Consider the following 72,089-nt stretch of genomic DNA (forward strand, 5'->3'; position numbering starts at 1 on the left):
AAAGACTGACAAAAAGGGAAAGACGGAACAATTAGAAGACAGAAAAAACAATACAGAGGGATGACACGGAGAGGTTAAACCAACAAAGGACTATAAGGTTCTCTCATGCTGGCAATCTTTGACCCCCAGACCTGGGAAGCAGAGGACCACCAACGAGAAGTGGACTCACGGAGGAGGATACTGTGCCGCACAGTGAACACGATGAGGAGCTCCAGCACATATGTCAGCCAGGAGGAATCAAAGCTGAGGAGCTCTGTTAGAGGGAAGACCACCAACGAGGAGTCGACTCACAGGGGAGGATACCCTGCTGCTCAGGGAACATGAGGAGGAGCTCCAGCACGGATGACAGTCAGGAAGAATTGAAACCAAGGAGCTGCTGTTGGAGAGAGGAGGACCTTGGAGCCAAGGGGCAGACCTAGAAATACAGGTAAATGACAGAGATGGAAGCCTGCACTCCACCTGGCAACACTGTGGCCCCACCATGGTTTATTTATTTTATTTATTTATATTTAATTTTATAGAGCGCACAGCTACCCGGAAGTTTCCCGGCGCTAAACCAATGAGGAGAGTGTACAGTAGCAAAACTAAAGATCAAAAAGCCACGTTTTGACATCCCTTCTGAATTTTAGATAGTTGGATTCCATCCGAATGGATAAAGGGAGAGAATTCCACAAGGATGGGGCCAAAAAAGCAAAAGATCGACCTCCCATTCTGGCTCTCTTCGTCCTAGGGATCAGAAGTTTATGTTGACTAGATGAACGAAGAGTGCGGGAAGGAAGGTACGGATGAATAAGAGATTTCAAATACTGGGGGGCTTTGCCAGTGTTAATTTTGTGTACAAGACAAAGAGCCTTGAATTTACATCGATTGTCAATGTTTAGCCAGTGAAGACTACGACGGTGCAAGGAAGTGGAAGATTTATAAGGTAGTTTACATAGGAGGCGGACTGCCATGTTCTGAACCGTTTGTAATTTCCGAATGACCTCTTTGCCCGCTCCCAGAAAGAGAACATTACCATAGTCCAGGCGAGATGTTATTAACGCCTGGACTACGGTTTTCTGGGTTTCAAGAGGAAGCATCCAGGTGATTTTCCTCAGCCATTTGAGGATGGTTGTACAAATGGAGGAGATTCTCACGGCATGTTGTCTCATGGAGAGCTGGTCATCGAATATTATTCCCAAGTTACGGGCAGTTTTCGAAGGGTTGGGAGGGGTGCCCATTTGAACAGGCCAGTGAGAGGGTCCCCATAAGGCAGGATTGTTGCCAAATAGGAGGAGTTCCGTTTTCCCTCCGTTCAGTTTTAACTTATTATTGTACATCCAAGAGGCAATATTATTGAGTCCATGACAGAGGGATGATGTAGTGGAAAGATGACTGGTGGAGAGGGAAAAAATGATCTGTGTGTCATCTGCATATGAAAATATAGAGAGCCCTGCCTGCTCTGCAATATCCGCTAAGGGTCGAACATATAAATTAAAAAGGAGGGGGCTTAGGATGGAGGCTTGTGGGACACCATATGCAGATGTATGAATTTTTGACATCGAGGTAGCCGAAAAGACTTGAAATGTCCGATCGGACAAAAAACTGATGAGCCATTCAAGGGCAGAATGAGTGATGCCAGATGTTTTTAAAGTGTTAATCAGAATGGGGTAGGAGACCGTATCAAATGCGGCACTTAAATCTAATAGAATAAGTGCCACGGTCTCCCCTCTGTCTACCAGATGACAAATGGTTTCAGAGACTCCCAGCAGAGTGGATTCTGTAGAAAAACCAGAACGAAAACCAGATTGTGAAGGGTGTAAAATGTTGTGAAATTCAATATGGCTAGTAAGTTGCTTATTTATATGTTTTTCTAGAATCTTGGAATAGACTGGAAGAAGGGAAATTGGTTGGAGGTTGGCAGAAATACTTGGACCAGCAGTGGCCTTTTTTAGCAATGATACGACCATCGCATGTTTCCAGGAGTTGGGGACCTTAGCCTCCCTAAGAGATGTATTCAATAGTTCCACTATGAGTTTTAGGGAGGGTAGGTCAAGGGTAAGCAAGATTTGAGGAGGGAAGGGATCAAGGGGGGAACCAGATTTAATGCTTTTCACTAAGTTGAGTAGTATGGAAGGGGTCAATGTATCCCAGACCTTGATCTCCGCCCCTTCCGACTGAGAGAAGTCTGAGGCAGTAGAAGCAGTAGGTTCAAAAACTGGATGAACATTAGATGGACCGAAATCGGCATATATACTCTCGATTTTGTAGACAAAGAAGTCTGCTAAGAAATCACATTGTGATTTACCTAAACATGGGGCCTTGGGTTGACTGGTGGCACCCGAGATTTCCTCCACTACCTTCAACAAGGCTTTAGGACGATTTTGAGCGTTCAAGATGGATGAATTAACATATTCAGTTCTGGCAGTTTTGCAGAGAGAATGGTATTTGGTTAGAGCAGCTTTATAGTGTAGTTTAGCTTGAGGATCGTAATCTGAGCGCCATTTCCGCTCAAGATGTTTGCAGCTGTTTTTTTCTTTTTTTAGTTGGTCATTGAACCAAGGGGCCGGAGGTTGATGTATATTAAATGTCTGCTTACGAAGTGGGAGACAAATGTCTACAGCAGATGTAAGCCAGCGATGAATGACGTCCACTTGATCAATGCTACTGATCTCAGTGAGGGGCATAGAATCAGACAAAGCAGAATTGATATTATTGGAATCTAATTTCTTCCAGTTGCGGGTCATTCTAGGTTTAGGGGCGATTGCTAGGTCGTTAAAGGAGTGAGCAAAAGAGATGGAAAATTCTAGCACAAAGTGGTCAGACCACGGGACAGGTAAGGGGAGCTTACAGGATACTGCATCCAAATTAGATAGAATAGGGTCAAGCAGATTGCCCGCCTTGTGGGTAGGGTCTGAGTTGTGTAGGGTATTATTCATGGCCGCTAGGTCAGACAGTAAATTAGTACTAATTAGGCATGTTGTATCGTTAAAATGAATGTTTAGATCACCAACAATAAGGAAATTGGTTGACATCAGTAGTAGAGGAGCTAAACATTCTGATAGAGATGCAGCCCATGAAGAGGCATGGCCGGGGGGGCGGGCGGTAAATCAAAACGCCTGTAAGTGTGAGATTGGGGATAACAGCAACTTAAACAACCCAGCCTCACAATTAGAGATCGCGATATCCTCCCATTTACAGGAGAGAGTTCTTTTAAAAATAATGGCCATTCCCCCTCCCTCCTTGCCCTTTCTGTTACTGGCCAAGAGGGTGTAATTATCTGGGAGAGCGGTTGCAATATCCGGGCCAGAGTGGTCCGTTAGCCAGGTCTCCGTGAGGAACAGGGCATCAGGTTGGAAGGAACAGAGAAGATCAAAAACATCTCTGCTTTGCTTAGGGAGGGACCTGCAATTTAGACTAATAAAGTTGAAGATTTGTGAGGAGAGTTTTGGAGTCGATTTGCATAAGAAATTGGACCCGAAATGTCTAGTGTTGATGGAAGCGCAGTAAGAGATAACGAACACTCTGGACAGATCAGGGGCGTATGCTGAGGGGAAAAAGAAGTATCATTAGTGCATTGTGGTGGCCTAAGGTACAGGAGAGTATGTTTTGAGTAAGTTCGCCTAGAATCAGCGTGTGTTGAGGCATAAGGACTGGCCCTGGGCCGCGAACAGGCGCAGACGGGCGCAGACGGGCAGGACTCTGGCACGACTCCGGCGCGCCACCGTCACGCCCGCTGCGCACGTCCGCTGCGCGTCGTCCAGCACATCGGTTAAGTAGGGAGGTGGCGGTCGGATGACTAGACTGCACACCCCTGCTTCCGCCGGAAGTGATTAGGGTTAGGAAGACCTCCCTCCACACCACGAGCTGGGCTCAGGGAGGAACGGGGAGTGTTAGAGCACAGAAAGGTGACTGTCAGCAATCGACACACACGTTTTTAAAATCAAGCACTTTTAAAAAATACACGAGTGCAGGCAACCGAAGATGTGCCCACTTGCTCTCTCACAGCATCGTCACACACCCCGGAACCATAATGCACCGAAATGACAAATAACAATTAAAATAAAATAGCCCGGTCAGAGCACCTAAATCGTGCCCCCCACGGATTAATTATGCAGCGCAGTGCAAGCACATAGATCGTGCCCCCCGCAATCAGGTCATAAAATGAAGCGCAGTAGTGCAACAGTACACGTACCTTGTTGGTAGGTCTGGAGCCTGATACTCTCCTGCGTTAAGTAGGGAGGCGGCGGTCGGATGACTAGACCGCACACCCCTGCTTCCGCCGGAAGTGATTAGGGGTAGGAAGACCTCCCTCCACACCACGAGCTGGGCTCGGGGAGGAACGGGGAGTGTTAGAGCACAGAAAGGTGACTGTCAACAATCGACACACACGTTTTTAAAATCAAGCACTTTTAAAAAATACACGAGTGCAGGCAACCGAAGATGTGCCCCCTTGCTCTCTCACAGCATCGTCACACACCCCGGAACCATAATGCACCGAAATGACAAATAACAGTTAAAATAAAATAGCCCGGTCAGAGCCCCTAAATCGTGCCCCCCACGGATTAATTATGCAGCGCGGTGCAAGCACATAGATCGTGCCCCCCGCAATCAGGTCATAAAATGAAGCGCAGTAGTGCAACAGTACACGTACCTTGTTGGTACTGATGAGGACCAGGTGCGTGACAGAGGTAGTTCGGGGAAGGAACTGGTAGGCAAGAGTACAAGCATAGAGGCTGTTGCGGAGTCCAACGAGGACAACCGGGGTAAAAACCATGACAATCGTGCATATATGACCCTCAAATCTCCTGGGTTTCTTTTCTTTTAGAAGCAAGTCTTGATGGCCAAACTAAGTGCCTTATTCTTGTGATGGATAAGAAAGTGTGAAGGGCTAAGAAACATAGCAGAAGAAAAGGTAAAACAGGAGAAACAAAGAGGTAGAAATTCAGGCAGACCATAGAAAGCAGAACAGGATGGAAAAGATATAGGGCTAGATGTAGGTAAATCAGATTTACCGATTCATAAATACCGAATTTTACCGATTCGGTATTCATGAATCGGTAAATCTGATGTAGGTAATTATTCGGTAACAAATACCGAATCAGTAGGATTCGATATTTATCGATTCGGTAATTACCGAATCGGTATTTGCCATTGATTCTGTCGTAATTGGCCCGATCGGATTAGCGATTAGCTGAACCTACACGTTTCGCTTCTTAACTTGGCTATATACGATAAACGCCATTTTGAATGTTGTAGCGGCCATCTTAGACCATGAGCGGCCTCGTGGCTGACGTGCCCTTTAGTCCTTTGTCCGTTCCACTGACCACTCTCATCTGCCCAGCAACAGGCTATTTTTAGTACTGGTCAAGCCACACATGCGCAGTTCTCACTGACCCGTAAACCTTCAGGAATGTGCCACCAACTGACCAGTGGGTTTGAAACTCTCCAATGGGCTGGCAGTATTCCAAAACATGACCATATATGTCTCTAAATTGTGTCTTAAACTTGTGCCGCCTAAACTTTTATTGCCCCAAAAGTGTATATAAACGGGGTCACACCGGTGTTCGGTGTGATACCTCTTGCATTACCGAAGGGTGCTGTTTGAGTGTACCACCACCCCATGGGGTCCTAATAAACTTGTTCTTTGCATTTTACAGTTTCCGTGCCAACAGTTCTTGTGTAAGTGGGTAATCTCTGGAGCGTGTAGGCCTTGGGAACCCCGAAATACTTCAATTGGCGACCACGAAGGGACTCATCGGTGACTCGGATGCCCGAAGGAGAGGTCGTGACGAAGGCTTGGAAATCCGCCATGGGCGCGCGCTGCCACGAGTGACCCGAGTCTTGGCTGCCACGGTGTTTTTTCCTTTCCTTCCGATCTGACCTTCCAGGTGGCGCCGGTCTCCGACTGAGTTTTCGAAGTGTTCGCATCACTGAGAGAGTGCCGTTTGGCTGATTTGGCTTACAAGACCTTGGCAGTTGGAACCTGGACAGTTGAGTATTTGGTAAGCTTTGTGTTCGGTAAGGTAGTCTTCGGACGCTTACTGAAGTCCTATGAATTGTGTTCGGTAAGGTAGTCTTCGGACGCTTACTGAAGTCCTACGAATTGTGTTCGGTGAGGTAGTCTTCGGACACTTACTGAAAAATCTGTGCTTTGTGATCGGTGAGGACGCTTGCCGAATTCTATGAACTTTGATTTGAGTTAGCTAACATTGTGAATTTGTGATCTTTGAACTCATATGTGTAGTGCACTTCACATAGGCAGGCATGTAGAGATGTTTCTCTAACTTTGTTTTTTTTCCCTTGAGCGGCACAATCGTGTGGAGAACTGTAAGTGCCATTTTTTGGGTATCACGCTTTCGTGATACTTTTCGAACATGCCTGTTTTTAGCACACTCCGAGGAATGTGTTGTTTTGGAGAAGGCGCCTCAATTAGGTTAGCGGACTCACAGCCGGCTCCCCCAGAGGGAACACCAAATAGGGAAATGTATATCAAGTTCGGCCTCCCCCCTATTATGTACAGTAAATTGTGGCATAAGTACACTAAGGCCGACCCTGAATTGCAATGGCCCCTACACGGGTCATACGATTTGAGTAAAATCCAATTTGTGGAGCAATGTATGTTTCAGCGCAGGTCCAGACAAAACATGTTTGATTGTGTGCGAATGTGGGAGAAAGCGGCGCGTGAACGAATGAAGCGTGAGGTTGCCTTGGCGGACAAAGAGCAGCGCAAGGCTGCTCGGGATAAGGCTTTACAGCTTGAGGAAAAGGAGGCTCAGGAGAAGAAAGAAAGGGAGGAACGGGAACGTAATTTACAAACTGCTGGTCAGTTTCCTATTCGCCGACCACTTTATCCTGTCCTTAATAATGAAGTTGATGATTTTTCTTTGTTAGATCGGTCACCGCCTCCGTATGTTACGCCGACGGCTCCAGCTGTGGATTCTGATGAGGACGGACGGGATAAGTCGGGCAAGAAGGGGGTATCGGCTCTCAGGTTTACTGCGGAGAGGTCCGCTCATTTACGTAGTTGGGCTCGCAAAGTGAATAAGCATAGTGTTACTCAGGATCAATTGATATCAGAGAAAGCAGGGTGGACGGATCTTGAAGTGATGTATTTTTTGTCTTCTTTGGCTGATGAAGTTGTAAGCGCATATCGAGATCTTTCTGATACGTTAGAGCCAAAGGTGTTGTCGGTGTATCGTGAAAATTTAGCTAAAGGTGACTTTGATCTTTCAGATGTTGACGACTTGTTCAAGCACTTGATCAAGCTGCGGGACGAGACAACCCATTTGAGGCAGGAACGAAACGGAGGCAAAAAGAGTCCGAGCCGGGAAATGACGGGGCGGTTAAGGAGTGTTCTCTCCGTGGTTCAGATAAGAGTTCTGCGTTGCATGTTATGCCTATGCGTGAAGCCGCGCCTTTGTATGTTCCACCAAAAGGGGAAGGTACGGATGATGATAAGTTGTCGAAGGATGCGAAAGGGTATTTTGTGTATAATTGGGTATATACGCCATGGAATAGGGCAGATGTCATGGCACTGAAAAATTCTTTACCTGATCTCCGAAAGAACCCAGCGGCATTTTATGAGGGGGTGGAAGGGGCTATATCGTCTTGTGTGATGACTCTTGTAGATATAGATTTGTTTTTTGGGCTAATTTTACCACCTGATATGTGGAGGCAAATTCGTAAGACTAATGATGAAACGATCTTGGGGGGAACATGGAAAGAAATAAACGCAGCAGATTTAGATAGGGAACCGGCATGTAAGCCTTGTCCACTAATTTTAGATCTTCCGGCAACTATTTTGCATAAATTGAAAACGCTTGTTCCCGCCAAAAAGATTGATTGGACCATGTTAACGTCGTGCAAGCAGAAACCCGATGAAACGGTCTCTGATTTCTTTACACGCTTCGAGGAGGCTTTTCATGATTACAGTGGTCAATCTTTAACAGACGATACGGGTCGGCATCTGTTTGTAGATAAGTATGTAGCTAATCTCCTACCGGAGATTGCTAAGCGATTGAAATCGAGTGAAAGCTCCTGGGCCACGGCGACCCCTGCGTCCTTGTTAACTATGGCTCAGTATTATGAGCGGCAGGAGGTGGAAGCTAAAGAAAGTGTAGAGAAAAAGACGAAGGAATTGAAAACGAAGGTGATGTTGGCACAGGTTCGGGGAACACAGGGTAGAGGGAATGATAGAGGTAGACGCGGTGGGGGAAATGCATCGTATGGTCGTACGGACATTGCGGAGGATCAGTGTGCTTATTGTAAGGAGTTTGGGCATTGGGCCGACGATTGTCCGGTACTTCGCGAACAGCGTAGTCAGCGTGGTCGAGGTAGTGGAAGGTCAAGGGGAGGTTATACTGGAACGAGAGGTGGCGGAGGTGATCGTAGACAGGTTGAGGAGAGGGGCCGTGGCCAGGACGAACGAAATACGTTTGATAGACGGAATCAATATCAGATTTCGGAAGGAGAGAATGTGGAACATCAGGATTATGTGCATGCATAGGATTGCGTGGGATGGGGTAAGGAATCAGTTGAAGTGCCAGTAGATCAGCAAGGTCCATATGTAACAGCGGGTATTTTGGGCTCTACTGATCAGTTTCTAGTCGACACAGGAGCTACTCGTAGCGCTCTGTCGAAAAACTTGGTTCCGAGGGCTCCCCTGTCTGGCGAGATGATTACGTGTGTAGGGTTTGATGGCACACCCTCCCCCAGCCCATTGTCCAAGCCCCTTGCACTATGCATTGACAAATACTTTAGCTTTGGCCAATTTTTGTTATCGCCCCATACCCCAGATAATATCTTGGGCATTGATTTGCTTAAATATTTTCGAGCAACAATACGCTGCGCTCCAGAGGGAGTGCGGGTTATTCTGAATGACAACTACCCTGACCCTGATGATTGCCCTAACCCTGACAGATTTTGTGTCATCTTAGATATTCCCGCTCTGGCCTCTCTGCCGCACACGTTGTGGGCGGCATCAGATACGGATGTGGGAGAGATGCGCATTCCACCAATACACATTACTGTTAAGGAAGGGGCCCCCCTACCGCGAGTGCCACAGTATAAGATCTCGAAGGAAGGTGAAATTGCACTGACGCATATTGTTCAGGATTTGATTTCCGCAGGGGTGGTGGAGGAGGTCCCTTATAATGTTTGTAACAGCCCTATTCTACCGATTCTTAAAAGAGATTCAGATGGCAAGATCTATCGATTTATTATTGATTTGCGTGAAATAAATAAAATTGTCATTCCCCAATACCCAGTGGTGTCTGATATCACGACTTTGCTTACTTTGGTTCCACCGACAGCCACCACTTTTAGCGTTATTGACCTAAAGAATGCGTTCTTTTCTATCCCTGTTCACCCAGATAGCAGATATCTGTTTGGTTTTACGCTCAATAATAAATCGTATAGATTTTGTCGTGTTCCCCAAGGTTATACTGAAAGCCCTAGCATCTACAGCCAGGCTTTGAAACGCCAACTAGATTCTTTTACATTGCAGTCTGGCGTGGCACTCATCCAGTATGTGGATGACCTTCTGCTCGCCGCCGACTCCTACGCACAATGTGAACAGAGTACGCTTGCGTTGCTTTCCTTTTTGGCACAAAACAATCATAAGGTTTCCAAGAAAAAGCTTCAATACTGTAGACCCCAGGTGACCTACCTCGGTCATCTGTTGTCTAAGGAGGGGCGGGCATTAACATCTGATCGAATTCAAGCAATTTTAGACACACCAGTCCCCCGCACGCAGAGAGATGTGCGTGCCTTCATAGGGTTGACATCTTTTTGTAGACAATGGATCATGGGTTTTTCACATATCATAAAACCCTTACTAGCATTACTGTCCAAAACTACACCGATGCCTCTTGAGTGGACAGAAGAATGCCAGAAAGCTTTTGAACAGTTGAGACAGGCCCTTTGCTCTGCACCCGTGTTAGGAACACCAGATTACACGAAACTTTTCACACTGTACGTGCACGAGAATGATGGGTGCGCATTGTCAGTGTTAGTGCAGTTACACGGGGATAAGCAGAGACCATGTGCATACTTCTCTGCTATTTTGGACCCTGTAGCACGAGGGTTGCCTGGGTGTTTTCGAGCGGTAGCGGCAACAGCAGTAGCCATACGACAGAGTGAGGGCATAGTGTTATCACACAAACTATTGGTGTTAGTTCCCCACGCAGTAGATGCCCTGTTAAACCAAACTAAGACCCAATATCTTACGAGCGCACGACTTACAGGATATGAGCTGACGCTTTTAGCGCCTCACATAACATTGAAAAGATGCGCTACTTTGAACCCCGCGACTTTATTGCCCTATCCGGCCGAGGAAAGTCAGGAAGAAAAACATCATGACTGTGTTTTCCTGACTGAGGAACAGACAAAGGGTCGTGTTGACTTACAGGATGTGCCACTTCCTGATGTGGATGGGGAACTGTGGGTTGATGGATCGTGTTTGAGGCTGCCAGATGGTACGACCTCTGCAGCATATGCGATCACGACTCTTAAGACGGTGGTTGAAACAGCTAGAATACCACAAAAATCGGCTCAGGCAGCAGAGCTGATAGCCTTGACAAGAGCCTGCGAATTGAGTGCTGGCCTATGTGTGAACATATACACGGACAGCCGGTACGCCTTCGGAGTGGCCCATGACTTCGGGCTCCTCTGGAGGGAGCGTGGGTTTCTGACATCACACGGGGAGCACATTATGCACGGAGAGTTAGTGCGTGATCTCCTAAATGCGTTGCTTTGCCCTAAGAAAGTAGCGATAGTGAAGTGTAGTGCCCATAAAAAGATCACGGATAAAGTGGGTCAAGGAAATGCCTTTGCAGACAGCATAGCAAGGCAGACGGCTATGTCCCGAACTAGCTCCCCTATGTATGTGGTACAATCACAGGCTGACAGATGGAGTGATGCCAGAGCAGAGATACGGGACATTCAAAAATCAGCTACAGAATCTGAACTTGCGGCTTGGGCAGTAGATGGGGTACTAGATGACGAGGGTTGTTGGAGAAGCAAAGACATGGAGAAGTGGAAATCGCCTGCGGCTTACTTGCAGGCGATGGTCCAGATGGCACATGGACTGGCCCATGTTGGAGCTCTTGCAATTACTCGGCTTTTACAACGAGTTTGGGAGCATCCCGAGATTGCGAACACTGCAAAGAGAGTAGTGGAGACCTGCCTGGTATGCTTGCAACACAATCCTGGAAAGGGGACCCATACTCCGAAAGGAGGGTTCGTTCCACCCTCTGCACCATTTGAAGTGCTTCAAATGGATTACATCCAACTTGAGCGCTGCAACAACCTGAAGTACGTCCTAGTGGTGGTGTGTGCTTTTAGTAAATGGGTTGAGGCCTACCCCACGAAAGACAATATGGCTTTGACAACAGCTAAGGTGTTGCTTAAGGAATTCTTTCCTCGCTTTGGAGTTTGCAAATTTTTGTGGAGCGATAACGGGCCCCATTTTGTTGGGAAGATTGTGGAATATGTACTGAAGGGGTTAGGGATTCAGCAAAAGTTCCACGCTGTATTCCACCCTCAGTCAGCAGGTTTGGTCGAGCGGTACAATGCCACCTTGAAGCTTAAGCTGGCCAAAATCGTGGCGTCTACATCGTTGAAGTGGCCAGATGCATTGCCGCTAGCACTGCTCTCTCTTAGATCAGTACCCCACTCACGAACAGGCCTTACGCCCTATGAGGTGGTGTTTGGCCGCCCCATGAATATCTGGGGGGTGCCCAAGCCGCGATTAATACATGATGTGCCTTGTGTTATGATGAATGATTATTTGGCACGATTAACAAATGATTTGCTCTCTATTCATCAACAGGTTCGAGAAGCGCTCCCTGATAACTCCACTGGAGAAGGCCACGATCTTCGTCCTGGGGATCATGTGATGATCCGCTCGTTTGAGAGAGCAAGCAGTCTGGAGCCCAGGTGGAAAGGCCCCGAGCAGGTCCTCTTGGCGACCCGCACCGCAGTACGAGTGACAAACAGAAAGCGGTGGGTGCATTCGACCCATTGTCGCCGTGTCTCTCCGGACCTGGTGACTCCTGCTGTGCTGATTGATTACAAAGAGATCTTGGAGAAAGAAAAGAGCCCAGCTGTGACGTCGGCCGAAGTGGAGGGAGTCTTCCCGGACCAATCTGCTACTGGGAGAGAGCGCTACAATCTACGACCGCGATAAAGAAGATTTTTGTTCCTTTTTAGACTGGTTGGTAACCGCTCCAGGTTTGTGAAACGGAAACCGGGAATTCCAAGGGGGGGGGATCAGTTCTGCCAGAGTAGCGACACCCGTCTTGGCCCGGAGAAGAAAACAACGGCTACCTCGGAGTTCAGCACCGCATTTTTCTTTTTTTTTAGGGTATACACGTACGTGTATCAAAGACTATTTGTGAAAAACTGTGAACAATTTGTATCGTTTGAGACTTTGCACGGACTTCTTTGAACTATGGCATCAACGACATTGCGTGATAAGAAAATACTGGGTGCCTTTCTTTTTGTCTTCACGATTGTGGTAATAGCTGTTATTGCTTGGGTAGTTGAACTCGTGGTGCCTGTACGAGAACACTTGCTGCCGACTACCCCGGCACCGTCTGAACATTTCCATTTTACATTGCCATTCCATGAAGAACGCCATCGCCAAACGTACTTAAATAACAGCTTCATTCAGATTCTTCACCACACGCATAATATGACCAATACCTCTAACTGCTGGGTGTGTGGAATGTTGCCTGGGCACCAGAAGAGAGGGGGTACCCCACTTATTCCACTCCCGTTTTCGCACAATGGGTCATTCAATGCTTGGTACACCCTCCTCTTTACCTTAAGATGGCCAACAAAAGGGGGGGTGCTTTTCCGTTTGAATAAAGTATGCTCCCATGACAAGGATGGGTTTCCCCGGGCTGAGGGTACACGTTTCGAATGGGAAGAGTACAGGCCTGATAATGTATCTGCTCCACGAATATATAGCAATCAGCGAAATGTGAATGTATCTAGTGCTCATGTCATAAATGTCATTGCCACGAAAGCCGATTTATGCATCAGAAACAAAGGTACGATTGCAGTGGGGAAAAGCGAATGTAATATTACTCTCACGTTTGATAGCCCGAATGGCATTTCATTTGTTGCATCTCGAAACACCTACTTCATCTGTGGAACGAAGGGGTACCATCAGCTTCCAGTGGGGTGGTTGGGCACATGTTATGTATCGTTTGTGCTACCTCCTGTATTCATTGCCCCTCCGATGTACCACAACGACTATACTCTGTACCACGATTTTGTTTTGAACAGAGTTAAACGAACTGTTGCCCTAGAGGACATTGATCAAACGGACACTGCATTACAACAGTATGTGGATTTCAATCTGGGACTATTCTCCTTTGTGGGGGCTGCATTGAACAGCCGGAAAATCAGACGGCTGACTCGTGTTGTCGAGGCTGTTGCAAATGACACTGCTGTTGCCCTGGGAAATATTACCGAAGAACTGCAGATTTCTAGAATTGTCACCCTCCAAAACAGGATGGTGCTGGATGTTGTTTTAGCTGACCGTGGGGGGGGCATGTAGAATCATCGGAAGCAGCTGTTGTGTCTATGTCCCTGATAATTCTCCATCTGTGTATGATGCGATTTCCAAGCTGCATAAAATCGCTGCCGAAATACACCCGGACAATGGAACTTGGACACTTTCTGGATGGTTCTGGTCCATGATTGCAACTTGGGGCTGGAAACTGTTGACGATTCTTTGTATGCTTGTGGGAGCAATGTTCTTTATATGCTTGTGTATTCAATGTGGCCCTGTCTTATGCTCAACGTGTCTATCAGCTTGTTTACCATCGAGACGAGCTCTTACTCAGGATAAAATGATGCTACACAAAGAGGTGACAAAAATTATGTTAATAGACATCGAGGACGAACATCCAGACTATGTTCATTATGAGGTAGATTCAGCTAAACGCTAAAAGGGTCGTCTGTCGTAATTGGCCCGATCGGATTAGCGATTAGCTGAACCTACACGTTTCGCTTCTTAACTTGGCTATATACGATAAACGCCATTTTGAATGTTGTAGCGGCCATCTTAGACCATGAGCGGCCTCGTGGCTGACGTGCCCTTTAGTCCTTTGTCCGTTCCACTGACCACTCTCATCTGCCCAGCAACAGGCTATTTTTAGTACTGGTCAAGCCACACATGCGCAGTTCTCACTGACCCGTAAACCTTCAGGAATGTGCCGCCAACTGACCAGTGGGTTTGAAACTCTCCAATGGGCTGGCAGTATTCCAAAACATGACCATATATGTCTCTAAATTGTGTCTTAAACTTGTGCCGCCTAAACTTTTATTGCCCCAAAAGTGTATATAAACGGGGTCACACCGGTGTTCGGTGTGATACCTCTTGCATTACCGAAGGGTGCTGTTTGAGTGTACCACCACCCCATGGGGTCCTAATAAACTTGTTCTTTGCATTTTACAGTTTCCGTGCCAACAGTTCTTGTGTAAGTGGGTAATCTCTGGAGCGTGTAGGCCTTGGGAACCCCGAAATACTTCAATTCCTATGGGCCTTGAAGCCCATAGGAATCAATGGCAAATACCGATTCGGTAATTACCAAATCGGTAAAAATACTGAATTGCCAAGGGGGACAGGGTGTCACTTTGACACCATGTTGCACCTCTGTTCTGGCTTGTGTGCCATGTGACACGCATATATGCCCTTAGGGCAGATATGTGTGCCACATGGCGCAGGTGTACATGCACAGATGTACATGTACACAGGAATTCGTTGTATTGGGTGGTAAATAACGAATTTTTAAGGGCCTGTGGCACTGTTTACTGTGCCACTTACATATTGATTTACAGAATCGGTAAATTTACCGAATCGGTATTTTACCGATTCTGTAAATTTACCGAATCGGTAAATTTACCGATTCTGTAAATCAAAGGCCCCCTACATTACAAAACCCAAATACCAGTCGGTAACGGCCGAAATCGACCGTTACCGACCGGTATTTGGTCTCCTACATCTGGCCCATAGTTGGGAAGAACAGCAATAGATCCATTGGATCTCCAATAATCGAGATTTTTATTTATTTGACCTGTGTTAAAATGACACTTACCTTTAATCTGGGGACATTGGAGGTGGCGCCTCAGCCGCTCTCTGGAGCTAAGAAGTAGTCTGCAGGGCCAAATCCTAGGGAGAGTAGAAGAAAGAATCCTATGAGATCTTTGAATTTGAGCCTGTATGATGAATGGAGAACAATAAAACAGTTACTCAGAAAGCCTTGTAATTGACCTGGGTTACTGTATTTAAACAAACAAAACAGAGACTGAGAAATTAATATGCAGAGTTCCTCAGCCTCACCCTTTTCAACATGTACAAGACACTACTCGCCAACATCACTGTCTTTTCCAACAGCGATCACACACAAGTCATCTTTTCCCTGACGGACGAAACAACCACCGCCAGAACTAACTTCTCAAACTGCATGACCATGAACGCAGACTGGATGCAAACCAACTGCCTGCAGCTCAACTCTGACAAGACAGAAGTACTGGTCTTTGACATCAAGACCTCCCCAATGGACTCCACCTGGTGGCCATCAAAGATAGGACCAAACCCTGCACCCACAGACCACTCAAGTAATCTAGGATCACCCTATTCAGCATGGCGGCTCAAGTCAAAGCAAAAAATCTTCAAATGGGTGCCTCAGAACACATGGGGCAGTATTACAATAAGTGCCCTGGGGCGCAACGGGCGTTTGCGCCCCCTTTGCGCGACCCTGGGGCAATTTGGTATCATAGAAGGTGGTGCAGACGCTTGTGTGTTCCCTTCTATAATACCGATAGCTCTGGCACACATAAAGCGTCAGCGCTGCCTTCAGAGGGTGTTTCCTCATTTGCATAGGAGCTTGCCCTATGCAAATGAGGGAATTCCTTTGACTCTGCGCTTGCGGCGTAATACAGAAGCACGCGCAGAGTCAAAGGAGCCCTCAGGAGGTGCACTGAGAGTGCACCATTTTAAAGGTGGCGCACTGTCAGTGCGCCTCTTGACAGCAGCCCTCCGCAGTGACTAGAGGGGGTCCCATGGACCCCCCCAGACATCCCCCTGCAGGCGGGTGCTGTCACTGACTGCACGAGCTTGCAAGGGGATCTCTATTCCCGTGTAAAAGTGCAGGCAGGTGCCACCTGCACTGTGAAAACATGGAGCAGATGCTCCGTGTTCACACATGAATGCGCTGCCACAGGAGAGGTGGGAAGGGGAGAGGCTGCACGGGAGAGGTGGGAAGGGTCGAGGCTGCACTGGAGAGGTGGGAAGGGTCGAGGCTGCATGGGAGAGGTGGGAAAGGAAGAGGCTGCAGAGGAGAGGTGGGAGGGGAGAGGTCACACAGGAGAGGTGGGAGGGGAGAGGTCACACAGGAGAGGTGAGACGGGAGAGGCCGCACAGGAGAGGTGAGAGGTGAAGAGGCCGGAATTGACTGCATTCACTGCTGGTGCTGTCTCTGCCCTCGCTGACCTGGAAGAGAAAAATCACAGCCCCAGGGCGGAGTGTAACTAAAAGAGAAAATAGGCTAAACTTAGTCCACTAATGCCATTAACATCAGCCTGAGTGCAGAAGTGTTTCTCAGTTCCTGTTTAAAACTCTTACTTTTTAATACATACTTCTGAATGCAAAGATATGATCTGACGTATGAAGTTGAAGCTCTTCTACGTGTTAAAGAAATACACTTATTTGGATTTTGAAGATACCATATTGTTAGAAGCTTCAGAATCATTACACAGATGCATTAGGGTGAGTAGACTTTATTTCCAAAGTTACAACCTGCGGAGGTCACAACAGCTCATCCCTGGCCAGCTGTAAATCCTTCCTGTTCTGGAACTTTGGACTCACAAGTGGAACATGCAACGCATGCTCCATAATCCAGACATGAGACCAAAGCTCATTACAACACATATCATATTCTAACACGTTATTTGTTGCATGGTTTTGATGGAGCAAGGTTTCACATATATCGAAACTTGCTTGCTTGTACTCAGCTCTCTCTAAATAACCTGTAATATATTAACCAACAATATTTGCACAAACACAACAACATTTCTAGTATTTCGGGGAAACTTGCATATGTGCTTTTACTAACAGTAACTCAATTGCATTAAAATGGCTGCCGCAACATGGGAAACCTTCTGCGCATGCGGCTGTCACATCTACGTGGCATGACGTACTTCTATGCTTGGTGGGAATTCTTTGCTTCTGCGCACTAGTGACAAAATGGCCGCTTTAAATGTCACATGCTAACGATATGCTGCTGCTTGTACTAAAACGTGTTTGTTCTGCCTAATCAATAATGCACGAGTTAAAATAAAGTAATGGGGTTAGAGTAGAGATAGGGGGTATACAGTGTAATCATTTATTTTTGTATTCTAATGTGTCTCTTTGACTTTGCTGCTAGCTCGTATTTGGGCCTGAATATCCTGAGTGTCCCCATCTTTGTCAGCCCTGCGCAAGCGCATTACGTCTCAGAAAGTGCTGAAGCATTGGCACTGTACTACAGCCAAGACTCTTCTTACCCACGATGTGCCTGGGATCCTGCTCTGCTGACCTCTAGAAAGGAAGCAAGAAGACTCAAATAAATACAATGTATATAATTTGTATGACAATATTGTTGGGCGGAATAAAATCATGGGAAAATAATATTGTGGGTGGGGATTCAATCAATATGAATCGAATTGAAATGACCACATCTTAGTATGGTGTGATGACCTCTCCTCGTCTTTCCAATCAATCACTGAAGGGGAGCACATAGATTTGCAACATTTAGGGGTGGTACATTGCCCTTGAAATGGTATATCTAAGGTAGGTTTATATGGAGAATTTGTCCGACTTGTCCGAATAGCTGACCTGTCACTGACCCAACGACGGCTATAGGAGATCGAGAACTGAGGTGCTGGCGGAGCACTCTGTCTGAAAATTTGAGGTTATCGATTACCCAATCAGGGTACTAAATTGACTTATCCAGAGAGAGAGGGGGGGTGTGACGCTGGCGTTGCACTTTAGTGGAGGTCACCTGTCCTGAACTGCACCTGTCTTGCCCCGTGGGCACTTGATTTGTCGGGTGCCTGGTCCTGATATTTGCCCCAGCCCGTGACCAGGATTGGTCATCTCATCATTCTACGTAAATATAATCTGTGTACCAATCTCTTAAGGTGTTACTGTGATTTCTTGCAAACTTTACCTTTTAATAATCATATTCTTGCTCATTAAATTCATGATTTCTGTAATTTGGTCAAAGACTCCCTTAAAACTTGCATAGATAAACTTTTAAACTCCTCCCATACCCCCCCCCCCCCCCCCCAGAGTCTGTGGTTATTTTAGGAGGGGATAAATGTTTAAGTAAATACCTGTTTTATTCTAACTCCCTTTGATCCACAGGACGTATAGCCAAGGAGACATGGATTGGTAAGTCATGGTTTACAGGTATAGGTCCTGAAAAGACCTCAATTTACTGATAGGTGAAAAAAAGAAATCAGTTAAGCAGGATTACTAGTTCAAAGGTATGAATGTGTTATGGGCCCAGGTGAGTATGTTAAAATTGAGCTAGTTATCCGGTGCGCTCTATCAGTATACTTTTCTGGTAGCAGATAGATTGTTAGGGTTTAGTTAAGAAATAGGTAGTTAGTAGTGTAATTGATTATTGATGATGTATTATTGATTGTGTATTGATTTTTGGTTCTATTTGATTTATATGTACTAACCAATATTTGCTCGTGTTGTTAAGTGTTGTCTTGGAAATATCCCGGGATATAGAAAGCAGTTGGCAGAATAGATGTCCTACTGCTCCGAGGTTACTTACCTTGAGGAAAGATGCGGAAAGTTAGGTAAAACTTGAAGCACTAGTTAGGGATTATTTTTCTGGTATAAAAGTGAGAGTGATTGGTAGCAAAGGAGTTCGCTGGTGAATCTTTGGTCTTATATCACCTAGAAAGGGTAATTCCGAAAGAGTAGCAGGTTCTTTTTGCTTAAGTGAGTAGTAGACGGAAGGTAGTTCACTCACAGTGTATGATTGGTAGACGGAATTGGGTTTACTCGCTGTAAATGAAATTATCTGTTCTTCTCTTTTTAGTCAATCAGGTACAGTAGCAAATGTTTTTATGTTGTCAAATAATGAAATATGAAATTTAAAGAAATTGAATTGTATTACCTTGCAAAGGAGGGAGTCAGTCGCGGGTGCTGAACTGACGTCATAGTGAGCCGCGCTGGGATTGGTAGAAACAGCGGGTGTGTAACCGTGAGAAAGTTGTAAAGGAGGTGTGAGTGTTGAGAGTGAAATTCACGTCACAGAAAAGCCGTGCAATCATTGGTTATGCTGCTTGTAAATTAAAATTTAATTTTTCAGAAAAAATAAAAGACACGCTGGTATTTGAGAAATATTTCTGCAAAGGTAAACATACTAAATTGAAATTACTGAAAATAAAATAGCGGTATATGTGGCATCTAGATTCCGCATTTATAGGAAATTGTACTGATAGAAAATATTTAGGGTTTGCTAGAGAACAACAGATTAGAGGAAGACCTTATATCATGTATGGCGAGAAAAGAAAAATTTAATTTTTCAAGAGAATCAAAAATTATTTTAAAAAAGGACAAAGTTATTAAAACAAGAGAAGGGATTATTATTCCACCACCTAATAAGCCTGCATCATACATGATGGTAGAAAGGGTCTACCACACATGTGTGTGGTTAGAGAATTGGATAGAATATACAAAACACGATGGTGTTTTAGCATTTCCAGAACATGGTACCTTTAATGGTAGAATTTTGTATGACCTAAGAAATCGCATTAATAAATTAGATCCCAGACATAAATGAACACAGTATGAAGCATTAAAGGAATGGGAGACAGAGGCATTTGAGCGAGACCGGTCCAGAAGTGACCGCAATTGGAGTACATTTTATCCCAGATTTCCTAAAGAGACGAGAGACAAGCAAATGAAAAAATAGAGACAGTCTATGTTAGCGGAAGGATTATATCCTGTTTTACCCATAGAAGAACCTAAGGGAAGTAAAAGTACTGAGAAAACCAAACATCTAATGACTGTTGGTGGTGATTCAGATGATGATTATTTAGAGGGTTTTTTAATGAAAAATCTGCCACCTTTCAAGAAGAAGGAGGAGAACATGGCAGCCGGCTGAACTCCTAGGTCGTGAGCTCCGCAATCGTTTGGCAGTAGTTCATTAAAACGGCTCAATTTAAGTAATTTAGATGCAATATTAGGGGGCTCTACTAACCGGGCAGACGCAGTCGTTTGATCCAGTGAATTTGGCTGCAGTACTACAGAGATACGCCGAGGTTATCAAAGGTCCGCAGCAGAGGAGTGCTTTGTCGGAGCTCCTGCTAGACAGCTGTGGCGGCCCCGGGTCGACATTCGACACGGGGCGGAGACTGCTAGCGAGCTCAGTGGTGGCTGGAGGTAACTACAGGGTGTTGCTGCTGTAGGAAGGCAGCTCTATGTGGAAGCTTGATCGTGAACAAGATTGAGTGAATCAGCCCAACGCAGGCTGCGCTCAAAGGCACCTGCTCAGCGGAGGGGACGGCATCGATCAAGTAAAGGCTAATTTAGGAGTTATTTGGGCAGAGGCAGCCGGCACCTTTAAACATTTACGTGGGGCTTAATTTAGAAAATGCTTTAGGGGGCCCCCCTCATAAACTTTCTTATCTACCGGGGTGTTTGTATGGGGTTTTAAGGTCTCTCTCACCACGTGGGCGGTCATTGAAAAACAGGCTGAACAATAATTACCAAAACTCACCAGACTACCAAATTGGTTTTCTTAGCCTGCCTATAACATGCGATAATGTGGTAAAACCAGCTGCTTGTATGAATTCAATAAAAAAAGAAGGGTCAAGGTAAGAAAAGCTGTCCTTCTACTTCGAAGCTACCCTCGCTGCAGTTGGTGGGCAAAAACAGCAATCATAATCTTACAGACCTCAACCACGAGGGGGCTCCAAGTGCCCCTAAAAAGGTCTTTCAGAAGTTGGATCAAGTTACTGTCCTGCTCGGTAAAGCTGGCGAATTACAGGAGCAAGAAGAGGAACTGGGTACACCACACACTAACGGTATAGCTAGATACAGTAGCAGAAAACAGAGGGTGCAGAAAACCAAAGGAGCTATTGCAGCTGTTGTCTCTACTAGAGCCGCAAAAAACAGCAATAAAAGACCAGCTGAAGAAGGGCTCAAATTTAAAAGTCACCCCCTCGCTACGCTCTTTTTTTAAAATCCAGGAGAAGCCAGTTGGGGGAGCCTGTGTGCAGACAATGGAGACACCAAATAAATATCAAGTTCTTATGTCAAAAGACTCCGGAGAGGAGGAAGAGATTATAGTAGGTGACGCAACAGAAGAATCCCCACAATCTGAGGGTCACCCACAAAATAATAAGTCCACCAGAGAGCAAGGTATGGATCAAAATAAGGATACTCCCATGAAGGACGACATTAGTGAATTGGCGGCCTCACTCTTAAAAGAGATGAAAGTTGGATTTGCAAAGTCGGAGAAAAATCTGGAAAAAAATACAGGCAACCTGCGAGTCATTAGAAACTAAGGTTAATGCACTTGTAGACAGTAGTGGTGGTTGAAACGGCCCTAGAACAGATCAGGGAGGAAGTTACGCTCTGCCAGACCAATATAGACAAGGTAGAAAGAACTTCGGGACAAAATGGAGGTCTTAGAAAATAACTCCAGGAGAAATAACTTACGGTTATTAAATATTCCTGAAGGTCAGAATATAAGGTCTTTTGTAGTAAATCTTCTGAAAGGCTTTGTCCCTGACGTGGACGAAAAAGATTTGGACGAAGACATACAAAGGGTTCATAGAGACCCTTTCAGGCTCAATAGAGACATAAAAAATCCTCTTAGAATCTTAGTCAACTTCAAATCTTATTCAATAAAAGAATGTATTTTGAATAAAGCTCTGAACTCTGGTACGCTCACAAAAGATAGATACAATTACAAAATCCGCTCGGATATATCTAAAGCAACGGCTGACAGGCAATGGGCTTTAGAGAAATTCAAGCAAGATCTCAGGGCCGAAGGAGCAACTGTTCAAATGAAGTTTCCAGCTCTCTTACGTATAATGTGGTGTAACAAAACCTACAATATTAGAGACCTGAAAGAAGTAGAACTATTTGCGGATCGTATTAAAATAAAAAGGGGAAAGTAGCACTATGAGCCTATCTGCGTTAATTAATTCCTTTTTCGATTGCGGATCTCAAATTGGGCAATTAGGAATGCTCAAACATCTGTGGGGAGGGTTCTCCAGGGTGGGGGTCAGCACAAGCTTGTTTTTTTTCTTTCTTAGTGCACATTGTAGATTTCTTGGGTGGGGAGCATTGGGTAAAAAAATTAAAAATATATTTGTCCGATATGTAAATGGTATAGCAAACAGGACTGGAGCAAAAAGCAGGAGAAAAGATGCTGAATTTAATGGGTGATTTAAAAATAGCATCATGGAATGTGAATGGGCTAAGAATGAGGGGCAGGCGACAAAAATGTTTTGAGTACCTCAAGTTGCTGAATAGTGACATAATTATATTACAAGAAACCCACCTCCTCAGAGAGGAGTGGCTTGAAGCTATAAAACACAAGAAATGGATTGGGGAGACTGTCTGTACAAATCAAACTTGTAACATTAAGGGGGTCTCTGTTATAATCAAAAAAATCACCCTATCTTACGTTAGTAGGACAAATTGTAGATTTAAGGGGAAGATGGGCTATAGCAAATATAAAAGTCGGAGACATGGTACTGTCTGTGGTGGGATATTACGGCCCCAACACAGATGACCCCGCTCCTCTTCAATCCCTGTATGCGAAATTGCTACTACTGTCCACAACAATCATACTAGGAGGTGATTATAACATTTTGTTAGACCCCAAGAGAGACAGACACCCCCAGGCAGAGTTTTAAACCTCCCTTGAATGCGAGAATGTCTGAATAGGTTTATAGATGACTTGGGCTTAGTTGACATTTGGAAAAGGAAAGGGGACCAAATCAACAAATTTACTTATAGGAATCATAAATATGGCCACGCATCAAGAATGGATTTCTTTTTGGTTGATAATCTTTTAAGTAACAACGTTAGGGGAGTTTATCATCAGACTGCACATCTCTTCGATCACTCAATGGTTCAACTAAATATAGGGCTGCAGTTAGTGCAGGTAGACAAAAGGTGGACTTTAGACCAAACAGTCCTATTGGACCAGCAAGTTATTAATAACATAAGACTAACAACAGAAAATTACTTTAAAGAAAATGGTGAGGGCGAGTCCCCCAAGTGGTAGTCTGGAATGCTTATAAAGCTGTTCTTAGAGGAACACTAATGGGTATAGCAATAGGAATAAACAAATTAAAAAGGCTTAAAGTATCACAATTAGAGGCTGACTTATTAGAGAAACAAGTGAGGCTTGATGTTACAGCCTTGGAAATAAGATCAAAATACCTTGAAAGATGATATTCTGAAAAAGAAACAGGAGTTGGCTTTAGATCTGGAGGAAAAGTTAAGGAAGAGATGGCAAGCCAGTTCTCTATCAAACTATGAATTTGGCGAGAATAGTGGTAAACTTTTAGCTTGTAAACTTAAAACCGATTCTAATAGAAATAGAATAACAGCTATCCACAAGGACAACAGTGGACAGATAGTAGTAGACAGAGAAGGTATTGAAGAAGCTTTCGTACTTTTTTCCATTCATTGTATGAGGAAGATCTATCCTCTTCACCTACAGTAGTGGATTCATATTTAAACAAATCACAACTTCTGAAGTTAGATGTAGACTCCTGTGAAATATTAAATTCAGCTATCGGCATAAAGGAGGTAATGGAGGCAAGGAACAACCTGAAGAGATGTAAGGCAGCGGGCCTTATTCTATACCTAATGAGCTCTACTTAGCTTTGAAAGATTACTTAGCCCCTAAACTACCTAATATTTTGAATACCATCTTTCTAGAGGGCCGTTCAATTCCTAAATCGTGGAATGAAGCAACGATTAGCTTGATTTTAAAACCGGGCAAAGACCCCTCTCATTGTGAATCATACAGGCCAATCTCGCTTCTAAAGACAGATTACAAGATCTTTTCCCAGGTTTTAGCAAAAAGACTTGCCTCCCTTTCTGGTAAGCTTATACATGAGGACCAGAAGGGCTTCATTAGAGGCAGACATTTGCACAATCTCACCCATCAACTGATCAGAGCCACTTATATTGCAGCTAATTAGGTTCCCCTTGTGATATTCACTTTTGACGCAGACAAAGCTTTTGACCATGTCAACTGGTCATACTTACAGAAAGTTATTTTATATAATAATTTAGGTCAGAATTTCTCCAGTGTAATTGAAAATATCTATTCTGCTCCTCTGGGGAAAATACTTATTAATGGAAGCACATCAAATAGTTTTCAAATCAAAAGAGGTACCAGACAGGGGTGTCCACTCTTCCCTCACCTTTTTAATCTATATATAGAGCCCCTGGCCAATGTGATTAGGACGACCAGAGAAATCATCCCCTTTAGCTTCAATAGCTGGAACTTAAAAGTGGCATTATATGGTGACGACTTGATGATTTATTCTAGCAATTTAGAGGAGTCTTTTAACATTATAGTCAGCTTACTAACAGAATTTGGGGAAATCTCTGGGTATCAAATAAATCACCAAAAAACAGAGGTTATGCATTGGAATATATCTTCCCCACAAAATGAATCCAAAAATAAAATTAGATATCTTGGGATCCAAGTCTCAAAAAACATTGAGGAAATTGCCCAGGTAAATTTAGAACTACAAATCAAAGAGATGAGGAAACTATTAAAGTCATGGAACTGTTTATCCCTCACATTTATGGGGAGAACCAATGTGATAAAAATGGCTATCCTACCAAAGTTTACTTATGTTTTTAACACGATACCTCTGGAATTTAGCTCACACTGCATAAAAAAATACAGAGTGAAATTGATACCTTTATTTGGTCGTCCAAAAGTGCTAGGATAGATTGGAAGAAACTAAGCCAGAAGAAACTTCGAGGAGGGATAGCAAGTCCGGATCTTACGATGTATTATAAGGCTTTTCACTTTAAGAATATAAGGAATCTTTTTCAAGCTTATGAGTCTTATTCGGCCTATTGGAAAGCAGTAACTAATCATGATTATTGCCTTTATACGTTTGCCCACCAAAAGTACTTTAAAAAAATCAGGATAAAGGTGCCAGGATCAGCATTTAAATTGTGGTCAGAGATAAGGAAAGTATGGAAGTTCCCGTATCATAGTCCTCAAGCACCGATACGGAATTCTCCAGGAGACCCTGAATGTCTGAAAGACTCATTAGCACTTCCGCTGAAAAGGGCTGGTATCATCAAATGGGGAGATCTTTTGGACAATGGTAACTTAAAATCATGGGATGAGATACTGGAAAGTACTGAGAATGAACAGTACCAAAAATGACTATCACGGATTAGAAGAAAGTGAGACACACAACAAAAAGAATGTCCGTCGTGGTTAGTGAGTAGAACCCAAGAGGTATTCAGAGGATTCCCATCAACATCTTGCAATGATCAAATATTATCATTTGGTTATCCATCATAGGTAGGAGGATCTCTTGATCACTGAGACCCTGTTGATACCTAATACCATGGCTGGGTCCTTCCCATAAGCACTTATTTACCAAATAATGGAGATGATGGGTTTGTAGTGCAGTGCAAAGAATTATAATGGTGGTGAGTGATAAAACAGGATAGAAGGCAGAAGATTTTTTTAATAAGAATCTGCCTACTCCCTTATTAAAACCAAGAACAGTGCAACCTAGAAGTGTTAAACAAATAACTGCCTAAAAGCCAACATGTTTCAGCCTTAATGGGGAAGACCCAAGGCTTTCTTCAGGGCTTCTGTTCACAACATTGCTACTGCAAAGTGAGTAAATATCACAAAAATAAACTAAATTAACACAAAAAATTGTGTGGTGATAAATCAAAAGGATACTGGAAGTCGATAGCGTATCCTCCGTATCTGTGGATGATTTAATGCATCTATATTCACAAAACATGGAACAAACACAATATTTGAAGTGTATCACACATTTATCTCACATGAGACAGAAATTAAGAATTAATAGTAACACTCACCCAGCATGACCGGGGATATAGCCTCACCTCACCTGGACACATACTCAGGGATAGTGAGACCACGCTCTGAAAAGATTAAGTTGACATACCAGGAGGCTAAATTAGTCATAGACACACCTCAGAAACACTCCTTGCGTGTGGACGGGCTTTGTGGAGACTTTAACCCTTATCTGAACCAGGGGCGGTTGGTTCCTATGTGCAATTGAGTAGTTCTACTGGTTTGGGCACAAACCGAACATCCGCCACACGGATGGTGTCCCTGTATTGCCGGAAGATCCCAAAGGGTGCCACTTGTCTTCTGTCCGTGTGTCTTTTGGGCGGGTGTGCACCAAACAATCTCGAAGATTCTTGGACCGCTTGAAAGTGAACAAGGGTGGTTCAATCTTGTCGTTTGTACATTTCAGTACTCGCCAATGGTGTTTAACAATTCCCTGAATTAGGTTTGATTTGGCAATAAAGGTACTGACAAAAGTCAGACGTGTAAGAGGTGGCTTTACAGTTGTGGGTTCTAAGAGTGCCTCACGGTTGTTATTGCCGTGAGGCACTCTTAGAACCCACAACTGTAAAGCCACCTCTTACACGTTAGTACCTTTAATGCCAAATCGAACTTAATTCAGAGAATTGTTAAACGCCATTGGCGAGTACTGAACTGTACAAACGACAAGATTGAACCACCCTTGTTCGCTTTCAAGTGGTCCAAGAATCTTCGAGATTGTTTGGTGCACACCCGCCCAAAAGACACACGGACAGAGACAAGTGGCACCCTTTGGGATCTTCCGACAATACAGGGACACCATCCGTGTGGCGGATGTTTGGTTTGTGCCCAAACCAGTAGAAGTACTCAATTGGACATAGGAACCAACCGCCCCTGGTTACTTAAAAGGTTCACTAACTGTAACAGCTCACATGTCATCTACCAGTTGGTCTGTCCCTGTAATGAGAGATACATTGGGATGACTACACGCAAGGTGCGTACACGCATGCTAGAGCGTAAGAGCTCCTTCAGGTGCAAAAAGAGCGTGTCCAAACTCACCAAACATTTCCTGGAACATGGTCATAAGGAAACTGATTTTAGGTGGACAGTTTTGGGAAAACCTTTTATTCCCACTCATATTTCAGACGTCTCAAAATTTTTGTACATTAAAGAACAAAGGTGGATTTTTAAATTGCGCTCTCATTGCCAGGGTCTTAATGACGAAATCCCCTGGACAACACTCTAATATGACAACACTCTAATATGACTGTCTCTATACCTTACACCCTAATATGGGACTTTCCACTTGCTGCGTAGCCAGAGTAGCATATCCGGCAGCCCTGCATTGCTGCTATCATCAATGTGCTCGATGCAGCTTTGGCCCAACACAACTTTTGTGCGTCATGGCGTCACCTATAGAATCTGAGCGCTGCACCCCAGCATGATAATTGCTGAGCGTGAGTGTGTCCAGTAGGCACTACAGCCATACTTACCGGCATTGGCAGCATTACAGCTTGGGACAATGCCGGTGCTGTAGCAGCAGAGTCACAGCAAGCTGAGCAGTGGATGTCGTCGCCATCCCTGGACCTAATAATTACAGGCAGCACCAGCAGTGACATGACCTGCTGTGCTCAAGCAGCCGCCTGTTCCGCAATGAACCCAGTCATACTACACTGATTAAAATATACAAAAAGCATTTTCATTTGGTGTTCATTTTGTTTTTGCACTCGGTGTAGGTAAGAAAGTAAAACATGCCATCTTCCACTTCTTTAGGAATGACAAAAGGAAAATGCAGGATTCAAAATAGCAGGAACATGTACAGGCTGACGACAGGGGTCACAGGCAGCAGCAGTGTTATAGATGAGAGAGAGCAGGAGTAAAGAGGAGAAAGAGACAATAGGAGAGGAGAGAGATAAGACGGAGCAAAGTAGAAGAAAAGGAGGAGAGCAAATCAGATACACAGAGAAAGCAGCCATGATGTGAAGAAGAAAGCATTAAGAGGAGAGAAGATAGAATGAAAGGATGTGAAGGACAGGACTGAGGAAAAAAAGCAGACAAATGATAAAATTGAGACACAGCTAATCACTGCTAGGGAGTGATAGTAAAGAGCCAAGATCGAGGGGAGAGAGAGCAGAGCATGGGTAAAAGTGAAGAGGAAAAAGGACAGGGCTAAAATGAATAGAGGGCAAATCAGAAATACAGGGTGTGACAAAGATGATAGAAAACAATTAGAGAGGTGAGAGGATTGACTCTTAGAGCAAAGACTTAGGGGACGGACAACAGATCAAGGATAGAAGATAGAGACTGAGGCAGTGAGAGTGTTGAAAGTGGGGCTCACCGGGGGAAGAAGTGAGCTGTGGCCTCCTTGGCAAAATTTTCAGCACCTGGACTTCTTTTTTTACAAATAAAGCACTGGTCTGACCCCTGGGGTTATTTGCAGTGCTCAGCATTCTAAGACCCCAAAGTGCTGACACCGCCTCCGGGGTTGCGGCACTTGGTACACAACACTGAGATTGTTGCCACAGCTTCTGTGTTGATTCAACTGGAAGTGTATTGTGAGCCACCGATGAGATGCAGGGACGATTCGTAAATTTTACTTTTGGGAGAACTGGTTGAATGTGATTTTTATTTCATTTAAGGTGTATGCATTCTAGTTTGTGAAGCTTAAGCGCAGTGTGCCGCACTGCTTTAAAAAAAAATTGAATGTTGAAACAAGCATTTGCAATGCAATAGGTCTCGCATTAGGAAAGTTTGAGCTATTGGTATTGTAAATGACACATTTTTTATTTATGTGCTGGTTTTGAAAATAGCAAAAAATATCGCAAAATTAATAGCTTTGTCATTTACAATGCCAATAGTTATAACTTTCGCAAATGTGACACCTATAGCATTTGTAATGCAATATGTGTTTTATTTACGTGAGTTAGATGTATTGATATTACAAATAACAATGGCTTTTCATTTTTTTTAATAATTAATACTTAAATAAAAGTTATTGTAATTTATAATGGCAATAGCTTAAAGTTTTGTAAATAACTTTTGTGAAGATTATGTTCAGTGTATTTTATTGTGACGAAAATCCAAGAACAGAAGTGAAATATTAACATCTTTTTGTGACATTCGTAATAAAGTTTGAAACATTGAGAGGACATATTTGAACCAGTTGTTGTTGAATGGTTGCACAGATTGATGCTGTGGTGGAGCTGAGTGTTGTTGTGGTGGCAACACGTAATGCTGTGGCGTTCAGTGATGCTGTGGTACCGTATAGTGATGTTGTGGTGCCCCTGAGTGATGCTCTGGTGGTGCTGAGTGATGCTGTGGTGATGTGATAGATAGATAGATAGAGTGAGTGCGCTAGATAGATAGAGTGAGTGCGCTAGATAGATAGAGTGAGGGCGATAGATAGAGTGAGGGAGATAGATAGATAGATAGATAGATAGATAGATAGATAGATAGATAGATAGATAGATAGATAGATAGATAGATAGATAGATAGATAGATAGATAGATAGATAGATAGATAGATAGAGTGAGGGGAGATAGATAGATAGATAGATAGAGTGAGGGTGATAGATAGATAGATAGAGTGAGGGGCGATAGATAGATAGATAGACAGAGTGAGGGTGATAGATAGATAGATAGATAGAGTGAGGGTGATAGATAGATAGATAGATAGATAGATAGATAGATAGATAGATAGATAGATAGATAGATAGATAGATAGATAGATAGATAGATAGATAGATAGATAGATAGATAGATAGATAGATAGATAGATAGATAGATAGATAGATAGATAGATAGATAGAGTAATTATGTGGCATGTACTTATGTGGCACTGAGTGGTATTTGGAGTGTATGTTGCGTAGAGCACAGTGTAATTATGTAGCATATAATTATGTGGCACTGAGTGGTATTTGGAGTGTATGTTGCATTAAGTGCAGCGTAATCATGTGGCATGTAATTATGTGGCACTGAGTTGTATTATGAGTGTATGTTGTACTCAGTAGAGTGTAATTGTGTGGCGTGTAATTATGTGGCACTGAGTGTTATTGTTTGGAGTGTATGTTGCATTGTAATTATGTAGCATATAATTATGAGGCACTGAGTGGTATTGTGTGGAGTGTGTGTTGCATTCAGTAGAGTGTAATTATGAGGTGTGTAATTATGCGGCACTGAGTGGTATTTGGAGTGTATGTTGTGTTGAGTGTAGTGTAATTATGTGGCATGTAATTCTGTGGCACTGAGTGGTATTTGGAGTGTATGTTGCGTTGAGCGCAGTGTAATTATGTAGCATATAATTATGTGGCACTGAGTGGTATTGAGTGGAGTGTGTGTTGCATTCATTAGAGTGTAATTATGTGGAATGTAATTATGTGGCACTGAATGGTATTTGGAGTGTATGTTGCATTGAGTGCAGTGTAATTATGTGGCATGTAATTATGTGGCATTGAGTGGTATTTGGAGTGTATGTTGCATTGAGTGCAGTGTATTTATGTGGCGTGTAACTATGTGACACTGAGTGGTATTTGGAGTGTATGTTGCATTGAGTAGAATGTAATTATGTTGTGTGTAATTATGTGTCACTGAGTGGTATTTGGAGTGTATGTTGCGTTGAGCGCTGTGTAATTATGTAGTGTGGAATTATGTGGCACCGAGTGGTATTTGGAAGTGTATGTTGCGTTGAGTGCAGTGTAATTATGAGGTGTGTAACAACATGGCACTGTGTGGTATTGTCTGGAGTGTATGTTGTATTCAGTAGTGTGAAATTATGTGATGTGAATTATGTGGCACTGAGAGGTATTTGGAGTGTTTGTTGCATTGAGTGCAGTGTAATTATGTGGCGTGTAATTATGTGGCACTGAGTGGTATTTGGAGTGTATGTTACATTGAGTGCAGTGTAATTATGTGGCTTGTAATGTAGCACTGAGTGGTATTTGGAGTGTAAGTTGCATTGAGTGCAGTGTAATTATGTAGCGTATTAGCACTAGGGGTCCACGCAAAGCCCTGCCCCTGTAAATGACAGGAAGAAAGGAGCCTGCTGGCAGTGTAATTACATGAAGGGCACCCGGCTACAAACACTCCTACTGGAATAGTCACAGACCACAACATGTAATTGGCAAAACTAAAGAGTCTCTTTTGAAAAGTGTAACTTACACTTTCCTAATGCGAGTCCTATTGGCTATGTCAATGCTTGTTGGAAGCAAGCAAGGACAGAGCTGTTGTGGCGCTGAGTGATGCTGTTGTGGTGCTGAGTGGTGATGTGGTTGGGCTGAGTGATGTGGTGGTGTCCCAGAGTGATGTGGTGGTGCCCCCGAGTGATGTGGTGGTGCCCCCGAGTGATGTGGTGGTGCCCCTGAGTGATGTGGTGGTGTCCCTGAGTGATGTGGCGGTGTCCCTGAGTGATGTGGCGGTGTCCCTGAGTGATGTGGCGGTGTCCCTGAGTGATGTGGTGGTGTCCCTGAGTGATGTGGTGGTGCCCCTGAGTGATGCCCCTGAGTGATGTGGTGGTGTCCCTGAGTGATGTGGTGGTGTCCCCGAGTGATGTGGTGGTGTTCCTGACTGATGTGCTGGTGCCCCTGAGTGATGTGGTGGTGTCCCCGAGTGATGTGGTGGTGTTCCTGACTGATGTGGTGTTGCCCCTGAGTGATGTGGTGGTGTCCCTGAGTGATGTGGTGGTGTCCCCGAGTGATGTGGTGGTGTTCCTGACTGATGTGGTGTTGCCCCTGGGTGATGTGGTGGTGTCCCCGAGTGATGTGGTGGTGTTCCTGACTGATGTGCTGGTGCCCCTGAGTGATGTGGTGGTGTCCCCGAGTGATGTGGTGGTGTCCCTGAGTGATATGGTGGTATCCCTGAGTGATGTGGTGGTGTCCCTGAGTGATATGGTGGTGTTCCAGAGTGATGTGGTGGTGTTCCAGAGTGATGTGGTGGTGTCCCCGAGTGATGTGGTGGTGTCCCTGAGTGATGTGGTGGTGTCCCTGAGTGATATGGTGGTGTTCCAGAGTGATGTGGTGGTGTTCCAGAGTGATGTGGTGGTGTCCCCGAGTGATGTGGTGGTGTCCCAGAGTGTTGCCCCTGAGTGATGTGGTGGTGCCCCTGAGTGGTGTGGTGGTGTTCCTGAGTGATGTGGTAGTATCCCTGAGTGACGTGGTGGTGTTCCAGAGTGATGTGGTGTTTCCCCTGAGTGATGTGGTGGTGCCCCCGAGTGATGTGGTGGTGTCTGATGTGGTGGTGTCCCCGAGTGATGTGGTGGTGCCCCTGAGTGGTGTGGTGGTGTTCCTGAGTGATGTGGTGGTATCCCTGAGTGATGTGGTGGTGTTCCAGAGTGATGTGGTGTTGCCCCTGAGTGATGTGGTGGTGTTCCTGAGTGATGTGGTGGTGTTCCTGAGTGATGTGGTGGTGTTCCAGAGTGATGTGGTGGTGTCCCCGAGTGATGTGGTGGTGTCCCAGAGTGATGTGGTGGTGCCCCTGAGTGATGTGGTGGTGCCCTTGAGTGGTGTGGTGGTGTTCCTGAGTGATGTGGTGGTATCCCTGAGTGATGTGGTGGTGTTCCTGAGTGATGTGGTGGTGTCCCCGAGTGATGTGGTGGTGTCCAAGAGTGTTGCCCCTGAGTGATGTGGTGGTGTCCCAGAGTGATGTGGTGGTGTTCCAGAGTGATGTGGTGGTGTCCCCGAGTGATGTGGTGGTGTCCCAGAGTGATGTGGTGGTGCCCCTGAGTGATGTGGTGGTGTTCCAGAGTGATGTGGTGGTGTCCCCGAGTGATGTGGTGGTGTCCCCGAGTGATGTGGTGGTGCCCCTGAGTGATGTGGTGGTGTCCCTGAGTGATGTGGTGGTGTTCCTGAGTGATGTGGTGGTGTCCCAGAGTGATGTGGTGTTGCCCCTGAGTGATGTGGTGGTGCCCCTGAGTGGTGTGGTGGTGTTCCTGAGTGATGTGGTGGTATCCCTGAGTGATGTGGTGGTGTCCCAGAGTGATGTGGTGGTATCCCTGAGTGATGTGGTGGTGTTCCTGAGTGATGTGGTGGTATCCCTGAGTGATGTGGTGGTGTTCCTGAGTGATGTGGTGGTGTTCCAGAGTGATGTGGTGGTGTCCCCGAGTGATGTGGTGGTGTCCCAGAGTGATGTGGTGGTGCCCCTGAGTGATGTGGTGGTGTTCCAGAGTGATGTGGTGGTGTCCCCGAGTGATGTGGTGGTGTCCCAGAGTGATGTGGTGGTGCCCCTGAGTGATGTGGTGGTGTTCCAGAGTGATGTGGTGGTGTCCCCGAGTGATGTGGTGGTGTCCCCGAGTGATGTGGTGGTGCCCCTGAGTGATGTGGTGGTGCCCCCGAGTGATGTGTTGGTGTCCCTGAGTGATGTGGTGGTGTCCCCGAGTGATGTGGTGGTGCCCCTGAGTGATGTGGTGGTGTCCCCGAGTGATGTGTTGGTGTCCCTGAGTGATGTGGTGGTGTTCCTGAGTGATGTGTTGGTGTCCCTGAGTGATGTGGTGGTGTTCCTGAGTGATGTGTTGGTGTCCCTGAGTGATGTGGTGGTGTTCCTGAGTGATGTGTTGGTGTCCCTGAGTGATGTGGTGGTGTCCCAGAGTGATGTGGTGGTGTCTCGAGTGATGTGGTGGTGTCCCCGAGTGAAGTGGTGGTGTCCCCGAGTGATGTGGTGGTGCCCCCGAGTGATGTGTTGGTGTCCCCGAGTGATGTGGTGGTGCCCCCGAGTGATGTGTTGGTGTCCCTGAGTGATGTGGTGGTGCCTTTGAGTGATGTGGTGGTGCCCCTGAGTGATGTGGTGGTGTCCCCGAGTGATGTGTTGGTGTCCCTGAGTTATGTGGTGGTGTTCCTGAGTGATGTGTTGGTGTCCCTGAGTGATGTGGTGGTGTTCCTGAGTGATGTGTTGGTGTCCCTGAGTGATGTGGTGTCCCTGAGTGATGTGGTGGTTTCCTGAGTGATGTGTTGGTGTCCCTGAGTGATGTGGTGGTGTCGTGAAGTCCATAACATAATTCCCTCGAAGTTAATACAATCTAAATGCAGGGGTATTGCAGGCCGCCCGACACGGAGCCGCAGGTGACCCTCATAAGAGGGCGGGCACCTTAGTGCCACAGGAGAACCGGCGCACCAGCCCTCTGGGGTCCAGTGGCCGGAGGCCGCTGCCCGGGCCATGACGTCATCGGTATTTATTGGGGGGTGTGGGGGGACAAGGTATTTAGGTCTCCTACACGCCCCTGAGCAGCCTCTTTTGTCTTCACTGCCCTCGATGTTGGACGTCACGGACTTAAGGTGAGAGCCATTTGGGCCTGGCATCCTGCTGGGGGGGCGCCGTTGGAGGGCTTGGGTCCGTCTATGTGGGGGGTTGTTGCGGGGCACAAGGTTTGGGATACTTAATTAGTAATAATGCTTTCTTTTCAGTCTGTGTTTATTTAATTGTTCCTATTGCGGGGCGGGTTTGGGGGGAGTATTCAATGGCTGAATCCTGTGCGCGTCTGTGTACTGAATTGTTCCGATTGCGGGACGGGTTTGTGGGGAGCATTCTATTGCTGAATCGTGTGCGCGTCTGTGTATTTTAATTGTGCCTATTGCGGGGCGGGTTTGTGGGGAGCATTCAATGGCTTTATCCTGTGCGCGTCTGTGTATTTAATTGTTCCTATTGGGGGGCGGGTTTGTGGGGAGCATTCAATGGCTGAATCCTGTGCGCGTATGTGTATTTCATTGTTCCTATTGCGGGGCGGGTTTGTGGGGAGCATTCAATGGCTTAATCCTGTGCGCGTCTGTGTACTTAATTGTTCCGATTGCGGGACGGGTTTGTGGGGAGCATTCTATTGCTGAATCCTGTGCGCGTCTGTGTATTCAATTGTTCCTATTGCGGGGTGGGTTTGTGGGGAGCATTCAACCATGGAACCCTTGTGCGCGTCTGTTTATTTAATTGTGCCTCTTGCGGGCGGGTTTGTGGTGAACATTCAACTGTGGAATGCTTGTGCGCGTCTGCCTCGGAGCTGGGGGTGGGGGTGCTGCGGGCTGTAGGCCTGACCTGACTCTCGGGGTCGGGGAATTTGTCAAGGAATTTGGTGTGAGCCCCGGTGGCGCGAGTGTTGGCGCGCGGTTCGGTGTCAGAAGCACGGTCGGGTAGGGAGGGTACATGCTGTGAGGTTGGTCGACTACCACCTCCCGCCCCGCCTTTGTAAATAGGCCTGCTCCCTCGAGCAGGACATGCGGCCCACCCGAGCGGGGGGCGCCACACTGCTCATTCGGCTTCCCGGTTGCGGGCAATGGGGAGCCTGGTGATAGCTCAGTGGGTTGGGTCGCTGCCTCCGCTTACGGAGGTGCTAGATGGTATAGATGGTAGAAATACAGAGGCATGTTGGCCAAATGTCACACGCCGTTAGGCCTGGGGGAACTGGCGCCAGGTCCCCACGCGTCGGGCTGTGGCTTTCCCGTGGGGCCGCCATTGTTGACCTCGGGGGTCATTGACCCCTGCGGCCATTTTGGGGTGTGGTCTCGGCCATATTGGTAGCCTTCGCCTGCGCCTCCTTGTTTGTGCAGTGACCAGCCGGTTCGATGCGATGGGCTTGGCGCCACCCAGCACCCCCCCGCCCCCCCCCCTTGCGGAGCAATAGTGGCCGCATTTGGTGTGCGGTTTTGGTGGCATATGAGGGGGAATTAGGATTCGCATTTCACTTCTGCGGGCACGCCGGGCCTGGGGCCTAGCAGATCCCGCCACTGCGCCACATTCGATGTGCGCACGGATTTCGGCAGCGCGGTTTTGCACTCGCCTTTCCTCCCTCTTCAAGACTCCGGTGCCTTTTGGCTGGCCCCTGCAGGCGGGTTTCCCCTCTGTCCTGCCCGGTTTTCCCCTGCCTCCTTGAAGCACAAACTCGTGCTATGGGCCCGGGGGGCGCTAGGGGCATGGGGCAGCTGCCTCGGCCATCCGGCGGCGGGACCCGCGGGCCTTTTCATGCTCTGGTCCCTCGGGCCTAAATGCCCCCCCCCCCGCTCCAGGCATTGTTCCCGGTGTACATATTTCCCAGGATGCTGTTTCTATAAGCATCAAGTTGTGAGCATACCAGGGGCTCGGCGGAGAACCCCTTGCGTGCGCCAAAATGGGTGTCGGCATATTTGAAATGCAGTCAGGGACGGGACGTGAAAGAATTGCAATTTACGGGAATGGGGTCAGCTGTATACATGCGCGGGTCGCGAGTACTTGCTGGGGTATGTAATTCGTTTGTTTTATTGTGATAGGGGCTGCCAGTCAAGCACGTGCACAGCGGTCAGCAGTTTATGGGGGGGACAGAGTGGGGGCCTCTCTCGTCAGCTTCGGCCTTTGAATCTTTCACTCGGTGCACAGGCTTCCCCCGAATCTCTCAATAATTGAGTACCTATTGGGGGTATATAGCGTGGCATGGATACAAAGGAAGTTAATGAGAATGTGAAAAGTGGTAATTAAGGTGGCACTAATATCCATATTTTGCAGGATTGAATGTATGCGGCTAGTGAAGCCTGGAGGCACAGGAACATGAATGCAGCCGCAAGGGGCCTGCAGGCTGAAGGATCACAGCAGACAAAGGGGACATTAAAAGGAATGTGGAGGAACGTTGTAACTGTGTTCTTTGTTTTACAGATTGCTAAATAAATAACGAGCGGCGGACGACCGGTGAGGCGAGCCAGGTTGCCTTTAGGTGTACATAGACAGGTATACTGGGAGAAGAAACAGCTTGGGGTTAAATGGGAGGGAGACTTCAGGCAGGCGTTAGGGGAAAGTGATCACATGCGTGTTGGTCTAAAGAAATGCCTTGCACAAGCACTGCATCTAACGTCCGCCTTTCCCTCCATAGCCACTTCGCACTCGCACGCTCTGAATACTTCGTATCGCTCGGAACTTGGGGTCTTCTGGTCGCATCACTGGGATGTAAGTATGGAGGGTGAGGGTTACGCACCTGTGATGTTCACGAGGGACAGGCTCTTTCACCTATGGTGTATCCGTGGCTGATCCAATTAATTTTTATCCCCAGATTCAGAGCAGGTGTTGCGAAGGCAGAATGGACAGCCAGAACTCCCCTCCCCTCTTCCAAGAAGCGACCCAGGTGGAGGACTCGTTGCCAGGGACCTCCCAAGACGCAGTGTGGGCTGACTTTTTGGAAATGGCAAAATTGAAGGGCCTGGCTTGGGCTCAGAACTTGATGAGCACGCCAGAGCCAGAGGATTCGGGGTGCCCGGCAGAATCCCCATCGGCCGACAACTCGAACAATGCTGATGCGGCTCCTTCCAGGCCCAAGCGGATCAGAAAACCCACGGTTAGGGATTTCCCCATGGACGCTTTGCCGCTGACTCGCAGCAAGTCTGGGGCGACCTCCAGGGAGGTCCCGTCGCCGGGGGCAAGTGCTACTCCACCGCCTCCCGACCCCCCCAAGGACACTCTGGGGTTGCAAGGTAATTTTGCTACCAAAGACGACCTGACAAAAGTTTTGGACTCATTGAACATGTTCATGGAGCGTTTTCAGAGGGGGGCACCTGGCCTTAGCGCCACGACAGCTGGGGGTAGTGGCATGGTTAGCGGGAGTGCTGTTCTGGCAGCCTCCACTGTTTGGTCTTCAGTACAAGCTGCTAAGCAGGGGGATTCAGCCAATGTTGTTTCACCATCGGTGGCTCCCACGATATCTCTGGGGGCCCCTAGTGGCCCGCCGCCGGCGATCTCCCCCGCTCCACTTGCTGCGCCCACTGCATTGGTTTCTAACTCCCCCTCTGCTAGCGCCACTTCGGGGGGTCCTTCAGCCGGCAGCGCTGTGCCATCGCCTGTGCCTACTCCTGTCCCTGCGATCCCCAATGCTCCTGTGCCTACTCCTGTCCCTGCGATCTCCAATGCTCAACCAGCGGCCAGCTCCTTGCCCGTTCCCGTGCCTACTCCTGTCCCCGCGATCTCCAATGCTCCGCTCCTCTCGGGGCGATGCTCTCTGGCTTGGCAGGTACCCCAGGCCGCTAAGGAGGCCATCTGGAGACGGGAGTTCATCGACATTTTCACCCTTCTGATGTTAGGGCAGGAAGGCTTGGACGCTAGAAAGCTTGGGTTTAAGGAAGAGGAGAAGAAGGTCAAGTACCAGCCATGGCCTGAGAAGAACATCGGTAATTGGCTAGAAGCGTTTTCTATCCTAGCGTCCGTTACTATGGAACGTTTCCCTGAGCAGGGCCCAGGCCTTGTTCAATACTCCAGGATCATCCATAACGAGGCCTTGAAATGGGGTGGTAATGGGTGGATCAATTATGATAGGGAGTTTCGTAGGAAAATGTCACAGTGCCCGGAGTTAAACTGGGACCAGAAGGAGGTACAACTTTGGATGGAGCACATGGGAGCACGTGGCCAGCTTCCTGCGGTTCCAGCTAGCAGCAGTACCAGTGGTCAGGCTTATTCGGGGGGAGCTTCCTTTTTTCGGGGCAAGGGTAAGCATTCCTTTCGAGGGGGACGCAGGGGAGGCGGTGCCAGAGGTGGCTTCAAGCGTTCTCCCCCCGGCACCTGCCGTCTGTTCAATAATGGGTCTTGTTCCTGGGGAAAGACATTATGCCAACATGTTGGGTTAACTTACGGGCGATCCAGAGCAGGCCGCCCCTCGCGACCCGCCCACCTGACCGAGCTATAACCCCCCCACGGTTTTAAACCGTAGGGGCGTTATCAGTTTGGGGGGGGAAGGTCTAACCCCTACCCCCGGCGAACCTCTCGTTCGCCCATTTACTCAAACCCCCCTGCTGCTTAAATAGAGACCGCTGTGCAACATATTCTCTTTATAATGGCATGCAACTCCCTAAGACACGCGTTTTCTTTGCAGTGGGGAGTTTTGCACCAGCAGCATTCAGAGTGTTATCAGCAAGCCATATTCTTCTGTTGACCTCTGCCCTTGATTTTAGTGACGTCAGACGGAGCAGCTGATAGCTTCACATCCCCTTCACCCCACCCCAGAGATGAAGGCTGGCCGCAGGTTTATGGCCGGCTGCCCTTCCTGTCAGGGCGGGGTGTGGAGGCCATAAACGCAGCCTGGGGGCGCGGCCACGACATTGACACGGTATTTAAAGCGAAATGTCTCCTCCTGGTTCCTACAACTCGAGCAGGACACTCCCTTTTGTTTGTGGTGGGAAAGGTATTTCATCCATGGAAGGTATCACTAAAAAGTACTGTGAGGACCGGGGGGGGGGGGGGGGGGGGGGCACTGAGGGGCAACATGGACACGAGGAGCCGGAGAGCGTGAGGCGCACGAGACCTAAAAAAGAGCTCGAAGGCGCCGCGCTCACACACAGAGGCCAGGTACATGCCCAGTGTGGGGGGGGCGGGGGCGTCTTTAAAAGAACAAGAGGGGGGGGCGCCTCACCGTGGAAGGCCCAGATCTCAGCCTGATCTTAGCCCGAGGACTGAAAAGATACAGTGATGGAGCCCCCTCCACTTGGCTCTCGGGGGGACGCCTCCGGTATCTCGCATCTGTTCGCTCATCTACCCGGAGAGCAGAAAAGACCAACAAGAACATATCTCTTTAGGGCAGATTTACAAGCCCCTTGCGCCACTTTTGCGTTATTTTTAACATGGGAAAAGTGGCGCGAGAGGCTTGCAAATCTGCCCCGTGATTGCGAGGGGGGGGGGGGGGGGGAGAATACAGCCACCCTCCAAGTTGTTTTAAATTCGCCCGTTCAAACTCGGGCTCACGGGGTGACGCAGCCTCAGCGCCTAAAACCAAGACTTACTTTGGGGGGCGCAATGAGCCTGAAAACCCAGACATCGACACTAGAATACCCGCAGCGAGCCCCGGGAGGGGTCCGTGGAGACCCCTCCCTCTGTCCGTACAAGCGCCACACCCAGGGCGCCCCACAGACCAGGCGAGAAAAGAAACCACGAGCCCCTGCCAGCCCGAGAGTCGCGGCTAGAAAACGGAAAAAGAAAGCAATGCAGCCGTTTCTCTCGTTCTTAGCGCCCTGAAGGACTCGTCGGACGCTATCATCGGAGAGAGACGCCCACCGCTTGGAAATGAGCACAACCCGCAAAACAGCCCAAAAACCCAAGCAGCAAAGCCCAGCGCGAGATTCCAACAATGGCTTCAAAACGAGGAGCACAGCCACGTCACAGCCCGCCTTTAACATAGAACAAGGCCCCTAGCGCCTCGAACACACAACAGGGCCTCTAGAACCTCTAACACAGAACAAGGCCTCCTGCGCCTTTAACACAGGACAAGGCATCTAGCGCCTTTAACACAGAAGAAGGCCTCTAGCGCCTCTAACACAGAACAAGGCCTCTAGCGCCTCTAACACAGAACAAGGCCACACAGAACAAGGCCTCTAGCGCCTCTAACGCAGAACAAGGCCTCTAGGCATTTTAACATGCGCCTCTAACACAGAACAAGGCCTTTAGTGCCTTTAACATGCGCCTCTAACTAACACACAACAAGGGCACTAGCGCCTTGAGCCCTGAACAAGGCCTCTAGCGCCTTTGACATGCGCCTCTAACACGGAACAAGGCCTCTAGCGCCTTTAACATGCGCCTCTAACTAACACACAACAAGGGCTCTAGCGCCTTGAGCACAGAACAAGGCCTCTAGCGCCTTTGACACGGAACAAGGCCTCTAGCGCCTTTGACACGGAACAAGGCCTCTAGCGCCTTTAACAGGCGCCTCTAACACAGAACAAGGCCTCTAGCGCCTTGAACACAGAACAAGGCCTCTAGCGCTTGGAACAACCTTAACTTACTGCGCGCTACGGGGTCCCGGCTGTGTGTTTTAATCGGACTCTATTCTCTGCTACAGTCTTCACAGTAACAGCTGGGGGGGGGGGGAGGCGGGGCGGAGAGGGCAAGTGCTGCATCGCCCGAGTTTGCTCAAATACAAAGATGGGCGGGGCCCCCAAAACGTGGGCATAGAGGGCCCAGCGCGAGATGCCCCCCTCATGGAATACGAAGTAGTTTGAGACCCCCCCCCCCCCCCCCCACAAGGAATGTTTTAATGACCCACAAACCCACACAAACCAAACCCGATTAATTAAACAGTTAATCAAAGGCCCGCGCGAAAAGTATAAGCGGCCCCTCAGCTAGTGGCAAGTACACAACTGACCCATCTCAGCTCAATGCGCTCTAAAGCGCCCCCACTCAGCTGCGGCTCCCACCCACCCGCGGGCCCCACTCACCTGCGGCTCCCACCCACCTGCGCACCCCACACACCTCTCAGCTGGCCCTGGACTCAGATCCACTCACCTGCGGCCCCCACACACGCCTCGGCTAGCCCTGGACTCAGATCCACTCACCTGCGGCCCCCACACACCCCTCCGCTCGTCCTGGACTCAGATCCACTCACCTGCGGCCCTCACACACCTCTCCGCTCGCCCTGGACTCAGATCCACTCACCTGCGGCCCCCACCCCCCCCCCCCCCCCCCCCCCTCAGCTCGCCCTGGACTCAGATCCACTCACCTGCGGCCCCCACCCTCCTCTCAGCTCGCCCTGGACTCAGATCCACTCACCTGCGGCCCCCGCACACCTCTCAGCTCGCCCTGGACTCAGATCCACTCACCTGCGGCCCCCACACACCCCTCCGCTCGCCCTGGACTCAGATCCACTCACCTGCGGCCCCCACCCTCCCCTCAGCTCGCCCTGGACTCAGATCCACTCACCTGCGGCCCCCGCACACCTCTCAGCTCGCCCTGGACTCAGATCCACTCACCTGCGGCCCCCGCACACCTCTCAGCTCGCCCTGGACTCAGATCCACTCACCTGCGGCCCCCACACACCCCTCATCTCGCCCTGGACTCAGATCCACTCACCTGCGGCCCCCACCCTCCTCTCCGCTCGCCCTGGACTCAGATCCACTCACCTGCGGCCCCCACCCTCCCCTCAGCTCGCCCTGGACTCAGATCCACTCACCTGCGGCCCCCACACACCTCTCCGCTCGCCCTGGACTCAGATCCACTCACCTGCGGCCCCCACCCTCCCCTCAGCTCGCCCTGGACTCAGATCCACTCACCTGCTCGACAGGCCCTTTAAAGCTCCCCCGCTGGGATTGGTGGGAGACTTTCAGCGCCGGGACACTCTTCGGAGTAGCCGTGCGCTATAAAAGTATCCCCATAACATTAACATTAACAGAGTCACGTGACCCCAGACCTGCTGAACCAGTTCCCCTGTGTGTTCGAGGCGGGGTCACGGCGACTGCCCTTCATGTGCCCTCCTTATGCAGGAATGTGTCTCTGATGGCATCTCCTCTGTGCGCACAGGGTGGAGGGAGACACCACAGTCAGGGGAGTCACTGAGCACAGGGATGAGACAGACACCACAGTCAGGGGAGTCACTGAGCACAGGGTGGAGACAGACACCACAGTCATGGGAGTCACTGAGCACAGGGTGGAGACAGACACCACAGTCAGGGGAGTCACTGAGCACAGGGTTGAAGCAGACATCACAGTCAGGTGAGTCACTGAGCAGAGGGTGGAGACAGACACCACAGTCAGGGGAGTCACTGAGCACAGGGATGAGACAGACACCACAGTCAGGGGAGTCACCGAGCACAGGGTGGAGAAAGACACCACAGTCAGGGGAGTCACTGAGCACAGGATGGAGACAGACACCACAGTCAAGGGAGTCACTGAGAGGGTGGAGACAGACACCACAGTCAGGGGAGTCACTGAGCACAGGGATGAGACAGACACCACAGTCAGGGGAGTCACTGAGCACAGGGTGGAGACAGACACCACAGTCATGGGAGTCACTGAGCACAGGGTGGAGACAGACACCACAGTCAGGGGAGTTACTGAGCACGGGGTGGAGACAGACACCACAGTCAGGTGAGCCCCTGAGCACAGATTGGAGACAGACACCACAGTCAGGGGAGTTACTGAGCACAGGGTGGAGACAGACAGCACAGTCAGGGGAGTCACTGAGCACAGGGTTGGAGGCAGACACCACAGTCAGGGGAGTCACTGAGCACAGGATTGAAGACAGACACCACAGTCAGGGGAGTCAATGAGCACAGGGTTGGAGGCAGACACCACAGTCAGGGGAGTCAATGAGCACAGGGTGGAGACAGACACCACAGTCAGGGGAGTCACTAGGCACAGGGTTGGAGGCAGACACCACAGTCAGGGGAGTCACTGAGCACAGGGTGGAGACAGACACCACAGTCAGGGGAGTAACTGAGCACAGGGTGGAGACAGACACCACAGTCAGGGGAGTCACTGAGCACAGGGTGGAGACAGACACCACATTCAGGTGAGTTACTGAGCATGGGGTGGAGACATACACCACAGTCAGGTGAGCCCCTGAGCACAGGGTTGAGATAGACACCACAGTCAAGGGAGTCACTGAGCACAGGGTGGAGACAGACACCACAGTCAGGTGAGTCACTGAGCACAGGGTGGAGACAGACACCACAGTCATGGTAGTCACTGAGCACAGGGTGGAGACAGACACCACACTCAGGTGAGTCACTGAGCACAGGGTGGAGACAGACACCACAGTCAGGTGAGGCCCTGAGCACAGGGTTGAGACAGACAACTCAGTCAAGGGAGTCTCTGAGCACAGGGTTGGAGGCAGACACCACAGTCAGGTGAGTCACTGAGCACAGGGTGGAGACAGACACCGCAGTCAGGGGAGTCTCTGAGCACAGGGTGGAGACAGACATCACAGTCAGGGGAGTCACTGAGCACAGGGTGGAGACAGACACCACAGTGTGGGGAGTCTCTGAGCACAGTGTGGAGACAGACACCACAGTCAGGGGAGTCTCTGAGCACAGGGTGGAGACAGACACCAAATTCAGGCGAGTCCCTAAGCACAGGGTGGGAGATAGACACCACAGTCAGGTGAGTCACTGAGCACAGGGTGGAGACAGACACCAGTCAGGCGAGTCACTGAGAGGGTGGAGACAGACACCACAGTCAGGTGAGTCACTGAGCACATGGTGGGAGACAGACACCACAGTCACTGGGCCAAAATTCCCTAGTTGGCCTATTTGAATAACTTCTTAGTGGACTTAGATCTCTCTCTGTACTTCCATGAGCCATTAACCATGTATTTGTTATATTCCCCATTATACCAGGAGCCCCTCCGTGCACACACCAGCCTCCATGACATTTGAGGATCCTTTCACTGAATTCTGGAGAGTATTCGACATATTTTGTGCAATGTAGCTGACTACAAGTACCAGAATGCAACAGGAAAGGCAGCCTACAATGAACTATTCTTGTCTCCATAGGGCAACCTGTGCACTTATGAAGTTTGGATATTTTACAGGGAGCAGTATAAAACAAGCATTGGCATTAGCCAATAGGTCTTGCATTTGAGATCTTCTAAGTTTTTAGTTATGCAGCACAATATCCTTGGTGCAACAACATTAACTTTTGCATGGTTAAACACTGATAAGGTCCCAAAGGCGAGACCTATTGGCTATGCCAATGCTTGTTAAGATGATGTCCCTTCTTGCAGAACACTCCCCATTATGTCAATTCTGTGTACTTTACAGAAATAGACAGTCTTTTACGGGACCTTTTCTGGGAAGGTAAGCCCCCTCAGATACCACACATAAGCTTGCGCTGGGGTGGGACGAGGGGGGTATCGCTCTGTCCGATATTAAGAGGTACTATTAGGCATCCCATCTGGCTGCAATAAACCAGTGCACATATCGACTGCCGGGCGATCCCACCTTCCAGATTGACAGTTGGCTTCTTCCAGGAGGGAGCTTTGAGGGGGCATTGTATGTCCGATCGCTGAAGCCGCCTTGTCCGGGCCCACTGGCCATGCGGTACAAGTGTGGAAAGCTGCCACTAGGAGTCTGGGATGGGAGGGAAGGATCACACTGGTCACACCGCTGTGGCACAGCGAGCAATTGGGACGGTTGATCCTCGTGAAGGGTTTTGATCGCTGGGACCTCATTGATATATCAAGAGTGGGAGACATGTGGAAGTCCGGTGACATTATTCCTTTTACTCAGCAGCAGCAGGAATATGAGTTGGTCGATTCTGAATATTTTTGCTACCTAAAGATTAGAGATGCCCTACTCTCCGTGCTTTCCAGGGGAGAGTCACCCAGAGTCCTCTCCTCTTGAGGATAGGGTGCCGGACGGTGACCTGCCTGAGAAGGCCATATCACTGATCTATAAGAAACTCATTAATAATGTGCCCGAGCCCCTCGTTCATCTACGGGAGAAATGGGATCACGATGTAGCAGGCTTGGATGTTGAGGAATGGTTGGCGGCGGTGGCCTCTCCTCGAGATGTTGCCATTTCCTCTAGGCTTCGCTTGATTCAACTTAAGATCCTTCATAGGTCCTACTTGTCAGGTCCACTATTGATGCGGTTGGGGTACAGTAGGGACGGAGGGTGCTCCACACGGTGTGGGCAGGAAGGTTCCTTTGTTCATACACTTTGGCAATGCACCACAATACCAAGGTACTGGGCGGCAGTGGTGGGACTCATTGAAGAGGTGTTAGGGCAGAAGATTGATTGTAATTTGAAGCTTTTTATCCTAAATGCTTGGGGCCCAACTGACCTCAACTCCAAAGAGCGACTATGGGTCACCCTGGGATTGATGGTGTCAAAGCGCAATATTGCGAGACTGTGGAGGGCCTCGATTCCACCAACCATAGGGGGTTGGAGTACAGATATGGAGTGGTGTAGGGTCACAGAAAGAACCATATATGAAGCAAGTGTGTGCCCCGCTAAGTGGACTCAGATTTGGGACAGTTGGAAAACCTTCAGGGGAGGTAAATGTGAGCCCCCGCGGGCGAGGGACGAAATGTTAATACGAGATCTCAATACTCTGACTGAACAGAGAGAGATCCACATACAGAGGCACCGCACATGGACCTATGCTCCTGGAACATCAACGGGCTCTATAATAAAGCAGCGGATACTGATTTACTACAATATGTCAAATCAGTTGACATTATCCTTCTCCAGGAAACATGGCTGGAAGAGCCTATCCATCTAGAGGGTTATACCTGTCATCGTTCCCCAGCCACAAGGAAAAGCAAGTTTGGTTGTCTGTCAGGAGGCCTAGCAACCTACCTCAAAATATCAACGATTGGCTATGCTCGGGCACTCAGCACAACTTCCTTGGCCTTAAACACAGTGGAGGTACTACTTAACTTCTGGGGTAAGAAGAAAGAGGTACAGCTGACCAACACCTACATCAACCCTAAAACCAAGGGAAAGGAGGGGAAAATCCTAATAGACCATTTATACAACGTTATGAACACCCGAACATCTCCAAATCTAATTTTGTCTGGAGACTTTAATCAGTGCATTTTGGGGACTTCAGCAAACAATGATATACAGGCACAGTCTTATCATTGGGATATCCTGAACCAATTATTTAGCAGTCAGTGCAAGGCATCAAAGGCGGCAAAGGCACTACTGGAAGACCTAGAACACATGGGCCTGAGGGTGCTAAACGGAAGATTCGTAAAGGATTCACCATCTGTGGCCTCATTCATCTCAGCCACTACTACCTCTTTTATTGATTATACGTTAGTCTCCCTCACGCTATTTCATCACGTTCTGGGCTACAACTTAGGAGACAAGGGTGAAAGTGACCATCGCCCTCAAGAGGTCAGTTTAGGAGCCCTCCCAGGACGATATTCTTCTAAACTCAACTGGGCCGCAGGACAGTTACACCATCAACCTTAAACGGATTAAAACGTCAGTAGCAAATACTGCGGAGGTATTTCTAGCGGCAAAAACTTAGCTGACCACCGCAAACTATCCTTCCGGCAATATAGTGGCAGGCTGGGAAAAATTTACGATGGAGTTTGCGAACAATTACTCGACAACTGTACGGCACTCTCCACGACCAGCACAGGGTGCTTCAATGAAGATCTCGGGCACCCAGAAACTGGCAATGAAATCATACAAAAAATCGATTAATAAAGCTTTAAGATTGCTAAAGAAAACCCCGGGGGATGTAATGCTGCTAGCACGGATCCGCAAGCAACGAGCGGAAATCAAAAAACTGAAATGGGCAATTAAAAATTCTAATGACGTTGACTTCTGGGCCAAACTTCATCATACATCCATGGGCAACAACAGCGCCCAGTTCTGGTCGATCATAAACAAACTGCTAAATCCAAAAATCAGCGGAATAACATCACACATATCAAAATCATCTTGGGAAGTGTTTCTTGATGAACATTTCAATCACCAGGATAGGAAAACAAGGGGGCCTCTTAATCTTCTGGGTGGCAGACAACCGCAAATTCACTCACCAAGTGAAGACGTCATTCTAGTACCCTCTGCAGCTCAAATCAGGAAACTAATCTCCAAAGGTAGAAAAGACGGGGCAGCTGGACCAAACGGTATTCCCCCGGCCCTCTTCAAACTTGAACCTGATTACTGGGCCGACACACTGATCCCCCTCTATTCATCTGTCACCAACTCTGGGTGCTTTCCCGCCTCACGGAGGGGCTCGATCATCTCACCAATCTATAAGGCTGGGGATAGACTCCATCCAAAAAACTACCGACTGATTGCACTCCTTGACGTTGAGGCCAAATACTTTGCAGGACTCCTATTGACCCATCTGCGAGAATGGGCTGCAAACCAAAGCTTAATACCATCCAGCCAAACGGGGTTCTGCAAAGAAATGGGGACAACAACTAACTTGATCGCCATCTCGTTGCTCATTGACAAGGCAAGAGCAACCAAGCAGGCTCTCCACCTCTGCTTTGTGGACTTTAAAGCGGCCTTTGACAATGTCAACCGAGAAATCCTATGGCGAAAACTGGCCTCCTGGGGGATTCCCTCGCCCCTACTAAACTTTTTGATTGAGTTGCACACAAATACATGGGTCCAGGTAAAGCTTGGGAACGGCGCGCACCTCTCTAGGCGCATTCCGACCACAAAGGGCCTAAAACAGGGGTGCGTGTTAGCTCCAACTCTTTTCAATCTTTTTACAGCTGACCTGCCACCCGCCTTAGATGCCTGCAATTCGCATGCTCCGCGGTTAGGAGGTAAAGGGCTGTCCAGCATCTCCTATGCAGATGACGTGGTCCTGGTCAGTCACACGAAAGTTGGCCTTCAAAACCTTATCAACACGCTTCATGGTTATGCTGTCGAAAACCTATTAGAAGTGAACATTAGTAAAACAAAAGTTCTTTCGATAACTAGAAGCAAAAAGTCGTACACTTGGATGCTTGGTTCGGATGCAATCTCAAACTGCTCTGAATACAAATATCTAGGGATCCAAGTCGATAAAGGCGGCCGCTACCAAAACCAATTAGAGGCCATCAAGAGGAAAGGCATGCTAATAGCCGTGACAATGAAACAGCTAAAGACCAATCTGACCGGTGAGACTCTACTTCCTCTATTCCGAGTAGCCAAAATTAAAATAGAGTCATCAATCACGTATGGCAGTGAGGCCCTAAGAGGAACTGATGCTAAACTTCTGGACACAACCATCTCAAAGGCCTATAGATTTCTTTTTAATCTACCATCCTATACTTCGCAGGCCCAGATTCGGTTGGAATTCGGGTTGATGTGCCAAACGCTTGCTCGAAGAGGTTCATACATCAAGTGCTGGCACAACTTAAAGAACTCCCTAGAAAACACCCTGAACCGACAGCTCTGGCAAGACATACTTACCACATCGCGAATGCCGGCAAAAAAATACCTAGAGGAGTCCTTGTCCATCACAGGACTGAAAGACCTATGGGAGACTCCTGTATCACAAGCGCAATTCAAGCGCATAGTGAACAAGAGTCTAAAGAGACAATGGCATGTGGAGGACAAAGCTTTGTTCTCTTATAGGCAACATGCCTGGATGACCTTGTGCACATATAGAACACCGGGGCTCCAATCATATTTTGGTCTGGGGTATGGCTGGAAAACAAAAGAGGCCTTTTTCAAACACAGGCTGGGGATTCTACCCGCCATTCCTCACTTACCACCATGGTTGAGGCAGAACTATGGGACCAAATGCCGGCTCTGTGGAACAGGAATCGAAGATTTGGAACACCTATTGTGCACTTGCCCGAGGCTGAACGAAGAAAGAGTAGCTCTGTTGAAAACGGCTTTCAACGAACTAGGAGTCCGCTCACGTAGACAAGCTGTCCTCGCTTGTTTTGATCCTGGTCTCCCGCCACTAAACGGGAAGCTAGTGAAATTTCTGAAACTAGCGGAACGGAAACAAATAACCCAGGCACTTGTATAGTGGAAGCCCAGTATAGGACTAAGCGCATTGAACTTTTTTTCCTGTGGGGTTTTATTGTTTTTTACCTTTACTATTCGATCAACCATGAATTTCTGCATTTAAGGTCTTTTAAATTTCATATGAGTTTGTTTTATTGCACTTTTTGTAACGGTTTTTATTAACCTAAAACAATAAAGAATTACTTACTTACTTACTTGCATAGAATCCTGCTTACAGGGTGAGCCCTGCAATCTTCTGGGTTTATTTCCTTTTAGAAGCAAGTCTTGACGGCCTAACTAAGGGCCTTATAATTGTAATGGGGGTTCAGGCAAAGAGAGTGTGAAGGAATGAGAGCACAGCGGAAGAAGAATAAAACAGACGGGGTAAATAAAGAAAAAGTAATATAACTGTACATAGAAAGTAGAACATAGCTGGATCAATAGAGCTGGGAAGAACAGCCATAGATGAGAATTTGAGAGGAAATGTCTAGCCAATCACTTTGAGATTTTTTTATCTATTTAAAAAGACACTCACGATTTCCTTTAATCTGAGGACACTGAGGTCGAGCCCCATTCAGTCTCTGGAGCTCGGAAGGAGCCTGCAGGGCCTACGCCTAAGGAAAATAAATGAAATGATTCTGTGAGATCTTGATAGTCTTTTTGAAGAATTTGAGCCTATATGATAAAGGGAGAACAATAAAACGTTTAATTACTCAGGGAGGCTTGTAGTTGGCCTGTGTTACAGTACAAAAATTAACCGACATAACACACCTTCTTTTAGCCCCAAGAGCCTCTGTTCCATGTACAGTCTGTGTGTTTTTAAAGTGTGTTTGTGTAAGTGTTTGCGTGAGTGTGTGTGTACATCCGTCTGTCTTTGCAGTTGGCAGGGTATGTCCAGACGTGGTCCCTTGCTCACTTTGCCACTGGATTTAAGAAAGCCCGGCTGATGAGGGGTGTTACCCCGAAACTGGTCCCAGGATGCTTGTTTACGGTCCAGGGAAGGCCTGGCTTGGTAGTTTGGGCTGGACTGTTCCCATGAGAAACAGGGGCAAGTCTGATTTGCATATGACTGGGTTTGAAGTGGGGTGGGGTGGGGAAGTGAGCTAAAGAACCATGATGGATTCAACCCTGATCTAATAGTACCTGGGGTGAGTGTCTGAAAAGTTTCAGAGTTCAGGCCATCATCTCCTTGTGTTCGGTTTGTCTTTGCACCTGGCCTAGTCTGTCTGTCTCTGTATTTATCTCAGACCCCTGGGGATGCTAAGATAAGAGCACTCTAGGCTTTGGTCTGGAGGCAAGTATTGGTGTTTGATATTTTTGATGAAGGGGTGCTTGAGGCCTACATCTATCCATGTGCATCTCCATCATGTCTTACGCTGCTTCTCTGTGTCATTTTTCGGTTTCTCCTGTGATTCGCTGGATCTTTTGTTTATTCCTTTCCTTGCTTCTCATTAGTCAGCACCAGTTGGTTTCACTTTCTTCATTGTATGTTTGTCCCTTCCAGGGAGCATGGACAAAGTACTGATTAATTGCTTTATTGGTGTCTGCCATGGCTGAAGCTCGGATTCAGGTACTCTTTTTTAATCCTTGCTCCATCCTGTTTTTGTTGCTTCTTTGTTGTCGTTGCTTGCCTGTTGTTGCTTGCAGCGCACGCCACCTGCAGTTTGTTTGCCTCCGCCGTCTCCAGTCACCGCTGCTTGTTACATTTTAGCTGCACCTAGCACAATATTTGATCTATGGAGTCTGAGCGAACTAGGCAAACCGAACATCTTGGTTGGAGTGAAACGCGAAACGGTCTCTATAAGTGTCTTGCGTATTATTTTCTCTCTATCAGCAGGTAGAAAACCACGCGGCCTAATACACATACAGTCGATAGAACCCAGACAAGGCAAAAGAGAAAAAGCAGCTTTACTCCTACAAGTCACTGTAGCCCGGAGTCATTTCGCAGACCAGTGGTAGCTGGTGAAATTTGAAAATAAGGGACAGAAAAAATTAAGTAGAAATGCAGTGAGTAAGCAAACAAAACATACAACCCCAAAAAGAAGGTTTGGCTCGGGTGGGGAGATTTCTGCCACAAAAAGTACTATTGTGAGACCATGTATCTACACCCAGCCAGTACAGGAAATAAGCAAGCACTACATGCCCCGCTCTGCACAATTTAGCTCATCCATAACAACAGTTTCACTGAGAGCTGCACTAATTTCATTAGAACATTAAACTAGTTGCACCTTCAATGGGGGTGGGGGCTGTTTAATTACACTACTTTTGAACGGGGAACATCCTTTTCAACGCAACTTTTACCACGCAGTGCCTTTACGACGCAACTATTACAACGCATGTCATTACAACGCATTGCGCTGGGGGGCGCTCTAGGATAGGGAATAGATTTAATTTACTATCCAACACCTTCCCTACTATCCACGGGGACTGGAGTTGGAATAGTAAATTAAACTATTCACTATCCAGCACCCCTTAACGCTATGCGTTGTAACAGCATGCGTTGTAGAAACTGCGATGTAAAGGAATGTGTGGTAAAAGCATGCGTTGTAATGTCATACATCCTGAATAACTGCCTTATATCAATATAGTCACTGCAAGTGCTACTGGCATCGTTTAAGGTAAAAAATGCTCACTGGTGTGTTTTTCTAGGACGCCTGAAGCATTTACTGGAAGTTTCTGATGGCCATGAAGGCTGCATCACAACAAAGCAGGCAGTCTGTCATCTGTTAAACATTGAAGAGGGACTGCTGCAAGACAAATGTTTCTCACCGCCCGCATGGCATAGGGTCTGACTGCCTCGTGCCAAAGCCCTTAGAGACTGGATTTCATCAGCCTTAGTGGGGTCACTGCTGCAGCATCTCTCTCTTGACAATCAAGAAAGTAAAAAAATCAGAGAAGGACAGTGGAAAAGATAGCCGCATCATCGACAATGACTAAAAGATCTAGACACGCCAGCCCAACGCGACCTGTAATCCGGGTCGAGCCCGCGGAGCATCTATTGTACATTCATAGGGACGTAACCACCGACCTTGCTCTTTCTGCCTTCTATGGTGCCCAAGATTTGGTCCTAAACCTGTGTTATAAAACATATAGATCTCCATATCATCACTACTAAATATATACTTCTGTCTTAATAGCTTACATAGAGCATTTTATGATCTTTCCTAAATACAAGCACATCAAGTTATATATATCAGACTGTATATGTTTCTTGAACTTTGGGCCTAAACAAAAAAACACAACCTAAGACTCCTTACCAACAACATGCCTGCATCCATCACCCCCGTTCTCATCCACCATATCTCATTCCATTGTTATTTCTAATGGACTCGAGCATCCTATTCTCGGATGTTTTTCGATGGATTTTGGACCCTAGACACCTCATCCGTATAATTAAATGGGTGAAAACCTCCTTTTGATTGGTGGTCGTTTTAATAAAACTAGGAGCCCCCGGCATATGCCCCGTGGTGGCCTCACAAACTTAAAGACAGGGATTCACCCTTTAACATCCTCCAAATATGTAAGTTGAGCAGAATGTAATTGAACCATATTCCAGGTCAAGCTGTCCTTATACCCCTGTGTGGGTACAGAGCACCCCCCTCCCCCGACACTTCCCCCCTTCGGTATTCTACATGGGGGGAGGGGGGGCAACAAGCATCCTAATCTCTTTGCTTCATGTATTTCAGCCTCATCTTGGGGTAATCTTTATCCTCCAAACCCCTGATGCTGTTCCTGCAACTCTGCTTTGTCCAGGGCCCTAAAGACGGAGTCTGCCCCTCTCGCCCATTTAACCCTGCCCAGGACGGAATCCACAGGACAGAACAACATTTAAAGAGACTAAACTGATGAGTTAATGCCTCACCTCAGCCCCTCCACTGAGGTCACTTGAGACATAACACCGATCCTCAGACTGAAGAAGTCTGGCTTCAAAGAGAACAAACTTCTGTCCATAAAGTCGATCCTCCGTGGCTTCGATTTTAAAGTCTGGAGGTTCGATTATTGGAGATCACGCCTTTAATCAATTAGAACTGTGAGAAATGTGCGGGGTAAAAGGGGGAGCAAACAAAAAAAACTATTATAGTATATATATATATATATATATACATCATTTCTATGGCACTTGGGCTTTGAAAACACAATTTTCCAATATCATGTGGAATTGAGATTATTATTATTTTTATTTTTTATCTCAAAAAATGACACGTGTACGCTAAACTGGTTATTAATGCATTAATCACATGGAGAATTCATCACTGTGTATTTATGTGAGCATTACAAGTATTGACTGGGGACGTTTTGTTTAAAAATACTGTTCCAACATGGCGCTTTAGTACACAAGAGAGAATAATGGGCTAAGTAAAATCCGTAGTCCTCTTTTTATCATTATTTTTTGCACTATATCACCAAACACTGTGTATTGACAACTGACCCGTGACCAAGGAACCGGCTGGTTCCGAAACGCGTCGGGCAATGTTTGCCACTGCTGCATAAAGAATAAAACTGCTTCACCAAAGGAATTGGGGCTCGGCGTCTTCTCTTACTCGAGGTGTAAGAATTAATTTGCTGGAATATATATATATATATATATATATATTTATATATATATATATATATATATATATATATATATATATATATATATATATCTATACTACTATTATAAAGAGAGAACTGTGTCCTTTGAGCCAGGTAAACTCGAAAAGTACACCACCAATCCAAACACCCAAGACATCTTTGAAAACGTCAGGGCAAGCAGAAGGACATAGGCTATATAAAAATAAAAATTATACGTTCTTTAAAAAATTTACGAATAAAAAAAAAGTAGTCCCTTGGAAGTAGCGCCGGCCGCGATGTGTGTGATGACATCGGGAGCGCGGGGAGGAGCGGCGTTCAGGAGCAAGAGGAAGAGCGGCCGACATAAGCGCGGGGAGGATCTGCGGACAGGCGGGAGGAGCGGCGAGCGGACAAGCGGTGAGGAGCGGCGGGAAGCGGAGGAACAGTGGAGCGGTAAACTCAGCAGCTCGGGGAGGAGCGGCGGATTAAGTAAGTGAAGCAGCCGCGGGTGCGCACCAAAGGACGGGTGGGGGCCATGAACACTGAGTGCTCAAAAAGCCTTTTCCTCAAAGTCGGAACGTCGGGGGAAACAAAGCGTGGGCAGAAGCGGCCAGGACCTACAACGGGCAGGGGCCATGAACACTGAGTGCTCAGAAAGCCTTTTCCACAAAGTCGGGACGTCGGGGAAAACAAAGCGGGGGCAGAAGCGGCCAGGACCAACAAAACGGCCGCTCTGCTGCGCCTCTCCTGCTGCGATGGTGTCCCCCAGCCCCCTTCTGCCCCGGGCAACGCTGGGGCGGGCTGCTAGTATATATATATATATATATTCACTGAAAAAACCATTGGTTATAGACCATATATAGTTAGGGGTTAGCATTTACAAAACCTTAATTTACTCGCACAAAACCATAGAAATTTGCATATATAGTTAGTTGCAATAACTATATATCGCGCACCCGCAATCCACTGCTGATGATGTCACATATTACATCATTCATGACATGGTCAGTGACATCACTGATGACATCACTGATGACATCATTCATGTGATAATACGATGAACCTCTTCAGACTCTAATATAACCTTAGATACACTCAGTGTAAACAGACACTCACAGATTGTCACTCATCCATGGAGTTACTCATACACCTAGTCAGTCATGCAAAGAATCAATCACACCTCCATTTCCTCAACTATACAGTAATACACACCTTACTTATTCAAACATATTCTAACACATATTTACTCTCTTATACAATCACTGATACAAGTTTTCAATGATCCATGCAGCCACTCACACATTCACTGGCTCTTATACACAGTAATTTATATATGTCAACTCTCACATGTACTGTGTTTTACATATGTACTTACCTTGACATGTTGCACTGAGATATCCATTCACTCACCAATGCACTCATGCACACAGTGAACCACCCATCCAGCTGTTTCCACATGCAGTTTTGAACCCATACATCTAGTGAATCAACTGTTCACACATCTATGCACAGAGTCACACACCTCCCAGCCACACACACACACACACACACTCACTCTCCCATACAAATACTTGGGCAACCAATCAATCTCTGGAAACCAGAACCCATTACAAACCAACCTCAAAAAACAACCTCTTAAGGTTTGAAAGTTTCCACCCTCGACCTCTTAGGGAAAACCTACCCTACGGGCAATTTTTAAGACTGCGTAGAAATTGCAGCAAATTATCTGACTATAAAAAACAAGCAGAGGACCTATCTGTAAAACTAGGTAATCGTGGATACCCTAAGAAGATATTAAAAAAATGCCAAAAGAGGGCCAGGAACCAGCCCAGAGAGGCACTCCTTGAAGAAAAAACCAGAACTGATGAGGAAATACCACTGACCTGTGTGACAACGTTCAACTCGATATCAAACCAAGTAACCAAGAGTATAAACAAACATTGGAATATCATCAACACTGGAAATCTTCACTGGGAAAAACCACTGTTTTCTTTTAAGAAGTCACAGAGCTTAAAAGACACTCTTGTAAACACCAGACCAAGAACAAAAATGACTCCTAACACACCTTCCATTACCAGGGCCTGGGGTCTACCTGATGTAACCGGACACTTTCGCTGCGGAGATTGCAGTGTGTGCCACCTTACCAGGAATTCAAAGACTCTAGACTTAGAAGTTGGGAAGACCTGGAGGCAAATTGCACATACTAACTGCAACAGTGAAAATGTAGTATATCTGATCGAATGCACTTGCAAAAAACGATACATCGGGATGACAACCCGAAAGGTCAAACAGAGAATATGTGAACATCGCAGCACCATACGCTGCAAGAAAAATGCGACCCGATTGACTGACCATTTCCTTGAAAAAGGCCATACTCCAAATGATATGTTCTGGACTGTCATTGAGCAAATAACTCCGGGACCGAACATACAAAAACGCCTGTATGAGAAGGAGCAGAGATGGGTGTATAGACTGTCCACCAACAAACATGGTCTGAATGACAATATTCCTTGGGCCTCTATACTTTCCTGAGTACTCCACCCCATCCTTACTACTTATGTATTCCCAACTAGCATCTACCCCACTGTGATGTGGTGTTAGTACACATAATCTGCTAGATCATGGTTTTTGAATACAAGGCCTGTGTCCCTCAGTCTCTATGAACCTGCTTGTTTAAAATAATTTATTCCCTTTTAATGACATCTATTCCCAAAATTCTAGGAGTGCGTATGAATATTTAAACCCCTTTTTGCCATAATCTCTTTTTTGCCATGATCCCCCCTTTTTTCTGTCCCTGGTGCGATCTAATGATCCTAATAACCGGCTCGTTTTTTACTCCGAATACGGAGGCTTTGTTTACACAGCATTCCCCTGGCAACCGAGCACCCGTGTGACGATCACGTGATTACGTGACGTCACCACGCGACGCCAACCACGCCCTCCGCGCCCGCAATGGCGGCCGCCTTTAACTTCGGCGCTGCCTTCTCTCCCACACGGGTGCGCGGAGGGGCGGATTAGGTTGATAGTCGATTTCTAAGCTGAGAAACTGTAAGTAGAGTGTGTATTTAAGGAAACGCTTCAGTTTCCGGACCTTTTCATCCCAAGAGAAGGAGAACATACGGTATACGATACCGGTTCATGACCTTATTTTGTTCCCGTTTCTCTTTAACCCCACAGAATACGTTTTGAGCTTTGTGGCCTCTCCCCTCAATCCCCGTGCAGCAAGCATTTCCCCATTGAGGAGTGAGCGTTTTTTAATATTCTGGCAATGTGTGTTTAGTGTGTTGTTTGTCTTGAGTTGAATGTAATTTTGGATCAAGTTGGTATATTATCACGTCGGTAATCCCTGGCACTAATTATACAGAGTCATGACTTAGGCACGCACAATCTAGCTTGTGTAAGACTGGCTTAATATATAGAAATATATGTGCGTGTTCACCCTCACACCCATATTGATAGGTGTGTCCTTCTAGGAACAAATAGTTTCCACTCAGAAACAATGCTGATACACCGCACTATGGATAATTCGCATTAAATTGAATGTGGAATGACTCACAGATAGAGCGGACTACGTCACTTCACTACATTACAGGCATGTAAACAGCCTTTATGACTTATGATCCTCTCTCTCTTCACAGGTTTTTGCAATTTTTACTGTAACCACTCTTGGGTTACAATTATCTTTACCCACTTAGCAATTTGCTATTTAGGGTCCTGAAAGGGTTGCAGGTATGGCAGGGTGTTAGTGTACCCTGACCACCCAACTCCTTTTACATCATTTTGGTCCTGAAGAAAAACCGGTAACTCCCATTTTGGTTTGAAACATGTAGACCTAACACATACCACAGATACACTAGGTCCTATTAAAGCCTTTATTGTATCAACATACACTGTTTTTAATATTGTCCAGTAGTCTTAGAATAAATAATCTTTGGATAAGTCATACCAGGACAATTTTTAACTCACTGACCTTTTTTTCTTTTTCACATTCATCACTCACATACCCGCTCCACTGTATCTCAGGTGTCGCAGCACACCTTGACGGCACTCGGCTGTCAAGGTGGCCCCGATGATGAAGCATGTCACCGACCAGGTCGGTGAGTGAGGGGTTCCTTAAAAACAAAGAAGGACTTCTTCTTCTTTTACACTAGTGTCTCATTCCACCAATATTGGCTGTCTAGCCTTATCTTTGGTGGTACTCCTTATTTTTGTTATATAGCAACCAATCAATAACCCATATAGTTACTCATATAGCTACTGATCAACACATGCAGCAGTTTACAGAACAACAGATATAATGATGCACAAATTAAGACAGTTTAGTCACTAACCCATGCACTCAGTGAGACACATTTAATCACTCTCTCATACAGTCAGTCATGCACCTACTAAATCCTTCATCCAGACACTAATACATCCACTCATTCTTCAATATGTAAGACATATTTTAACTTTACAGAAACATACAGTCACTGGATTATATCATCAGTGATTTCATCAGTGATGTCACTGACCATGTCATGAATGATGTAATATGTGACATCATCAGCAGTGGATTGCGGGTGCGCGATATATAGTTATTGCAACTAACTATATATGCAAATTTCTATGGTTTTGTGCGAGTAAATTAAGGTTTTGTAAATGCTAACCCCTAACTAGATATGGTCTATAACCAATGGTTTTTTCAGTGAATTTTCAAGGTTTTGTAAATGCTAATCCCTAACTATATATGGTCTATAACCTATGGTTTTTTCAGTGAATTTCATTGGTTTTTTAAAAGCTAGTATCTATAGCTGTAAAATATATTCTTATTCTAATTCACAAATATATTTTATATATTTTTGTATTATATTTTTTTAATTCAATTTATATTCGCGAACCGGTAAACGTTCCGTTAGTGCAAGTACCGCGTTAGAAAGTCACATCGTGACGCGTTGCGTAATCGCAACGTATCGCGTTACTGCATGATGCGCCTTATGACGCGCCGCGTTAGCGCACCCGGAAGCGTTCTGGAACGCGAACCAAGGCGCGAAACGCAAAGCCCCGGAAACGATCCGAGGCGCGGCGCGGAGCGCGTAACGTAAGCATAACAAGTCATGTGACTAGTTCATAAAACTTTTCATTGGTTCATTTTACTTTTAGTTTCCTAATGATGGAACACTTGATCATATGACGTAAAATAAATACTTTTCATTGGTTTAGAACATTTTTTTTTCAAAAATGATGAAAGCCCCCTCCTATTTTTCTCACTCTGACTTTCAACTTTGTGAGAGGAAGAACTATTTTCATTATTGGAAGATGGCTTCAATTGTAGCTGCAGCTGGTGGACCCCCACCACCACCACAACCTCCTAGGAAGGATGGACCACCTCCCCAGTTTATTCCCAACCCTGAAGAAGAGGAAGAAGAAGAAGAACAAGATATACATCAAATAGAATTTTTCCCTGAAGAGCCCCGCAAATCACACCGCAAGGTCAATTTTATTTGGCAGTTTTTTTCATTTCCTGCAGGACAAAAAAAGTGAATGCACGTTATGTTACATGCCTGATATGTAAAGAACCTCTGTCTCGAGGCAAGGATAAAAAGTATAGTTTTGGTAACTATACTATGCACCGCCACATGCAAAGGTGGCATCCAATAAATTATAGTATGGCGGAGGTGCGTAACCTACGTGAAAATCCACCAACTCCTGTGGCCACCACCTCAACCCATGAAAGTCTTTCGGGACCAGAGGCGAGGGAGACGGTCCCCACTATTCAAACTAATTTTAAACATATCAAGCTGGTGTGCATTTATTGTGGGGGTTTGCTTTGTTATGGCGAAATGAGCTTTACATTAATGAACAGAGCATATGAAAAGCACAAGTGCTCAAAACGCCCCAGAAAGTGATTTTTTTTTTTTGCTCCTGTTGAGCCGTTTCTAATGCCTGTTTTTCGTTCTTCCCCCTAAAAAAAAACAAAAAAAATATAAAACCGTTCAAAAAATACAAAAAAACTATAAAAATGTTCATAAAAATAATAAAAAAAAGTTCTTTTCAGAACTACCTCCCCTTTATAAGAAATTGCTAGAATGTTTAACATTCTGGCAACCTCTATTTCTTTTGATTCGCTTCCCGGTCCGCGCGCCAGTACGCGTACCGGGCGCACCCCACGCAAAAATGTAATTTTTTTTTTTTTTTTTTTGCCCCGCGGGGCCCTTTTAAAGCCTCCACATCAAACCTAGGGGGTCAGGGAGGTTCTACTATGCCCCCTTATGGTCATTTCCCCCTTCAGTTTGGCCTCCTCTTGTCTCTCGATCCTACCGAGAGACAAGATGGCGGCCGCTCTGGACTGTTTAGAATGTTGACAGACACCGGAGAGCCAATCAGCTTCGCTACGCAAAGCTCCGTTACGCGAAAAGTACGCGAACCGTGGCACTAACCGGGACGCTGTCACAGATATATATTTTTTTTTTAACATTAATTTCTCAAAATCCACTGGAGCACATATCTTGAGACCTAGCAAAGGCACATCGGGCAAACAGTCTCTACAATTTTGCCAAGTTTCGTACAAATCCATTCAGCCGTTCGAGCTAAAATTGAGGCCAAACGCCCTATGGAAAAATGAATGGGAAAAACGCGTTTTGGGACCCCCCTTTTTTCTCGGCCCCCACTTGACGAAACCCCCCCAAATTTTCAGGGGCTGATCAAAAACAAAAGGTGCCATTTTCCTGAAAATTTCAGCCGATTCTGTCCACAAACGCCAAAGTTATTAGACATAGAATTTTCAAAAGTTCCATAGAGAAAAAATCCTAACTATATATACCTACTGGCTATCGCCAGTAGGTAATATATATATATATATATATATATATATATATATATATATAGATAGATAGATAGATAGATAGATAGATAGATAGATAGATAGATAGATAGATATATTGTGTTTTGTCATGTTTTGAATAAAGAAACTGCTTCTAAACCGAGGCGAGTGCGGCGAGTTATTTGGTATTTGATACAAATCTGGGACACTGCCCTGGTCCCGTCGCTGGCACCGGCTGTAAAGTGCTCCCGCTGCGACAGGACAACTTGTATGCAATATATATATATATATATATCTATATATATATATATATATATATATATATATATATATATATATATATATATATATATTTTACCTACTGGCGGTCGCCAGTAGGTATATATAGTAAGATTTTTTTTAATAGGGATTTCTGAAAATTCTATGCTGAATAACTTTGGCGTTGATAGACGGAATTGGCTGAAATTTTCAGGAAAATGGCACATTTTGTTTCTGAGCGTCCCCTGAAAGTTTGGGGGGGTTTCGTCCAGTGGGAGCCGAGAAAGAAGGGGGGTCCCAAAACGTGTTTTTAACATTGAGTTTTCCATAGGGCAGTTGGACTCACTTTTAGCTCGAATGGCTGAATGGATTTCTATGAAACTTGGCAAAATTGTAGAGACTGTTTGCCCGATGTGCCTTTGCTAGGTCTCAAGATATGTGCTCCAGTGGATTTTGAGAAATTAATGTTAAAAAAAATATATATATCTGTGACAGCGTCCCGGTTAGTGCCCCGGTTCGCGTACCAGAAGCGTAACGGAACTTCGCGAGGAGAAGCGGATTGGCTCTCCGGTGACTGTCAACATTCTAAACAGTCCGGAGCGACCACCATCTTGTCTCTCGGTAGGATCGAGAGACAAGAGGTGGAAATAAACGAAGGGGGAAATGAATGAAAGGGGGCAAGGTAGACCCCTCCTGACCCCCTAGGATTGATGTGGGGGCTATTAAAGGGCCCCGCGGGGTAAAAAAAACTAAAAAAAAAAAAAAAATCGATTTTTCGCGGTGGAAGCGCTACCCGGTATGCGAACCGGGTAGCTCACCGGTAGCGTAACGGGAGTCTGCCATCTTGTGTTTCGGACTAATTTAGTCACAAGATGGAGGATAAACAATGTTGGGAATGGGTATAAGGGGGCACGGGAGACATATCCTTACCCCCTAGGTTTTCTGAAGGTGGCTGAGGAGGCCCATATATGTAAAAAAAAGCCTTTTTTTCCCCAAATTTTTGCACGGTTAGCGCCCGGTCCGCGCACCGGGTAGCGTTCCGGAAAGCGTAACAAGGGGAAAACCAAGGGAAACAGTAAAATAATATTGGTGGGTTATCCTGGAGGTGACGCACCTCAGCAACGCTATAATTGATTGGATGCCACCTCTGCATGTGGCGGTGCATAGTATAGTTTCCAAAACTATACTTTTTGTCTGTGCCTTGGGACAGAACTGCATCGCAATGAGGCATGTCACCAGCCGGGCATTGACCTTTTTTTGCCCTCGAGGGTAAGAAAAAAATTGCCATATAAAATGGTCTAAGCGGTGGGATTGCCGGGGCTCTTCACGCAAGAACTGCCTCGGCTCTACCTCCTCTTCCTCTTCTTCTTCCTCTTCCTCTGGGTTTGGAAGGAACTGTGCAGGTGGTCCTTCCTTCCTAGGTGGTTGTGGTGGTGGTGGGCGTCCACCAGCTGCAGCTACTACAGATGCCATGACTGAACAAGCAGAAACAGGTCTTCCTCTCACAAAGATGAAAGTCAGAGTGAGGAAAAAAGGTGGGGGCTTTCATCATTTGGGAAAAAAAAATGTTCTAAACCAATGAAAAGTGTTATTTTCAGGTCACATGACCTGTTACGCTTACGTTACGCATCCCACTCCGCGCCCGGAGCGCTTCCGGGGTGCTGCGCTTCGCGCCTCGGGTCGCGCTCCGGAGCACTTCCGAGTGCGCTAACGCGACGCGTCATAAGACGCATTACGCGGCAGCGCGGAACGGCGCGCTTACGCGACGCGTCACGATGTTGTTTTCAAATGCGGCAGTTGCGCTAACGGAACATTTCCCGGTGCACGGATCGGGTCGCAGCACCAAATTGAGCTAACGGGAAGCTACCCGGTGCGCGGACCGGTAGCGAAAAAAAAACCAATTATATACATAAAAAAATTATATTAAATACATAAAAATATATTTTTCCTTTAAAAGAAGAATACATTTTACAGCTTTTGATATTTGCAATTAAAAAACCATTGAAATTCACTGAAAAAACCTTAGGTTATAGACCATATATAGTTAGGAATTAGCATTTACAAAACCTTGAAAATTCACTGAAAAAACCATAGGTTATAGACCATATATAGTTAGGAATTAGCATTTACAAAACCTTATTTTACTCACACAAAACCATTGAAATTCGCATATATAGTTAGTTGCACTAACTATATATCGCGCACCCGCAATCCACTGCTGATGATGTCACATATTACATCATTCATGACATGGTCAGTGACATCACTGATGACATCACTGATGACGATGATGATAAAATAAGGTTTTGTAAATGCTAATTCCTAACTATATATGGTCTATAACCTATGGTTTTTTCAGTGAATATATATATATATATATATATTATTATAATAAACCGAAAGCTTTATATTTGAAGTGTTTTCGATCTGAATGTCTGTTTCCACTCGAGTATGAATAGCGGAAGCACCCTGTGTCCTCAGTCCCCGGGGCCGCCCCTGCTCGTTCTTTATATATAATTAAAGAAGCCCGTTCTCCCGAGTGAGAGCAAATGCGCGGTTAAAGTACTTTTAAAAGTACAGGGAGCGGAAATCCCGGCTCCGAGGCAGCTCACCCTTGATCCTCGTTCAAAACGAATATGTTTCATTGTAGCGCCTCGAGGCGATGGAGTCTGCCCCTGACCACTCAACATACCTGCACTTCTTCCATCCACCGTGTTCTCTCTCTGAGGCCTGATGGACGCGGGTTTCCTCCCACGGGAGTTTCTTTCTAGCGCCTCAAAACAAATCAGCTGCCCCACTGAGCCCAGGCAGGCCACGGTCCTCGCCTCGCGTGTTAATGCAGCTTCCTCTTCCTGATATACACATTAGGACTACAATATCCATCCGCCCCAGCATCGAGTTCTGAACGTGTGGAATCAATGCGCCTAGTGAACACAGCGCTACATGTGCTCTGACAGAGCCACAGTATCTGATGATAGCGGTAACAGGCTCGAATCCCTGGAGTGGGGGATAGGGCAATCCCAAACATTTCGACCAATAGTATCTGGGTGCAATTCATTGTTTGATCCCATTGGAACATTTTTGGATTATTATCTTCAACAATTTGTTCAGTAATGGTGCACCTATATTCGAGACACTACCGATTTTTTGAAAAAATTGAATTGCATTCATCAAAATGTATAGCAACACTGGATCATGTGTACGATTGATGTGACGGCACTGTACACTTCAATTTCACATGAAGCTGGTCTAGAAGCGGTGGAATGGGCCCTGTTGTCAATGGAAGATTTGGATGTGGATAAGGTGTTTTTGTTAAAGCTTTTACATTTTTGTTTACACCATAGTTATTTCCTCTGGCAATCTGATTTTTACACGCAATTAACAGGGACATCCATGGGCTTTTTGGGAGCCCGGGCTTACACCAATATTTTCATGCCTAAATTCGAGCATGAACATATTTTACAAAACACTGATGGCATTGCACAATATTCCCGTTACATTGATGACATTTTTGTATTATGGACCAAATCACAGCAGAAATTGGAACAACTCATATCTGAGATAAATACCAAAGATCCAAGGATCAAATTTACACACAACATAAGTACAGTTCAATTGAACTATCTAGATGACCTGATCAAAAAAGACACACAAACAGCGAATCTAAACACCGAAGTATACATTAAACCAACTGACCAGAACAGTTCCCTACATTTCACCAGCTTTCACCCTCGGAGTTTAATACACAATTTGCCATATTCACAATTCATCAGAATCAAACGAATATGTTCCGACCAGACAACAGCAGAAATGAAAGCACTAGAATTCAAACAGAGGTTTATGAGAAGAGGTTATCCAGAAGAAGTGGTGCCATCCAATCTGGATAGGATGAAGAATAAGAATCGAAATGAACTTTTCAGGACATGCAAAAAACCAGCGTCTAAAACACTGACATATGTATCAAAGTATTCAAAAAGCTCTAAACAGATACAGCAAATAATAAGGAAAACATGGGAATTATTGGAGCAAGAAAATGACTTTAATGGGTTATTTCAAGAAAAACCTACGTTCGCATTTACTCGGGGTAGAAATTTGCAGGGACTAATCTCAACACCTAGGAAAAATGATATGACTCAGTACAAAGGCACGCAACGTTGCTTTAATTGTACCACCTGCAATAATATCTCATTAGGACAGTATTTAACACACCCGCATACAGGCAAGAATATACGACTTTATCACACATCAGACTGCAACACAACAAATGTTGTTTACTGCTTGAAATGTCCATGCGGACTAGTTTACGTCGGGAAAACTGAACGGAAGTTCAAGACTAGATTGACAGAACACAAAAGTAACATCAGGACTAACAACAGGAGCTCCATTGTAGCATTACACTGGCATGATGCCAGACACACCATTTCTCAACTACGTGGTCAGATAATTGAAGCGGTCAAAAATCAAGAGGGTATAGTTAATCACAAACGATTGCTACAGCGAGAGAATCACTGGATCGAATTTTTAGGAACAATTTCCCCCAAAGGGTTAAATGACCGTGTAGATTACAGTTGTTATTTATGAGTATTGACTGCGTAACATCTTGTCCCTCTAAACACTCAGTTCACACATTGGGATATGAATAGAGGTCCACCTGACAGATACACTCCTTATGACATTGGTCTACATATCAGAGATCCTAGAGTATTGATCATATCAGGCGGTTTCCCTCATTTACGTGTGTACAAATATGTACTATTACTGTCTGTGGTATATACTGACGTGCACCCACTGTATTTAACGTGACACATTCTAACACTTTATATTGTGCAGGACGTCTTCCATTAATATGAAATGTAAATACATTGTGTTGAAATTACATATGTACATTATTTCAGTGATAATCGTGTGTAATTGTAATCATGACTAAGTGGAATCCATAATGGGTTACTACACACACACTATACTTTACATATACATATTTCTATGGTTTTTTTTCGGTTATCATACATTACGATTGACTCCTTCATTTACATGTTACATCGCTACAATTTTGGATCGGAGTATTTTTTCCGTGTTCAGAACAGATTTCCCTTAGTCTTTCTTCGGGTACACATTTAAACGAGCTTCGGCATGTCCTACTTCGTTTTCTATTGTATATCTCCATGGCAGTAGCTCATTGTTTATTGTCCTCTGTTTATTTCCATTGAATCAGTCTTACTTCTATGGGCATGATTCTGACTATCTCGTCTCATTCGGCAACAGCACTGACTGAACCCCACACGTACGGCGTCGATTCCACAGATTCTCGGTAAGCCAGCATGTTCGTATTCGCGGTCATCTCACACGTTTACGGGCCTTTACACACATAAACTCACGCAGCATTTTTATTATTTTTAGAGTTCCTGTTCATACCAGGACTCGGCGTTCCATCACTGCATTTTCATGATTTGGTAAGCACTGCTTGTTCTCGAGCTCAGTGTTATTCTTGTTTACATTGTGGCTCATTAACGGTATATCAAACATGCTTGTTACTGTTTTAGGACGCGGACGCTTTTCCCTCCATTTGGTTGACGCTGGTAAGAATCTCTCTTTAGCACTCTTATGCCACATTGTATTCTTACCGGACACTGCGTCATCTATATATATTTAACCACAGGGTCTATGTCCTTATGTCATTACCATGAAGGGAAGAGATGATATATAACAAGGCTCAACAGGTGAGCGTTTCTTTAGACAGTATCTAATTATCACCATCATTTACAGTCATATCAGATTTTGACACGTTGCATGGGCATATAGATATGGCACACACGGCTGATGTAACTGCATATTATAACACAGATGTGTTTTTGCACAGTGTAACAGTGATATAAGTCATAATTTTGACACGATCTGTTGTTGAATTCAGGGTCTTCCATTTTCAGCAATATAATTATGTATATATTTTGTTTGTGTTACAGATTTACCCAGGACGAAGGGATATTTGGTCCCAAAATGCATTGGGTTTATTTATGATTTTTGGTTGAGCTTAATGTCAAATGATTTGATTTTCTTGCAATCTATGTAAACTACAAGAATTCATTTGTGGAACACGATTTTCATGATGTATTATGAAATATGATGTTATAATATTTGTAATTAATTTGGTTGTGGACATTGCAAAATGATTCAAATACAGCAATGATCAACAAACAATGTTTTGCATTAATGGTGTAAAGAATTCTTTAAGAGAAATTTACAAGTAAGGTTTCATTCAAGGTAATAACTACCATAAGGGCACAGTGCCACCCACACACAGGATTAATTTACTGTTTTACACATCTGTTAATCCCAAACATGGAACATAGGTCAGGACTAATCTTAGCAGCACATGAAGGGCTCTCCTCTGCACATGCAGGAGTTTCAGCCACAGTATTGTTGTTAAAACAGAGATACTGGTGGCCGCGCATGAGGAAACAAATTAGAAACTATGTTCTAGAATGTGAGATATGCCAAAAAATGAAAGTTTCTACAGTGAAACAACCTGCGCAGACGCCCCTTCTGAATTCAGATAAACCATTAGCATGTGTTTACCTGGACCACTGTGGTCCCTTACAGAGGGATGGTAACTATAAATATATCATGGTCGCAGTGGATTCCTGCACAAGATTCATTTGGATGTGGCCCCAGCATTTGGCTGACGCCAGAACTGTTATAAAAGATTTGCAAGTCTTTATCGGCACATACGCAATTGGCATGCTACATTCTGACCAGGGTCCTGCGTTTAGCTCCAAAGCTTACAAGAAGGCCATGGCTTGCTTGGGCGTTGCATTGCGGTTTTCGAGTCCCTTCTATGCTCAGGGAAATGCGGTAGTGGAGAGAAAAAAACGTGACATAAAGTAATCTATAACAGCTAAGGTATTAGTTTCGGGTGACGGGTGGGTCAGACATCTGAAATAGATCACTGAAAAAATATAGAATACAAAAATATAGATGAAAAAAATAACAAAGAAAAAATATAGAAAGACAAAATATCAAAGTCCTATCTACAAACAGGTAAGTACAACAATATTGAATCAAAAATATCGAAAAAATATATATACTTAGTCAAAATATCGAATTTATTTAAATATCTTAAAAGTAATTTAAAACTAATGAAATAATACCTATAATTAATTAAAACATACTTAAAAATACTTCAATAACTTAAACATTATTAAATAATTAATTTAAGCTAAAAAAATATACAATTAGATTTTTTAACACACATATATATTAACATAATATTAATTAAAAATATACAATATTTTTACTGTAGTATAATTTCAAGACATGGGGAAACCTGAGTATTTTACTGCACCAGAGGGGTTATGTAAGATTTCGAGGAAAGACCTAAAGAAAAACTGTTGGTACCATCTGGAATCCCTGAGGCTAGGGGTAGAGTTGAACAAGGGTTCGGTTGTACGGCACCAAATGTTGCTTGTAGAGGGCAACATGAAACCCTACCTGAATTGGTGCACCAAGGGCTTTGATAGGTTTTTACTCACTAGGTTTAGATTAGACATTTTCTTTCGCCTAGCTTCATTTCCACATATTAACGACTGGTCCAAAATGCTCATTAAGTGCCCATGTGATGGGAGGGCCGAACAATCAACCCTCCACGTGATTTGCTTTTGTGTATTTTACTGTAAAGAGAGAGCCCAATGGATTAAACCACTTCTGGAAAAATATGGTACATGGGACCAGTGCCGCCCAGCTTTACTGTATCTCCAATCGTTACATGACGAACTGTGTGTGGCCACTATGGTTGGTTTTTTAAAGAGTGTTTTCAGAAAAAGGAAAAGTTTAATGTGCTCTTAAAACCACTGTATCCACAGCCATTGTTTTAAATGTAATGTTATATCTGTGTACATTATGTATTGATTCTTTGACGATGTTGCTTTTATGATTTTAAAATTCTGCTAAAATCGAATAAAGCTTTTCTACTACTACTGTAGTATATCAAGAGGTTAAAACTTACTATTACCACTCCAGCAACTGCAACAGTAGAGTAAACGTTGGATAGTGTAGGGGTAAAAATTACTATTCCCACTCCAGAGAGTGCAACAGTAGGGGAAGCGTTGGATAGCGTAGGGGTAAAAATTTACTATTCCCACTCCAGAGAGTGCAACAGTAGGGAAAGCATTGGATAGCGTAGAGGTAAAAATTACTATTCCCAATCCAGCAAGTGCAACTGTAGGGAAAGCGTTGGATAGCCTAGGGGTAAAAATTACTATTCCCACTCCAGAGGGGCCAACAGTAGGGAAAGCGTTGGATAGCGTAGGGGTAGAAATTACTATTCCTACTCCAGAGGGTGCAACAGTAGGGAAAGCGTTGGATAGCTTAGGGGTAAAAATTACTATTCCATCTCCAGAGAGTGCAACAGTAGGAAAAGCGTTGGATAGCTTAGGGGTAAAAATTACTTTGCCCACTCTAGTAAGTTTAACAGTAGCGAAAGTAAACATTTAATATATTAATACAAATAAATTAAATATTAATACCAATACCAATAAAAAATAAATTAAACTAAATTACAAATTTAAAATTATGTAATATTTAATGAAATAAAAATACAAATAAATATTAGTTATTAAAATTAATTTCCTAGTAATACAAATTAATTGCCAAATAAAAATTAATTACCAATTAAAAATTTATTAATTACAAATTAATAATTAATTAACAATTAATTCAAAATAAATACCAATAAATAAATTAACATACTTAATAATTACAATTAAATTACTTCCCACCCTATTCCCCTATAAACCCACAACCCTGTACAGAAATATTTAACATAATTGTCAATTAACCAATTAATAAAAATTAATTTCCAAATAAAAAATAATTAATTACTAATTAAAAATAAATTAACAAATAATTCTAAAAGAATACCAATAAATAAATTAACAGATTTAATTAATTACAATAAAATTACTTCCCACCCTATTCCCCTATATACCCACAACCCACCACAGAAAATAAATTAATAAAATTAACATAATTTTCAATTAATCAATTAAGAAAAATTAATTACAAATTAAAAATTTATTACCAATTAAAAATTAATTTATTACAAATTAATAGTTAATTAGCAATTAATTCAAAATAAATACCAATAAATAAATTAACAGATTTAATTAATCACAATTAAATTACCTCCCACCCTATACCCCTATAAACCCACAATCCGCTACAGAATTAAATTACACAAAAATTAAATACCATAAAAAAATACACTTAAAAAAATTCGATATTATTAAAAATTCGATATATCTTAATTACTATATTATATACGTCGATATTTTAACTTTCTATATTTTAAAAATCGATAATAAATTACTTACCTTCAAAACGATATTTTTCACCTCTATATTCTGTCCATTCGATATTTTGTCCATCCTATATTTTTACTTCGATATTTGTGCCCTTCTATATTTTTGAATCGATATTATATCTGTATACCCATCTAAATAGTGTCCAACGTAGTCTTAACAATCTGCCAAGAAATTCTCTGGGGGAATCACTCTATATGAACTAGAATGCTTATCCAGGACCTTGACTGTCAAACTTCAGTGGTGGAACAGAAATCCTTTGATATCAAAGACCGTTTGGCTGTTTTACAGGACTTAAATAAAACAAGAAGAATTCTGAGTAACACAACACAAAGCCCAATGACCACTGAAGAAAAACCACCTGCCCCAGCAAGACCTGTCTGGATTCCAAAGATTGGGGATCTAGTCAGGGAAAAGATTACGGTAAAGGAGGAATTTGGGCCTTCTTATAGAAAAGCTGTACCTGTCTTAGCGATTCTTGGAATAAGATCAGTATTACTACCGCCGCTTGATGGAAAAAGGAGAACAGAACAGTATCAATTGATCTGGTAAAACCACATCATGTGGCCGATAATAAGTAGTAGGCCCAGTGGACTCCCAAGAAGTAGCAGACGACCAAATCTAGCTACTATTCAAGAGGTTCAAACTGAAAGACTTATCACCTTTGATAAAACTGCAGTAAGAAAAGAAGGACTTTGCAACACAGCCATGGAACTCGTCCCTCTTAATACCCAAATATCAGTTTGTGAACAAACTCCTGTCTACAATGATGTAGAATCTGACTATACAAACATGTCAAAGGAGGAAGCTACTACATTGATCTTAAAAAATCCGGATGCAATACCAACTATTGGCAGAATTGCCTCTGGCTATTTTATCAACTTCGATAACTGTTCTGAGGATCCCAGTGAACCTGAGACTACGCCAGTAAATAAAACTTTCAAAGAAAAAATAACAGAACTCTTTCATCAACTTATCTGGTTTCACCATGGGTTGAAATTTGGATTGCGTTAGGTGTACTTTTCCTCCTGATCTGGCTCATTCTTGTTTTAAGTTTGGGTGGAATGATAGATGGAAAATACTTTACAATGGACACAGCAAGTCAGAACATCAACTTACTCCTGCAACCTTACAAATCATCTCATCGTGAACGAAGAGACCTGTCATCAGTGAAAATCACAGCCGTTCCTATACCTGGTGGTATAGCATGGGACACAACTGATTATGACATTTATGGCCAGGTGGAACTGTTAAAGATTCTACACCAGTTTAAGGTTTCTTTGAGTGACTTTGTCACGCCCAGCACATTTTGTGATGATTGGGACTTTGAAACTGTTAATAATATGTTGTCAGATTTAGAAATGTCAGCAAAATTTCAAAAACATGAACACCTAGAAGGTTCAACAAGTTATGAAGAACTGTATTGTTATAATCATTTTGGGCACCATTATTTGCACAAATCTGTAAATCCTAGAAATGTTTTTCTTACAATCAATGGGAACATTGTCCAACGCCGCCAAAAGGCAGCTCTAAGACATTTTATGACAAATTTCCATACTTTACAGGTTTTAATATATCAAACCCAGAAACATTTTATTTAACCCCTTGCGTGCGGCGGGAATTCCCGGCCCATGCTGACTCCGCCTTGCGCGGGCGGAGTCATGACGGAACGGTTCCGTCATCAGCACAGCTCACCCGTAGCTGATGACGGAACCGCTCCGTCATCAGCATGCAAGGGGTTAAAAAATGTGAATAAGACAGGAATGAAAACAATGTTGACCAACACTAAACAACTTTATTCTGCAAACTTGTATGCTCAACTGTCTAGATTAGGGTATAACTTTTGGAAAGACACCATTGAGAAACTGTCTGGGGCACAAAAGAATGGCAGGTGCAGGGTTTAGAAGCCTTGTTCAGAGCT

The 72,089-nt window shown here is 45.4% G+C and overlaps 1 long non-coding RNA gene across 1 annotated transcript; it reads right to left on the minus strand.

Annotated features, from left to right (window-relative positions):
- Nucleotides 1-16,434: 16,434 nt before the first annotated feature.
- On the minus strand, nucleotides 16,435-42,166 carry LOC147663137 (uncharacterized). Its single transcript, XR_015305424.1, has 3 exons — nucleotides 42,056-42,166; nucleotides 17,542-17,575; nucleotides 16,435-16,489 (listed from the first exon to the last, which is right to left on the minus strand). It is a non-coding gene; the product is annotated as an uncharacterized LOC147663137 (long non-coding RNA).
- Between the last annotated feature and the right edge of the window lie 29,923 nt (nucleotides 42,167-72,089).

This window comes from Lissotriton vulgaris, unplaced genomic scaffold, assembly GCF_964263255.1.
Source record: "Lissotriton vulgaris unplaced genomic scaffold, aLisVul1.2 SCAFFOLD_3648, whole genome shotgun sequence".
Lineage (NCBI taxonomy): Eukaryota > Metazoa > Chordata > Amphibia > Caudata > Salamandridae > Lissotriton > Lissotriton vulgaris.